The sequence below is a fragment of the Carcharhinus amblyrhynchos genome, unplaced genomic scaffold, assembly GCF_965287045.1.
Source record: "Carcharhinus amblyrhynchos unplaced genomic scaffold, sCarAmb.v2.hapA scaffold_471, whole genome shotgun sequence".
NCBI classification, from domain to species: domain Eukaryota; kingdom Metazoa; phylum Chordata; class Chondrichthyes; order Carcharhiniformes; family Carcharhinidae; genus Carcharhinus; species Carcharhinus amblyrhynchos.
In genome coordinates, this window is record NW_027650211.1 from 35,180 (window position 1) to 106,637 (window position 71,458).

Here is a 71,458-nt window from a genome sequence, read left to right on the forward strand (position 1 = left end):
GTCACTGTGCCGCTGGGATTGAACCCGGGTCCCTGGCGCTGTGAGACAGCAGCGCTAACCCACTGTGTCACCGTGCCACTGGGATTGAACCCGGGTCCCTGTGAGGCAGCAGCGCTAACCCACTGTGTCACCGTGCCGCTGGGATTGAACCCGGGTCCCTGTGAGGCAGCAGCGCTAACCCACTGTGTCACCGTGCCGCTGGGATTGAACCCGGGTCCCTGTGAGGCAGCAGCGCTAACCCACTGTGTCACCGTGCCGCTGGGATTGAACCCGTGTCCCTGGCGCTGTGAGACAGCAGCGCTAACCCACTGTGTCACCGTGCCGCTGGGATTGAACCCGGGTCCCTGTGAGGCAGCAGCACTAACCCACTGTGTCACCGTGCCGCTGGGATTGAACCTGGGTCCCTGTGAGACAGCAGCGCTAACCCACTGTGTCACCGTGCCGCTGGGATTGAACCCGGGTCCCTGTGAGACAGCAGCGCTAACCCACTGTGTCACCGTGCCGCTGGGATTGAACCCGGGTCCCTGTGAGACAGCAGCGCTAACCCAGTGTGCCATATCAGTCCTGATGGAAGGAGTGGATTCGATGGGCTGAATGACCTGATTGTGCTGCTGTATCTAACGGCCGGTGATATAAGGACAGTTGTCCGGGGGGCTCAGATGGGTTGTTGTAGGGGTGTGGCTGAGGAGTTGTCCTGGTTAGCGGATCTCGCAGTCGATAACTTCCTCAGCCTGAATAACTTGTCCATCTTGGCATTCTTGCGGAAGTTCGTCCCGGCAAAGTAGTAGAGGACGGGGTTGAGGCAGCTGTTGGCAGCGGCCAGGCAGATACTGGCCACGTTCAGGACGTGGATGAGCGCGGTCAGGGGCTGGCATTGCCGATTGGTGGCCATCAGGTGGATGTGGACGGTGCGGATCAGGTGGTAGGGTAGGAAGCAGAGCAGGAAGGAGGAAGTTACAAAGGCCACCAGGTAAATGGATTTGCGGCGGCCGCCGGCACCGTTCTTGGCCAGGCCAGCGGCCGTTGTCTGCAGCCGACAGACCACCCGCGCGTAGCAGGCCACGATGATCAGGAAGGGCAGGAGGAAGCCCAGCAGCAGCCCCATGTAGTTAATCCTCAGGATCTGCCTCCAGGTCATGAAGGACGGCTGCTGGAAACAGTGGTAGGTCTCCCCCCGCCGGCTAGGGGTGACCTGCAGGAAAGGGGCGCAACTGAGCCCCACCACCGTCCAGATGGCCAACGAGGCACACAGAGCCTTCCGGACCGTCACTGCCCGCCGGGACCACATGGGGTGCAGGATGACCAGGTAGCGGGAAACGCTCAGGGCCGTCAGAAAGAAAATGCTGGAGTAGAGATTGACGTAGAAAGCATAGGTGGTGACGGGGCAGAGGAAAGCAGGAAGTTTCCATTCCCGCTGTGAATAGTAGGAGATGCGGTAAGGCAGCGTCAGGTTGAAGAAGAGGTCGGAGAGAGCCAGGTTCACCATGAAGACCGTACTCGCTGTCTTCCTGTGGGTCAGTCTCAAAAAGACGTAAAGGGCCAGAGTGTTTCCGCTCAGACCAGTGACCAGGATCAGGCTGTACACTCCCGTAAAGACAGGAAACTTAAAATCATCACTGCTGCAATTGGATGAATTGGGATTCAGGTTCAGGGATAACATTCTGTCCACGGAGCGATCAGCAGAAAATCAAACCCTGAGCAAAACACAAAGAACAAACGGTAAAAATCAGAGCTACAGCGAGGCCACACAGTGCAGTCATCTCTGATTATCACACCCGCACTGATACACATCCTCTCACACACACACACACACACACACACAGCCTCCCTCTCTCTCTCTCACACACACACACACACACACACAGCCTCCCTCTCTCTCTCTCACACACACACACACACACAGCCTCCCTCTCTCTCTCTCACACACACACACAGCCTCCCTCTCTCTCACACACACACACACACACAGCCTCCCTCTCTCTCTCTCACACACACACACACACACACACAGCCTCCCTCTCTCTCACACACACACACACACACACACACCCTCCCTCTCTCACACACACACACACACCCTCCCTCTCTCACACACACACACACACCCTCCCTCTCTCACACACACACACCCTCCCTCTCTCACACACACACACACACCCTCCCTCTCTCACACACACACACACACCCTCCCTCTCTCACACACACACACACACCCTCCCTCTCTCACACACACACGCACACACAGCCTCCCTCTCTCACACACACACACACCCTCTCTCTCACACACACACACACACACAGCCTCCCTCTCTCACACACACACACACCCTCTCTCTCACACACACACACACACACACTCTCTCTCACACACACACACACACACAGCCTCCCTCTCTCACACACACCCTCCCTCTCTCACACACACCCTCCCTCTCTCACACACACACACACACCCTCCCTCCCACACACACACACACCCTCTCTCACACACACACACACAGCCTCCCTCTCTCACACACACACACACACCCCCTCCCTCCCTCTCACACACACACACACACCCTCCCTCTCACTCACACACACACACACTCTCCCTCTCTCGCACACACTCTCTCTCTCCCTCTCGCGCACACACTCTCTCTCTCCCTCTCGCGCACACACTCTCTCTCTCCCTCTCGCGCACACACTCTCTCTCTCCCTCTCGCGCACACACTCTCTCTCTCCCTCTCACACACACACTCTCTCTCTCCCTCTCACACACACACTCTCTCTCCCTCTCACACACACACTCTCTCTCCCTCTCACATGCTCTCTCTCCCCCTCTCACACAGGACTGTTACAGGATCATTACAGAACACAGTGTGTTAATCTCTGGTTCAGACACACACATCTTTGGGACACTAAGGGGCAATTTAGCACGGCCAATCCACCTAACCTGTACATCTTTCAGATGCTGGGATTGAGCCCAGGTCCCTGGCGCTGTGAGGCAGCACTGCTAACCCACTGTGTCACCGTGCCACTGGGTCACCGTGCCACTGGGTGGCACAGTGGGTTAGCACTGCTGCCTCACAGCGCCAGGGACCTGGGTTCAATTCCCGGCCTTGGGTCACTGTCTGTGTGGAGTCTGCACATTCTCCCCGTGTCTGTGTGGGTTTCCTCCGGGTGCTCCGGTTTCCTCCCACAGTCTGAAAGACGTGCTGGTTAGGGTGCATTGGGTCGTGCTAAATTCTCCCTCAGTGTAACCCGAACAGGAGCCGGAGTGTGGGCGACTGGGGGATTTTCACAGTAACTTCATTGCAGTGTTAACGTAAGCCTTACTTGTAACACTATTACATAAACTTTGACAAAAAGAACTCCACGATTGATAAAAGTGTCCCATGTGCCTTCCTAACGACCCTGTTCACCCGCGCTACTGCCTTCCAGCTCTGAGTAATTCTCTCTGAGATCTCTCGGAGTTTCCCAGTGTCCTGCGTTCATTAAATACTCCCTCACATTGTTTCTTCTTCCATACATTCCCCCGGTATTTATCTGACTTCTGTTAAATGCTGAATAATTTTTTAATTTCAGTTTTTGCTGTCCTGAAGAATCCCCCCTCCCACCGGCTGATGGATGAAAGCATTGCCCCCCACTTTCCAACGGCGGGAGCGCCACCCAGCAGCGAACAACTTCCCGTCACGGGTTTTTAAACAGACAGCGATGCTGGTTTGAATGGGGAGAATGAGCAAGTCACAGAGGTTTACAGCATGGAAACAGGCCCTTCGGCCCAACTTGTCCATGCTGCCCTCTTTTTTTAAACCCCTAAGCTAATCCCAATTGCCCACATTTGCCCCTATCCCTCTATACCCATCGCACCCATCTGTCTAAATACTTCTTAAAAGATAAAATTGTACCCGCCTCTACAACTACCCGTGGCAGCTTGTTCCAGACACTCACCACCCTCTGTGTGAAAAAATTTCCCCTCTGGACACTTTTGTATCTCTTCCCTCTCACCTTAAACCTCTGCCCTCTAGTTTTAGACACCCCTACCTTTGGGAAAAGATATTGACTATCTAGCTGATCTGTGCCCCCCATTATTTTATAGACCTCTATAAGATCACCCCTCAGCCTCCTACACTCCAGAGAAAAAAGTCCCAGTCTATCCAGCCTCTCCTTATAACTCAATCCATCAAGTCCCAGTAAAACTTTTCTGCACTCTTTCTAGTTTAATAATATCCTTTCTATAATAGGGTGACCAGAATTGTACACAGTATTCCAAGTGTGGCCTTACCAATGTCTCGTACAACTTCACCAAGACGTCCCAACTCCTGTATTCAATGTTCTGACTGATGAAAGCAAGCTGGTATCTTATCCAAGGAGGACTGGAGATGTTTGCTCCACTGGTTGGATCCAGTTTGAATGGTGGGCCCACACCGAGTCCACTCAGTATCCACGGCACAAAGTTGACTGCACCGTCTGCACCGTTGGCCAGAGTGAGAGCAACAGAACGTTTGACTAGCAGGGAACAGGAAGTGTTGTGTGTGCGTGTGTTAGTGAGATAGAGAAAGATCACAGTTACAACAGCATCTGATAATATCGATGATTGGGTGTGAAGTAGGTGAGTTTAAACAATTGCATCTCCACATTGCAGAAGGAGGCCATTCGGCCCATCGCGTCTGCACCGAAACTTTGAAAGAGCATTTTACCTGCCTATCCTCGTAACCCCACACATACAGCATGGTCAATCCCATTGACCTGCACATCTTTGGACACTAAGGGACAATTTAGCATGGCCAATCCCCCTAACCTGCACATCTTTGGACACTAAGGGACAATTTAGCATGGCCAATCCACCCTAACCTGCACATCTTTGGACACTAAGGGACAATTTAGCATGGCCAATCCACCCTAACCTACACATCTTTGGAGTGTCGGAGGAAACTGGAGGAAACTCACATGGACGTGGTGGGGGCGGGGAGAACATGCAGACTGCACACAGACAGTGACTTGAGGCCAGAATTGAACCTGGGTCCCTGGCGCTGTGAGACAGCAGCGCTAACCCACTGTGTCACCGTGCCGCTGGGATTGAACCCGGGTCCCTGTGAGGCAGCAGCGCTAACCCACTGTGTCACTGTGCCGCTGGGATTGAACCCGGGTCCCTGGCGCTGTGAGGCAGCAGCGCTAACCCACTGTGTCACCCTGATCTCCTGGTGCATTACTCTGAGGACCCTAACACTTGTCCTCAAAGTATTGTGGAAGAGATGAAACATCCCCGCTGATTGCAGTCTCTGTACCTGTTACAACCCAACCCTTCACCTGTCTCACTGTGAGAGGGTCAGCAGGTCACTTATCTATCTCAGAATCCTCTGACCCCCACCCCCCCCACAATCAGCAAGTTCCTGGTTGTCACATCAACAATTCCAACCAACTCCACAGTGCAGGAGAGGCCCTTCAGCCCATCGACTCTGCACCGAAGCATGAAATATCTTGACCTGCCCACCTAACCCCACTTGGCCCAGAGCCCGGAATGATGCAGCAAGTACTCATTCAGATACTTGTTAAAGGATGTGAGGCATCCTGCCTCCGTCACCCTCCCAGGCAGCGCGTTCCAGACCCTCACCACCCTCAGGTTTTTCCTCAAGTCCCCCTAAACCTCCCACCCCTCACTTTTAACTCCTGCCCCCTGGTAACTGACCCTTTGACTCAGGGGAACAGCTGTCCCCTATCCACTCTGTCCGTGCCCCTCAATCAGGTCACCCCTCAGTCTTCTCTGCTCCAGAGAAAACAACCTAAGCCTATCCAACCTCTCTCCATCACTTCAATGTTCCATCCCAGGGGAGGTGATTCCCTTATCGATAGACTATTAAACCAGAAACTCAGCTCATGTTTCTGGGGGACCTGGGTTCGAATCCCACCCACGGCAGACGGTGGAATTTCAATTCAATAAAAAATATCTGGAATGAAGAATCTCCTGATGACCCATTGTGGGAAAAACCCATCTGGTTCCCTTTAGGGAAGGAAATCTGCCGTCCTTACCCCGGTCTGGCCTACAGAGCCACAGCAATGTGGGTGACTCCCAACTGCCCTCCAAGGGGTAACTGGGGATGGGTAATTAATGCCCAGTGATGCCTGTGTCCCCCAAATGAATAAAAAACCCCATCCTGATGAACCCCCTGTGCAGTATATTCACATCCTTCCCATATCCAGGTCGCAGGTCCGAGAGATCACACGGTGAGGATCCAGAAACTCCGGAACATTCCTAGGCGGGTTGCCAGTCTCTCACCAACGTGTTGAATCTCTCCACATTCGGCCCGACGTATAATAGTCAAGGATTAAAGCAGAACATTGCCTTTTATCCCTCACGCATTGGAGGAGGTTTACAAGGATGTTACCTGGATTGGGTGGCATGCCTTCTGAGGATAGGTTGAGGGAGCTCAGTCTTTTCTCCTTGGAGAGATGAAGGATGAGTGGTGACCTGATAGAGGTGTATAAGATGTTGAGAGGTATTGATCAAGTGGATTCTCAGAGGCATTTTCCCAGGGCTGAAATGGCTGCCACAAGAGGACACAGGTTTAAGGCGCTGGGGAGCAGGTACAGAGGAGATGTCAGGGGTAAGTTTTTCACTCAAAGGGGAATCAGCTGCTGGTGGTGGTGGTGGAGGCGGATTCGATAGGGTCTTTTAACAGACTTTTGGATGAGTACATGGAATTTAATAGGATTGAGGGTTATTGATAAGCCTAGTAGGTAGAGATATGATCGGCACAACTTGTGGGCCGAAGGGACAGTTTGCGCTACAGTTTTTTCTATGTTCTGTCAGGCTGCAGATGTTCTGCTGCACAAAACCTTAGTTAGACCCCACTTACGGCACTGTGGGCCGGTGCGGGGGGGAGGGGAGGGCACTACTCAGGAATTTGTCTAATCTCTCCTCATAGCCTCACGCCTGAAGCCCGGGTATCATTCCTGTAAACCTGCATTGAACTCCCACCAGGATCAAAACACTCTTCTTAGAATCCCAACAGAGTCCTTACAGGCGGCACGGTGACACAGTGGGTTAGTGCTGCTGTCTCACAGGGACCCGGGTTCAATCCCAGCGGCACGGTGACACAGTGGGTTAGGGCTGCTGTCTCACAGGGACCCGGGTTCAATCCCAGCGGCACGGTGACACAGTGGGTTAGCGCTGCTGTCTCACAGGGACCCGGGTTCAATCCCAGCAGCACGGTGACACAGTGGGTTAGGGCTGCTGTCTCACAGGGACCCGGGTTCAATCCCAGTGGCACGGTGACACAGTGGGTTAGCGCTGCTGCCTCACAGGGACCCGGGTTCAATCCCAGCAGCATGGTGACACAGTGGGTTAGCACTGCTGCCTCACAGGGACCCGGGTTCAATCCCAGCGGATTTTTGAACAGTAAAGGAATTAAGGGTTATGGTGAGCGGGCGGGTAAGTGGAGCTGAGTCCACACAAAGATCAGCCATGATCTTATTGAATGGCAGGAGCAGGCTCGAGGGGCTGAATGGCCCACTCCTGTTCCTAGTTCTGATGATAAAAGGTTCTGGATGAAGTGGAGCGGATTCTTCCTCTTGTGGGACATTCTAGGACGAGAGGTCACAGTCTGAGGATAAGGGGCAGCAAATTTAAAGCAGAGTTGGAGGAGAAACTCCTTCTCCCAAAGGGTTGTGAATCTGTGGGATTGCCCACCCGGTGGGTGCTGGGACAGTGAGTGAATTTAAGGAGGAGTTAGACAGGTTTTTAATTGGGAATGGGGGGGGGGGTGAAGGGTTACGGGAAGAAGGCAGGAAAATGGGGATGAGGAGCATATCAGCCAGGATCGAATGGCGGAGCAGGCTCAATGGGCTGAATGGCCTCATTCTGCTCCCATCTCTCATGGAATAACCTCCTCCCAATCCTGTCACATCCCAGGAATAGCTCCAAAAGGGGAATGGAAGGGGGAAGAGGAAGTGGGAAGTGTTACAATCACCGGGGAGGTGATACTGAGCAGATTGGTGGGGGTCTCGGTACAGACAGACGGCACCTGAAGGTTGTGAAAGCAGCAGCTGGGGAGATAGCTTTAAATTTCCAACATTTACCAGATTCCGGAAGATTCTATTCAATTGGGAGATCGTGAATATAATTCCTTTCCTCAAAGGGAGGGAGACAGAAAGCAGGAAACCAGAGACGTTAGTCTGGCCTCAGTCACAGGGGAAATAGTAGAAACCGTTACTAAAGCTGATCCCTGCCCAGACCGGGCCCTGTCTGTCTGCTCCCCCCACCCAGACTGGGCCCTGTCTGTCTGCACCCGCTCCTCACCCCCCTCCCCAGACCGGGCCCTGTCCGTCTGCTCCCCCCACCCAGACCGGGCCCTGTCCGTCTGCTCCCCCCACCCAGACCGGGCCCTGTCCGTCTGTCCTCCCCCCAAGACCGGGCCCTGCCCGTCTGCCCCCGACCCCAGACCAGGCCCTGTCCGTCTGCCCCCGACTCCGCCCCCCCCCACCCCCACCCCCACCCCCAAGACTGGGCCCTGTCCATCTGCACCCCTCCCCCACCCCCCCAGACCAGGCCCTGTCCGTCTGCCCTCCCCCCCAGACCAGGCCCTGTCTATACCTCCCCCCACCCTGCCCAGACCAGGTCCTGTCTGTCTCCCCCCTTGTGTTCCCGAGCTGTTGCTAGCCCAGCTGCGAGAGCAGGGAGTAGGGTAAGCACAGAGTGAGAGTGTGTAACTGGGTGTCAGAGACTGTATTTTATTATTTCCAACAGTGGGGAAAGTCAGGGTGAAGTCAGTGCTTTACAGTGAGCGGAACAGAATTCTACATTGATAACGTGTTATACCTTCCTGGACAAAACCAACCGCGCTGAGATTCCTTAACTTAACAAAACACGCGACAGGAACATCCTCGCTGAGGGGGAAGGGGGATTAAAAAAAGTCTACGTCCTCTGGAGCATCGAGGTCTCTGTACTCCACAATGTTCCTGGGATCACCACGGAGCATTCTGCAAGAGAGCAGAGACACAGTATGAAGCATTTCTGTAGCAGCAGCGGCAGCCTGGCGCTCACCCCACTCCCTCCTCCAGCCACCCTTTGGCCCGGGAATCACAACACAGCCTCAACAGTTACCCCTGGGGGTGCCGACTACACCCAGGCAGGCGGGGAAGAGGAGGAGGAACACCAGGACCCCCCCTCCTTTTGCTATCTCCCCCAACAGCACCAGGGACCCGGGTTCGATTCCCAGCTCAGGTCACTGTCTGTGCGGAGTCTGCACGTTCTCCCCGTGTCTGCGTGGGTTTCCTCCCGCAGTCCGAGAGATAAAAGAAAATTCCAGCACTGGAACAGGCCCTTCGGCCTGACCATGCTGCCCCCGACTGAACTAAAAACCCCTACCGTTCCGGGACCATATCCCTCTATTCCCATCCTATTCATGGATTTGTCCAGACACCCTTTAAAACTCACTATCGTATCCGCTTCCACTCCCTCCCCCCGGCAGTGAGTTCCAGGCACCCACCCCCCTCTGTGTAAAAAATCTGCCTCGTACATCTCCTTTAAACCTTGCCCCTCGCACCTTAAACCTGTGCCCCCCCAGTAACTGACTCTCCCACCCTGGGGAAAAGCTTCTGACTATCCACTCTGTCCGTGTGGGTTTCCTCCGGTTCCCTCCCACAGTCTGAAAGACGTGCTGGTTAGGGTGCATTGGGCCGTGCTAAATTCTCCCTCAGTGTAACCTGAACAGGCGCCGGAGTGTGGGCGACTAGGGGTAACTTCATTGCGGTGTTAATGTAAGCCTTATTTGTGACACTGATAAATAAAACTTCAGCCAAACTTTACACCGAAACAGGGCAGAGAGCGATGACGGCTCCTTCACTCGGAGGTGCCAGCACCCACCCTCACTCCCAGCTCCTCCCTGGGCTCTCGGTCTGAGTGGGAGATGGCTGAGGGTCAGACACACAGCACCGAGACAGCAGTGAACCCGGGCACAAACACAGGCCGCAAAACAAGCTCTGAATTTATCTCTCTCTCTTCTCCAGATCACAATCGCAGCTTGGTGTATTTCAGTTCACTGCACAGCACAAACATCCTGGAGGCTTCTGCAAACCCCGGGCTTTGCTCTCCTGCGGTTGAGAACAGGCCGATGAAAGTTAGAAAGTTAAAAGGAGTGTCGATGTGGGGTCGAGGAGCTCGATTACACTCTGAGTGGAGGAAGTGCTCTGTGAACAGAGGCTCAGAGGAACTGTGCCGATGGGGGTTTAACCATTTGTCATCATCTCAGCAATCACAGAGTCTTTACAGCACCAAAACAACCATTCAGCCCACTGTGTCTGTGCTGGCCCTCTTGGCTTTTGACTGTAGCCCCCCCCCCCCCCCCACCCCAGCAAATGTTCCCCATTCAGACTAAGATCAAATCCCAGCCTGAAAGGCTCCACTGTTCTTCATATAGAGGCAGGCACAGGTGGGGGGGGCAGGCACAGGCGGGGGGGGGCAGGCACAGGCGGGGGGGGGGGGGGGCAGGCACAGGCGGCGGGGGGGGGGGGGGGGGGGCGCAGGTGCAGGGGTGAAGAGGTTGGACATGGACAGTGTGTATCTACACGATGCACTGAAATGGCCCCTTTGCCAAGTGCAACTCCAACGGGATTTGAGGAGATTAGGAGCAGGCAGCCAGAAGCCAGGTCAGAGAGGGAGGTCCTGTGGAGGGGTTAGGGAGGGAACTCCAGAGATTACCACCTCCCTCCCCCCCAAGACAGTCAAAGGCACGGCTGCCAATGGCAGAGCGATGGGAATCGGGGGAATGTGTGAGAGACTGGACTCAGAGGAGTGCAGAGATCTCTGGGGAGAGGGTGGTTACACAGATAACGAGGGGCACACCAGTGGAAAGAGCGGACAATAGTCTGGTGGTGACAGACTGAAAACTGGCATCGCCCACCGGAGAGAGAGACACCAATACAAACCTGTTCCTCGGCTTGCCTGGGTAGCCTCCCTGTCCTCGATATGCATCATACGCACCACGTCCACCATACTGAGGGGGAGGGTAGGCTGGACCTGCTGTAGATAGATCACAGGCACAGTCAACAAGGCCCACTTCACAGCACACAGCCAGCTATCCCATTCATTCAATTACACTGTCCCCCATCAAACACTCCCAGGACAGGTACAGCACGGGATTAGATACAGAGTAAAGCTCCCTCTACACTGTCCCCCCATCAAACACTCCCAGGACAGGTACAGCACGGGGTTAGATACAGAGTAAAGCTCCCTCTACACTGTCCCCATCAAACACTCCCAGGACAGGTACAGCACGGGGTTAGATACAGAGTAAAGCTCCCTCTACACTGTCCCCATCAAACACTCCCAGGACAGGTACAGCACGGGGTTAGATACAGAGTAAAGCTCCCTCTACACTGTCCCCCATCAAACACTCCCAGGACAGGTACAGCATGGGGTTAGATACAGAGTAAAGCTCCCTCTACACTGTCCCCCATCAAACACTCCCAGGACAGGTACAGCACGGGGTTAGATACAGAGTAAAGCTCCCTCTACACTGTCCCCCATCAAACACTCCCAGGACAGGTACAGCACGGGGTTAGATACAGAGTAAAGCTCCCTCTACACTGTCCCCCCCATCAAACACTCCCAGGACAGGTACAGCACGGGGTTAGATACAGAGTAAACCTCCCTCTACACTGTCCCCCCCATCAAACACTCCCAGGACAGGTACAGCACGGGGTTAGATACAGAGTAAAGCTCCCTCTACACTGTCCCCCCATCAAACACTCCCAGGACAGGTACAGCACGGGATTAGATACAGAGTAAAGCTCCCTCTACACTGTCCCCCCATCAAACACTCCCAGGACAGGGACAGTGCGGGGTTAGATACAGAGTAAAGCTCCCTCTACACTGTCCCCCATCAAACACTCCCAGGACAGGTACAGCATGGGATTAGATACAGAGTAAAGCTCCCTCTACACTGTCCCCCCATCAAACACTCCCAGGACAGGGACAGCGCGGGGTTAGATAAATAAAGTTTTCCTGATCGTGTGTTTAAATGCTGACTGGAGGTTTGCTGCTTTCTTTCAGGAGATTTGTGATGGTTCAGGATAGTAACAGGAACTAACATCAGGTAAACAGGGTTAAGATCGGGGTCAGCTGTCTGTCACTGAGTGGGAAAGCGTGTCCTCTGGACAGTGCGATGTTAGTACTGAATGGAGCTGTGGTCCCTGTATTTGAGGAAAGATGCAGTGACATTGGAGACAGTTCAGAGGAGGTTCACTAGATTGATTCCAGAGATGAGGGGTTTGTCGGATGAAGAGAGATTGAACAGTTTAGGCCGATACTCTCTGGAATTGAGAAGAATGAGGGGAGATCAAATCGAGGTCTACAAGATGATAAAAGGTTCTGGATAAAGTAGAGGTGGAGCGGATTCTTCCTCTTGTGGGACATTCTAGGACGAGAGGTCACAGTCTGAGGATAAGGGGCAGCAAATTTAAAGCAGGGTTGGAGGGGAAACTCCTTCTCCCAAAGGGTTGTGAATCTGTGGGATTGCCCACCCAGTGGGTGCTGGGACAGTGAGTGAATTTAAGGAGGAGTTAGACAGGTTTTTAATTGGGAATGGGGGGGGGTGAAGGGTTACGGGAAGAAGGCAGGAAAATGGGGATGAGGAGGATGGGGATCAGGACTAGAGGGCACAGCCTCAAGATGGGGGGGGCAGTTTAGATTGGAGTTGAGTAGGAACTTCTTCACTCAAAGGGTGGTGAATCTCTGGAATTCTCTGCCTGTTGAAGTGGTGGAGGCTACCTCGCTAAATATATTTAAGACGCAGTTAGATAGGTTTCTGATAGGGGAATTAAGGGTTATGGGGAGCAGGCGGGAATGTGGAACTGATCCACTTCGGATCAGCCATGATCTTATTGAATGGCGGGGCAGGCTTGAAGGGCTAGATGGCCTACTCCTGCTCCTATTTCTTATGTTCTCATGTTCTTGTATCAGCCAAGATTGAATGGCGGAGTGGACTCGATGGGCCGAATGGAATAATTCTTCTCTGGTATCCTATGAACGCACACCCTTCTCACTGGAGCTGTGTGAGATTGCCAAGTTCTGTAAATATACAGCAATGTTAATTCAGTTTCCCACTGATTAACACTTGTTCCAATCCCAGAACCTGATTTCCTCTTTCAATTTCAGAACCAGCTCTGTCAACATGAGCAGGTTTGAATATAAAAAAGCACAGCCAGGTTTGAGTGAAATCTGTGGTTCACAGTGTGCCACACAGCACCAAGATAAGGTCAGCCAGCCTCACACTTCTGACTTCCGCCCGCTAACATCCAGAGTAATCTTCAAATCTATGGTACAGACTGTCAAATAAACAACTTAGTGCTGCAGGCAAAAGACTGCTAGCCCCAACCGTCACAGTGTAAAGCTCCATGGTATCAGGGTAGGGGCTACGCTGTGAGATTTCTCTGCACCCAGTGCCTGCAGTTTGTGACCTGGGCTCATAGCTCACACACAGGCACCGCGACGCAAACCCACAGCACGACTATCGCAGCTTCCCTACACCAGTGTGAACGAGAGACAGGCCACAAAACTAACCCATCACCACTCCTGCGGGGGGAGAAAGTGGGACTCGCTCCCACGGGGGAGTGGGGGAGACTGTGGGACTCGCTCCCACGGGGGAGTGGGGGAGACTGTGGGACTCGCTCCCACGGGGGGAGAGTGGGGGAGACTGTGGGACTCGCTCCCACGGCGGGGGGACAGTGGGGGACAATGTGGGGATTGCTCCCACAGGGGGGGTCAATGTGGGACTGGCTCCCACGGGCAGGGGTCAAGGTGAATAGTATCGAGATGTTTAACATGGAGCGTTGGGCTGAATGTCCTGTTGCAGTGCTGTGACTGCAATTTAAACTGGCAGAGTACAGAGCAAGAGCAGTTCCATATTCTACATCTCCACATTACCCCATCCAGCTACACAACAATGAGCAATGGAAATCTTACCTCCGAAGCCTATGACAGGTGGGCGAGGCTGTCCGAAGCTCAGCAATCCCTGTGGAGAGTGGTGAGGGTATCCCATGGCTGGGGTCAAACCTGAAAAATAAAGAAAACTGCCTGTTTAATCCATGTCAGTGCAGCTACAGACCAACAGCACCACACAGCATGTCCCAAAGAGATAGAATCGCAGTAATAACTAGTGATGGTGGCAACAGACAGTGGAGCTTTACTCTGTATCTAACCCTGTGCTGTACCTGTCCTGGGAGTGTTTGATGGGGGGACAGTATAGAGGGAGCTTTACTCTGTATCTAACCCCGTGCTGTACCTGTCCTGGGAGTGTTTGATGGGGGACAGTGTAGAGGGAGCTTTACTCTGTATCTAACCCCGTGCTGTACCTGTCCTGGGAGTGTTTGATGGGGGGACAGTATAGAGGGAGCTTTACTCTGTATCTAACCCCGTGCTGTACCTGTCCTGGGAGTGTTTGATGGGGGACAGTGTAGAGGGAGCTTTACTCTGTATCTAACCCCGTGCTGTACCTGTCCTGGGAGTGTTTGATGGGGGGACAGTGTAGAGGGAGCTTTACTCTGTATCTAACCCCGTGCTGTACCTGTCCTGGGAGTGTTTGATGGGGGACAGTGTAGAGGGAGCTTTACTCTGTATCTAACCCCGTGCTGTACCTGTCCTGGGAGTGTTTGATGGGGGACAGTGTAGAGGGAGCTTTACTCTGTACCTAACCCCGTGCTGTACCTGTCCTGGGAGTGTTTGATGGGGGGACAGTGTAGAACATAAGAACATAAGAAGTAGGAGCAGGAGTAGGCCAACTAGCCCTTCGAGCCTGCCCCGCCATTCAATAAGATCATGGCTGATCTGTCGTGGCTCAGTTCCACATTCCCGCCCTCTCCCCATAACCCTTAATCCCCTCTCTTATCAAAAACCCATCAACCCGCGTCTTAAAAATATTTAGCGAGGTAGCCTCCACCACCTCAACGGGCAGAGAATTCCAGAGATTCACCACCCTTTGAGTGAAGAAGTTCCTCCTCAACTCCGTTCTAAACCGCCCCCCCTTTATCTTGAGGCTGTGCCCCCTCTGTATCTAACCCCATGCTGTACCTGTCCTGGGAGTGTTTGATGGGGGGACAGTGTAGAGGGAGCTTTACTCTGTATCTAACCCCGTGCTGTACCTGTCCTGGGAGCGTTTGATGGGGGACAGTGTAGAGGGAGCTTTACTCTGTATCTAACCCCGTGCTGTCCCTGTCCTGGGAGTGTTTGATGGGGGACAGTGTAGAGGGAGCTTTACTCTGTATCTAACCCCGTGCTGTATCTGTCCTGGGAGCGTTTGACGGTATTATTTGACTGTTATACATTCTGATGATGGCCGATCCTCGCTCTCCCTCAATACGGTGGGAACTCACCCATGGGCTGGGTTCCGGGCGCTGGCGGCTGGTTGGGTTTAATCTCAGGCAGAGCCGGACGCTTTGCGTCCATGAGGAAATGGTTGAAAAACGAGACCTCCTTTTTCACCTCCTCAATCTTCTCGCTGTGTTTGTTGAAGATGTGTTTGCGAACAAACTCTGGTCCCTGCAGCGGAACAGAACGAGTGAAACACCATACACAGCTGGGAAAACCAGCGCACAGCCCCCACATACACACACACCCGCCCGACACACACCCGTCTGACACAGCCCCGAGAGACACACACCCGCTCCGACACACACACAGACCCGCCCGACACAGCCCCGACACACACACACCCGCCCGACACGGCCCCGAGAGACACACACCCGTCTGACACGGCCCCGAGAGACACACACCCGCCCGACACGGCCCCGAGAGACACACACCCGTCTGACACGGCCCCGAGAGACACACACCCGTCTGACACGGCCCCGAGAGACACACACCCGCCCGACACGGCCCCGAGAGACACACACCCGTCTGACACGGCCCCGAGAGACACACACCCGCTCCGACACACACACACACCCGTCCGACACAGCCCCGAGACACACACACACCCGCCCGACACAGCCCCGACACACACACACACCCGTCCGACACAGCCCCGAGACACACACACACCCGTCCGACACAGCCCCGAGACACACACACACCCGTCCGACACAGCCCCGAGACACACACACACACAGCCCCGACACACACACACACCCGCTCCGACACACACACACACAGCCCCGACACACACACACACACACAGCCCCGACACACACACACACACACAGCCCCGACACACACACACACACAGCCCCGACACACACACACACACAGCCCCGACACACACACACACACAGCCCCGACACACACACACACACAGCCCCGACACACACACACACACAGCCCCGACACACACACATACACACACACACACACACACACACAGCCCCGACACACACACACACACACAACCCCGACACACACACACACACACAGCCCCGACACACACACACACACACAGCCCCGACACACACACACACACACAGCCCCGACACACACACACACACAGCCCCGACACACACACACACACAGCCCCGACACACACACACACACAGCCCCGACACACACACACAGCCCCGACACACACACACACACAGCCCCGACACACACACACACACAGCCCCGACACACACACACACACAGCCCCGACACACACACACACAGCCCCGACACACACACACACACACAGCCCCGACACACACACACACACAGCCCCGACACACACACACACAGCCCCGACACACACACACACACACAGCCCCGACACACACACACACACACAGCCCCGACACACACACACACACACAGCCCCGACACACACACACACACAGCCCCGACACACACACACACACAGCCCCGACACACACACACACACAGCCCCGACACACACACACACACAGCCCCGACACACACACATACACACACACACACACACACAGCCCCGACACACACACACACACACAACCCCGACACACACACACACACACAGCCCCGACACACACACACACACAGCCCCGACACACACACACACACACAGCCCCGACACACACACACACACAGCCCCGACACACACACACACACAGCCCCGACACACACACACACACAGCCCCGACACACACACACACACACAGCCCCGACACACACACACACACACAGCCCCGACACACACACACACACACAGCCCCGACACACACACACAGCCCCGACACACACACACAGCCCCGACACACACACACAGCCCCGACACACACACATACACACACACACACACACACAGCCCCGACACACACACACACACACAACCCCGACACACACACACACACACAGCCCCGACACACACACACACACAGCCCCGACACACACACACACACACACAGCCCCGACACACACACACACACAGCCCCGACACACACACACACACAGCCCCGACACACACACACACACAGCCCCGACACACACACACACACAGCCCCGACACACACACACACACACAGCCCCGACACACACACACACACACAGCCCCGACACACACACACAGCCCCGACACACACACACAGCCCCGACACACACACACAGCCCCGACACACACACACACACACAGCCCCGACACACACACACACACACAGCCCCGACACACACACACACACACAGCCCCGACACACACACACACACACACAGCCCCGACACACACACACACACACAGCCCCGACACACACACACACACACAGCCCCGACACACACACACACAGCCCCGACACACACACACACACAGCCCCGACACACACACACACACACACAGCCCCGACACACACACACACACACACAGCCCCGACACACACACACACACACACACACAGCCCCGACACACACACACACACACACAGCCCCGACACACACACACACACAGCCCCGACACACACACACACACACAGCCCCGACACACACACACACACAGCCCCGACACACACACACACACACCCCACACAGCCCCGACACACACACACACACACCCCACACAGCCCCGACACACACACACACACACCCCACACAGCCCTGACACACACACACACACACCCCACACAGCCCTGACACACACACACACACACCCCACACAGCCCTGACAAACACACCACACACACAGCCCGGGCGCCACACCCAGTCCTGACACACTTGGACGCACACACCTCACACAGCCACAACTCACCAAACAAATACAGGGCTGCACGAGGGGCGAGGGTGCTGGGGATGGGGGACACGACACAGGCGGACCATTGGGGTGGGGTGGGGTGGGGTGGAGTGGGGTGGGGTGGGGTGGGGGGAATGATGAGGAGCGATCGGCTTTTTGGAGCCAGTGAACTGGAGTGGATGGTGTAGACTGAACGAGTCAGACTGAGATTATAAACTACATTTAAACGGCGCCTGTTTTCCAATCCAATTCCGATAATCGGGATGGGATGTTCGCTCACCTTGAACTTCTTCCCACTCAGGGGGCACAGCCACTTGTCCTTGGCAAGTTCCTGTGTGTTGGCCAGAATAAACTTCTCCACTTCCTGCTCAGGATCTTTCTTGCCCATCTTTGCTGCATCCTCTTCAGAGAGACATTCCCGCATGCTGAACAGAGGAGTCAGCTTCTCCTCAAACAGCTTCTGCCACTCTGCAACTAAACACAAACGTACACCCAGATATTACTAACCAATCCCTCTCACAAGGTCCAGTACCATCAACACCCGGGGGGGGGGGTTACCATCATTGAATCCCCCCCATTATCAACACCCGGGGGGGAGGGGGGGGTTACCATCATTGAATCCCCCCCCCCTTATCAACACCCGGGTTTGGGGGGGGGGGGGGGGGGGGTGGTTACCATCACTGAATCCCCCCCCCCATTATCAACACCCGGGTGGGGGGGGGGGGGGGGGTTACCATCACTGAATCCCCCCCACTATCAAAATCCTGGGGGTTATCATTGACCAGAAACTGAACTGGACTCAGCCAGATAAATACTGTGGCTACAACAGCAGGTCAGAGGCTGGGAATCCTGCAGTGAGTAACTCACCTCCTGACTCCCCAAAGCCTGTCCACCATAAGACACAGGAGCAGAGTGAGGCCACTCAGCCCATCGAGTTTGCTCCCCCATTCAATCATGGCTGATATTTTTCTCATCCCCATCCTCCTGCCTTTTCCCCATTAACCTCTGATCCTCTTATTAATCAGGAACCTATCTATCTTTGTCTTAAAGACACTCAATGACCTGGCCCTCCACAGCCTTCTGAGGCAAAGACTTCCACACATTCCCCACTCCCTGGCTGAAGAAATCCCTCCCCATCTCTGTTTTAAACGATCGTCCCTTTAGCCTAAGGCCTGTCCACCATCTACAAGACACAAGTCAGGAGTGTGATGGAATACTCCCCACTTGCCTGGATGGGTGTGGCTCCAACAACACTCGAGAAGCTCGACACCATCCAGGACAAAGCAGCCCCGGCCCCCCATCCACAAACACTCACTCCCTCCACCACCGACACTCAGTAACAGCCGTGTGTACCATCTACAAGATGCACTGCAGCGACTCACCAAGGCTCCTTAGACAGAACCTTCCAAACCCCCCACCTCTCCCATCCAGAGGGACAAGGGCGGCAGATACCTGGGAACACCCCCCACCCAGAGGTTCCCCTCTGAGTCACTACCGTGCTGACTGGGAAATATATCAGCTGTTCCTTCACTGTCACTGGGTCAAAATCCTGGAACTCCCTCCCTAACGGCACTGTGGGTGTAACCCGCCCCCTCCCTAACAGCACTGTGGGTGTAACCCGCCCCCTCCCTAACGGCACTGTGGGTGTAACCCGCCCCCCTCCCTAACGGCACTGTGGGTGTAACCCCTCCCCTCCCTAACGGCACTGTGGGTGTAACCCGCCCCCTCCCTAACGGCACTGTGGGTGTAACCCCCCCCCTCCCTAACGGCACTGTGGGTGTAACCCCCCCCCCTCCCTAACGGCACTGTGGGTGTAACCCCCCCCCCTCCCTAACGGCACTGTGGGTGTAACCCGCCCCCCTCCCTAACGGCACTGTGGGTGTAACCCGCCCCCCTCCCTAACGGCACTGTGGGTGTAACCCGCCCCCCTCCCTAACGGCACTGTGGGTGTAACCCGCCCCCCTCCCTAACGGCACTGTGGGTGTAACCCGCCCCCCTCCCTAACAGCACTGTGGGTGTAACCCCCCCCCCCTCCCTAACAGCACTGTGGGTGTAACCCCTCCCCTCCCTAACGGCACTGTGGGTGTAACCCCCCCCCCCTCCCTAACGGCACTGTGGGTGTAACCCCTCCCCTCCCTAACGGCACTGTGGGTGTAACCCCCCCCCTCCCTAACGGCACTGTGGGTGTAACCCGCCCCCCCTCCCTAACAGCACTGTGGGTGTAACCCCCCCCCTCCCTAACAGCACTGTGGGTGTAACCCCTCCCCTCCCTAACGGCACTGTGGGTGTAACCCCTCCCCTCCCTAACGGCACTGTGGGTGTAACCCCTCCCCTCCCTAACAGCACGGTGAGTGTACCTACACCTCAGGGGCTGCAGTGGTTTGAGAAGACAGCTCACACCACCCCCCCCTCTCCAGGGGTAATTAAGGGTGGGTGATAAATGCTGGTTTAGCCAGCGACCCCCACAACCTGTAAATTAATTTAGAAAATCAGTCCCACTGATGTTTACTTACACCACCTTCAGGGTAGGTGCAGCGGGGGGCGGGGGGGGTGGTGTTCCCGATGGTGGGGGGAGTCCAGAACCAGGATTGGGGGTAGACCATTTAGGACAGAGGTGAGGAGACATTTCTTCACCCAGTGAGCCTGTGGAATTCATTCCCACAGGAAGGAGTTGATGTCAAAACATTGAATGTATTCAAGAGGCGGCTGGATAGAGCACTTGGGGGTGAATGGGGTCAGAGGTTATGGGGACAAAGCAGGATGGGGATATCAGCCATGATGGTGATGGATGATGGAGCAGGCTCGATGGGCTGAGTGGCCTCCTCCTGCTCCTATCCTCTACGTTTCATTCTTGTAATCGGTAAACATTACAGCTCGATGGGCTGAATGGCCTTGTCCTACCCTCTATATTCCGATACTTACCCTCGTGCTGAGAGACTCGGTTCGGAGGAAGGGGTCCTCGAACGTGTACAATCCCACACCGGTTCGGCATCTCATCCTCATTCGGGTATTCACAGGTATTGTAGTAGTCGATGGAATGTACGATGCGTAAGTAAAGCAGGAGCTTGTCCAGAACCTGTACATCACACAGTCATTACAGAGATGCGTCCAGCACACATCATTTATCCACCTCTCCCAGGGGGCTGGACAGCCCGGGGACATCCCTTAAACAAATGTACTAAAGGTGTCCTCACTGCGACAGAACCAATATCACAGCGACAGACCCGTCCCCACCAGTACCGTACCCCAGTGTTATACAGCGACAGACCCGTCCCCACCAGTACTGTACCCCAGTGTGATACAGCGACAGACCCGTCCCCACCAGTACTGTACCCCAGTGTGATACAGCGACAGACCCGTCCCCACCAGTACTGTACCCCAGTGTTATACAGAGACAGACCCGTCCCCACCAGTACTGTACCCCAGTGTTATACAGCGACAGACCCGTCCCCACCAGTACTGTACCCCAGTGTTATACAGAGACAGACCCGTCCCCACCAGTACTGTACCCCAATGTTATACAGAGACAGACCCATCCCCACCAGTACCGTACCCCAGTGTTATACAGAGACAGACCCATCCCCACCAGTACCGTACCCCAGTGTTATACAGAGACAGACCCGTTCCCACCAGTATGTTTCTCCATGGTGACAGCTCGTACCTTTATCAGCTTCTCGTCCCTCTCAATGTTGACCTCCGGATTTCCCTCCTTTGGCGTGTCATCATTCATATCCGTGGCATTCCCCATTAACTCCTCTTCCTCCGCACTCACCTCTTCAATCAGATAATCTGTGATGTTCTTTAAGATGGGGTTCTGAGATGACAGGTTCTGTGAACCAACAAGACAAGCGTTTGGGAATGAGGGGCAATCGCAAACGGTTTGTTTCGGACACACGTATAGAGTATCGCGTACAATTCAGGTCCCGACATTACAGTGGGGCTTTCGAGAGAGAGCTTTACCGGGATAGGGTTTAAAGGGTATGAACTCTAAAGGACAGACTGGACAAACAAGGGTTGTTTTCTCTGGATCGGCAGAGGCTGAGGGTAGACCGGACAGGAGAATGTAAAATTTTGAGAGGCACAGCCAGGGTTGAGAGCCAGAATCCTTTTCCCAGAGTTGAAATGTCGAATACTGGGCGGAGTTCAAAGGGGATGTGAGGGGAATGTTTTTTTAAACACAGAGTGGTGGGTGTCTGGAACACGCTGCCAGGGATGGTGGTGGAGGCAGATACAATCGGGGTGTTTACGGGGCTTTTAGATAAATACATGGATACGCGAGGAACAGAGGGATACGGAGCATGGGCAGGCAGAAGGGATGGGTTTAATTTGGCCTCACGTTTTGCACAGCACTGTGGGCCGACGGGCCCGTCCCCGTGCTGTAACGGGCCGAAGGGCCCGTCCCCGTGCTGTAACGGGCCGAAGGGCCCGTCCCCGTGCTGTAACGGGCCGAAGGGCCCGTCCCCGTGCTGTAATGGGCCGAAGGGCCAGAGTGACATTTGGTGTTGCAAGATTCAATAACTTTAATGTATGATTTTGCCACACTTGGAATATGGTGTTCAATTCTGGTCTCCACACTACCAGAAGGATGTGGATGCTTTGGAGAGGGTACAGAAAAGATTTACCAGGATGTTGCCCCTGGTATGGAGGGCATTAGCTATGAGGAGAGGTTGGAGAAACTTGGTTTGTTCTCACTGGAGCGACGGAGGTTGAGGGGAGACCTGATAGAAATCTACAAGATTATGAGAGGCATGGACAGAGTGGATAGTCAGAAGCTTTTCCCCAGGGTGGAAGAGTCAGTTACTGGGGGGGCACAGGTTTAAGGTGTGAGGGGCAAGGTTTAAAGGAGATGTACGAGGCAGATTTTTTACACAGAGGGGGGTGGGTGCCTGGAACTCACTGCCGGGGGGAGGAGTGGAAGCGGATACGGTAGTGAGTTTTAAGGGGCTGCTGGACAAATCCATGAATAGGATGGGAATAGAGGGATATGGTCCCCGGAACGGTAGGGGTTTTAGTTCAGTCGGGGGCAGCATGGTCGGTGCAGGCATGGAGGGGCCGAAGGGCCTGTTCCTGTGCTGGAATTTTCTTTGTCCTTTGCTTTGGCACTTTCAGTGACCTGTGTACCTGCAGTCCGCGTTCTGTAGGTTAGGGAGGGATTTCCAGGATTTTGACCCAGCCACTGCGAAGGAATGGCCGATATCTTTCCCAGTTGGGAGGGCAAGTGGCTCGGAGGGGGGTTGAGTTAGTGTTAAAAGTTCAGTAAAGAGTTAATGAGTTGTAACTGTGTTGGAGTTGGTACTGGGAGTGTGAAATAGAGTAATAATTGAAATATTCTCCTTTTCTGTCTCATTAAACTGGGATGTTTGGAAAGTGTTTAAAGTTTGAATACAGCCGGTTACAGTTCAGAGAGACGGTGGAAAACCTGCGTGCTTAACGTGACAATACGTGCAACTCTGCCAAGCGGAGGTAACCGCTGTGACACTCACCTCAACTCTGCCATCCTCGTTGACGGTTTCCGATGACCACAGCTGCGATCGGTCATCCAGAGAGTGGATCAGTTTAGCTGCCAGTTTGATATCGTTACGGACGATCTGCTTGTGCTGCGTAATCCCGTTAATGCTGCGTACTCGGCGAGCTAGATCCCTGTTCACCACTGGACTCAGCTCACAGTCTCTCAGCTGTACAGGCACAGTCAGTCACATTAGACCACGCGTCGCATAATAAACACTGCCATTCGGCCCCTCTGATCTGTACTGCTGCCCCTCCTCCATCTCTCATCCCATCACCCTATCCTTCCATTCCTTTCTCCCTCACCAGTTTATCCAGCTTCCCCCCTTAAACATCTCAATACTATTCACCTCGTCCACTCCCCATGGGAGTGAGTCCCACATTCTCCCCCACTCCCTGTGGGAGCGAGTCCCACATTCTCCCCCGCTCCCCGTGGGAGCGAGTCCCACATTCTCCCCCACTCCCTGTGGGAGTGAGTCCCACATTCTCCCCACTCCCTGTGGGAGTGAGTCCCACATTCTCCCCACTCCCCCGTGGGAGCGAGTCCCACATTCTCCCCACTCCCCGTGGGAGCGAGTCCCACATTCTCCCCCACTCCCCGTGGGAGTGAGTCCCACATTCTCCCCCACTCCCCGTGGGAGCGAGTCCCACATTCTCCCCACTCCCCGTGGGAGCGAGTCCCACATTCTCCCCACTCCCCCCGTGGGAGCGAGTCCCACATTCTCCCCACTCCCCCCGTGGGAGCGAGTCCCACATTCTCCCCCACTCCCCCGTGGGAGCGAGTCCCACATTCTCCCCACTCCCCCCGTGGGAGCGAGTCCCACATTCTCCCCACTCCCCCCGTGGGAGCGAGTCCCACATTCTCCCCCACTCCCCCCGTGGGAGCGAGTCCCACATTCTCCCACAGTACCTGAGGGGGCAAGTTCCCCAGCTCCGATACAGGGAGTCGTTAAGCATTGGCAATTCAGAGTACGATGATGGATTAATAAGGACTCTGGGAATTAATTAATGGACAGACTGCCCAGAACAGAAGGAAGAAAATGTGAGCTACCCACAGATAACACAGGGACATTTTTAGCCCTCACTGGGGAAGGGGGTTGGGGGTCGAGAACAAGGGGACACAGTCTCGATAAGGGACAGACCATTTAGGACTGAGAGGAGATGATACTTCTTCACTCAGAGGGTGGTGAACCTATAGAATTCACCATGCAGGAAGAAGGAAGCAGATAGATTGCTAGATTGCAAATAGATCAAGTGATATGGGGACAGCACGGGAGTGTGGCATTTCGTAGAGGATCAGTCATTATCATACTGAGTGGTGCAGCAGACGTGAGGGGCCGAATGGTCTACCCTGCTCCTATTGTCCATGTACCCCCTCCCCGCGAATTCCTCCTCAAACTCAGCCAGACCTGGGATAAATAGAGCAAAATTCTCTCGAGAAAGGGGCAAATAAACCTCAAATCATTGAAACCATAGACAAATTACAGCAGGAGGCCATTTGGCTCATCTTGCCTGTGCCAGCCCAAGGACACCAGGTGCCCTTTCTAATCCCACCTTCCTGTACCTGGCCCATAGCCCTGCACTGAAGGTGCAGATCCAGGTACTTTTTAAGGGAATTTAGTGTCTCTGCCTGCACCACAAACTCAGGCAGTGAGTTCCAGACACCCACCACCCTCTGTGTAAATAAAGTGCTTCCTCCTGTCCCCTCTACACCTACTGCCGCTTATCCTGAATCTGTGTCCCCTGGTTCTGGAATGTGCGCAGCACAGCGGCACAGAGGGTTAGCACTGCTGTCTCACAGCACTGGTGACCCAGGTTCGATTCCCCGCAGCATGGTGGCACAGAGGGTTAGCACTGCTGTCTCACAGTGCCGGTGACCCAGGTTCGATTCCCCGCAGCACAGTGACACAGAGGGTTAGCACTGCTGTCTCACAGTGCCGGTGACCCAGGTTCGATTCCCTGCAGCATGGTGACACAGAGGGTTAGCACTGCTGTCTCACAGCACTGGTGACCCAGGTTCGATTCCCTGCAGCACGGTGACACAGAGAGTTAGCACTGCTGTCTCACAGTGCCGGTGACCCAGGTTCGATTCCCTGCAGTACGGTGGCACAGAGAGTTAGCACTGCTGTCTCACAGCACTGGTGACCCAGGTTCGATTCCCTGCAGCACGGCGGCACAGAGAGTTAGCACTGCTGTCTCACAGCACTGGTGACCCAGGTTCGATTCCCTGCAGCATGGTGACACAGAGGGTTAGCACTGCTGTCTCACAGCACTGGTGACCCAGGTTCGATTCCCTGCAGCATGGTGACACAGAGGGTTAGCACTGCTGTCTCACAGCACTGGTGACCCAGGTTCGATTCCCTGCAGCACGGTGACACAGAGGGTTAGCACTGCGGCACAGAGGGTTAGCACTGCTGTCTCACAGTGCTGGTGACCCAGGTTCAATTCCCTGCAGCACGGTGACACAGAGGGTTAGCACTGCTGTCTCACAGCACTGGTGACCCAGGTTCGATTCCCTGCAGCACGGTGACACAGAGGGTTAGCACTGCTGTCTCACAGCACTGGTGACCCAGGTTCGATTCCCTGCAGCACGGTGACACAGAGGGTTAGCACTGCTGTCTCACAGCACTGGTGACCCAGGTTCGATTCCCTGCAGCACGGTGACACAGAGGGTTAGCACTGCTGTCTCACAGCACTGGTGACCCAGGTTCGATTCCCTGCAGCATGGTGACACAGAGGGTTAGCACTGCTGTCTCACAGTGCCGGTGACCCAGGTTCAATTCCCGACTCAAATCGCTGTCTGCGCGGAGTTTGCACATTCTCCCCGTGTCTGTGTGGGTTTCCTCCAGATGCTCCGGTTTCCTCCCACACTCCAGAGATGTGTAGGTTAGGGTGGATTGGCCATGCTAAATTGCCCCTTAGTGTCCAAAGATGTGCAGGTTAGATGGATTGGCCATGCTAAATTGTCCCTTAGTATCAGGGGGATTAGCAGGGTAAAACATAGGTAAGAGGGATAGGGCCTGGGTGGGACTGAGGTCGGTGCAGACTCGATGGGCCGAATTGCCTCCTTCCACACTGTGAGGATTCTATGAAGTAAACTCTCAGTCTCTGGACTCAGTGAGCAACCCAGAACTGATCAGAGCGCGGGGGTATATATGTGTGTGTTTGCTGCTGCTTACACTGATGTTCTGATTAGAGAGCAGGGGAGTGTGAGAGTGTGTGTGTGTGTGTGTGTGTGTGTGTGTTTGCGCCCGAGAGGGACTTACTCTGATGTTCTGATGAGAGAGCAGGGGGGTGTGTGTGAGAGTGTGTGAGCGTGCCAGAGAGGGACTTACTCTGATGTTCTGCAGGTTCCAACAGATTTCTTTGATGTTGACACTGCGATCGAAGGTGACCCAGGCTCTGCGATAAAATCTAGCAAACGGAACAAAAGGGAAATCTTTTAGCACCCTCAGTAAACACAGTGGGAACCAAATCAGCAGGACATGTCACTCAGCTAATTTCACACACATCTACCCACTGAATGGAGAATATCCTCCTGGTGTACGGGTTATTCTCACACTCTCTCATACCTCCTGCTTTTATAGGCTGGTCCAAGCACCATGTGAGCAGCTCAGGACCGAACCATGGTATTACAGTGTGCCAGGTGGTGTCCGGTCAGTGCAGTGTGCTGGGAGGACTGTTTCCACCTGATACAAGATTTAAATCGTTCCCTGTAATTCTAACCCTCCACAACTGACCACTGTCCGCAAGACATCGCATACCACAACGCCGCACTGTCAGAGGGTCAGCGCCGAGGGAGCGCCGCACTGTCAGAGGGTCAGCGCTGAGGGAGTGCCGCACTGTCAGAGGGTCAGTGCTGAGGGAGCGCCGCACTGTCAGAGGGTCAGTGCTGAGGGAGCGCCGCACTGTCAGAGGGTCAGTGCTGAGGGAGTGCTGCACTGTCAGAGGGTCAGTGCTGAGGGAGTGCTGCACTGTCAGAGGGTCAGTACTGAGGGAGTGCCGCACTGTCAGAGGGTCAGCGCCGAGGGAGCGCCGCACTGTCAGAGGGTCAGTGCTGAGGGAGCGCCGCACTGTCAGAGGGTCAGCGCCGCACTGTCAGAGGGTCAGTGCTGAGGGAGCGCCGCGCTGTCAGAGGGTCAGTGCTGAGGGAGCGCCGCGCTGTCAGAGGGTCAGTGCTGAGGGAGCGCCGCGCTGTCAGAGGGGCAGTGCTGAGGGAGCGCCGCGCTGTCAGAGGGGCAGTGCTGAGGGAGCGCCGCGCTGTCAGAGGGGCAGTGCTGAGGGAGCGCCGCGCTGTCAGAGGGGCAGTGCTGAGGGAGCGCCGCGCTGTCAGAGGGGCAGTGCTGAGGGAGCGCCGCGCTGTCAGAGGGGCAGTGCTGAGGGAGCGCCGCGCTGTCAGAGGGTCAGTGCTGAGGGAGCGCCGCGCTGTCAGAGGGTCAGTGCTGAGGGAGCGCCGCACTGTCAGAGGGTCAGTGCTGAGGGAGCGCCGCACTGTCAGAGGGTCAGTGCTGAGGGAGTGCCGCACTGTCAGAGGGTCAGTGCTGAGGGAGCGCCACGCTGTCAGAGGGTCAGTGCTGAGGGAGCGCCACGCTGTCAGAGGGTCAGTGCTGAGGGAGCGCCGCACTGTCAGAGGGTCAGTGCTGAGGGAGCGCCACGCTGTCAGAGGGTCAGTGCCGAGGGAGCACCGCGCTGTCAGAGGGTCAGCGCCACACTGTCAGAGGGTCAGTGCTGAGGGAGCGCCACGCTGTCAGAGGGTCAGTGCTGAGGGAGCGCCACGCTGTCAGAGGGTCAGTGCTGAGGGAGCGCCACGCTGTCAGAGGGTCAGTGCTGAGGGAGCGCCGCGCTGTCAGAGGGTCAGTGCTGAGGGAGCGCCGCGCTGTCAGAGGGTCAGTGCTGAGGGAGTGCCGCACTGTCAGAGGGTCAGTGCTGAGGGAGCGCCACGCTGTCAGAGGGTCAGTGCTGAGGGAGCGCCGCACTGTCAGAGGGTCAGTGCTGAGGGAGCGCCGCACTGTCAGAGGGTCAGTGCCGAGGGAGCGCCGCACTGTCAGAGGGTCAGCGCCGAGGGAGCGCCGCACTGTCAGAGGGTCAGTGCTGGTGCTGAGTCAGATACAGCTCAGACTGTGCGTGAATTACCTGCGTTCCGGCTGTGGATCCGATAAGGCCACTCTCATGAAGCCAGGAAACCTTTTGCAAAGCTGCGGAGAAGGAAAAGAAATGCAGTGACTGATACGAACGAAACCACAGCCTTGGCAGGCAGACATCGCCAAGATCCTGTTATCGTAGTGACAGGAAAGAGACTGGAGATTATCTCTCACAGTGTTTCCCAATCGGAAACCCCATGGTCAATCTTATCAACATTGAGAAATAAACTAAACTCGCAGGAAGCTGCACTGGGAACTGCTCTGTAACTTGGCAAAGGAACGAACAGCGATGCAGCCATGATCATTTATCAGTGTCACACGTAGGCTTACATTAACACTGCAATGAAGTTACTGTGAAAATCCCCTAGTCGCCCACACTCCAGCTCCTGTTCGGGTTACACTGAGGGAGAATTTAGCACAGCCCAATGCACCCTAACCAGCACGTCTTTCAGACTGTGGGAGGGAACTGGAGCACCCGGAGGAAACCCACGCAGACACGGGGAGAATGTGCAGACTCCACACGGACAATGACACAAGCCGGGATTCGAACCTGGGATCCTGGTGCTGTGAGGCAGCAGTGCTAACCCACTGTGCTGCCCACAGAATGATACAACGACAGAGTCCCTACAGTGCAGAAAGAGGCCATTCAGCCCATCAAGTCTGCAGAGAGAAAAGTGAAAGGACAGAAACATGGCAGATGGAAGTCAACAAGGGGAAGTGTGAAGAGAGGTACGTGAGGGGGTAAGACACTGCAAACTGCAGCACTGTAAGCAGGAGGATCAGCAGACAGCTACTCCTGTCAATAAACACCAATCCTCGGCAACATCTATAGATAATTTCAGCTTATTGGGTTTATCAACAGAACATAACAAAATTGTTGATACCACAAAAATACAGCAAAAGGAGCGATGTAGAGGGAGCTTTACTCTGTATCTAACCCCGTGCTGTACCTGTCCTGGGAGTGTTTGATGGGGGGGACAGTGTAGAGGGAGCTTTACTCTGTATCTAACCCCGTGCTGTACCTGTCCTGGGAGTGTTTGATGGGGGGACAGTGTAGAGGGAGCTTTACTCTGTATCTAACCCCGTGCTGTACCTGTCCTGGGAGTGTTTGATGGGGGGGACAGTGTAGAGGGAGCTTTACTCTGTATCTAACCCCGTGCTGTCCCTGTCCTGGGAGTGTTTGATGGGGGGGACAGTGTAGAGGGAGCTTTACTCTGTATCTAACCCCGTGCTGTACCTGTCCTGGGAGTGTTTGATGGGGGACAGTGTAGAGGGAGCTTTACTCTGTATCTAACCCCGTGCTGTTCCTGTCCTGGGAGTGTTTGATGGGGGACAGTGTAGAGGGAGCTTTACTCTGTATCTAACCCCGTGCTGTACCTGTCCTGGGAGTGTTTGATGGGGACAGTGTAGAGGGAGCTTTACTCTGTATCTAACCCCGTGCTGTACCTGTCCTGGGAGTGTTTGATGGGGACAGTGTAGAGGGAGTTTTACTCTGTATCTAACCCCGTGCTGTACCTGTCCTGGGAGTGTTTGATGGGGGGACAGTGTAGAGGGAGCTTTACTCTGTATCTAACCCCGTGCTGTACCTGTCCTGGGAGTGTTTGATGGGGGGACAGTGTAGAGGGAGCTTTACTCTGTATCTAACCCCGTGCTGTACCTGTCCTGGGAGTGTTTGATGGGGGGACAGTGTAGAGGGAGCTTTACTCTGTATCTAACCCCGTGCTGTACCTGTCCTGGGAGTGTTTGATGGGGACAGTGTAGAGGGAGCTTTACTCTGTATCTAACCCCGTGCTGTACCTGTCCTGGGAGTGTTTGATGGGGGGACAGTGTAGAGGGAGCTTTACTCTGTATCTAACCCCGTGCTGTACCTGTCCTGGGAGTGTTTGATGGGGACAGTGTAGAGGGAGCTTTACTCTGTATCTAACCCCGTGCTGTACCTGTCCTGGGAGTGTTTGATGGGGGGACAGTGTAGAGGGAGCTTTACTCTGTATCTAACCCCGTGCTGTACCTGTCCTGGGAGTGTTTGATGGGGACAGTGTAGAGGGAGCTTTACTCTGTATCTAACCCCGTGCTGTACCTGTCCTGGGAGTGTTTGATGGGGACAGTGTAGAGGGAGTTTTACTCTGTATCTAACCCCGTGCTGTACCTGTCCTGGGAGTGTTTGATGGGGACAGTGTAGAGGGAGCTTTACTCTGTATCTAACCCCGTGCTGTACCTGTCCTGGGAGTGTTTGATGGGGGACAGTGTAGAGGGAGCTTTACTCTGTATCTAACCCCGTGCTGTACCTGTCCTGGGAGTGTTTGATGGGGGGGACAGTGTACAGGGAGCTTTACTCTGTATCTAACCCTGTGCTGTACCTGTCCTGGGAGTGTTTGATGGGGGGACAGTGTAGAGGGAGCTTTACTCTGTATCTAACCCTGTGCTGTACCTGTCCTGGGAGTGTTTGATGGGGGGACAGTGTAGAGGGAGCTTTACTCTGTACCTAACCCTGTGCTGTACCTGTCCTCGGAGTGTTTGATGGGGGGGACAGTGTAGAGGGAGCTTTACTCTGTATCTAACCCTGTGCTGTACCTGTCCTGGGAGTGTTTGATGGGGGGACAGTGTAGAGGGAGCTTTACTCTGTATCTAACCCCGTGCTGTACCTGTCCTGGGAGTGTTTGATGGGGGGGACAGTGTAGAGGGAGCTTTACTCTGTATCTAACCCCGTGCTGTACCTGTCCTGGGAGTGTTTGATGGGGGACAGTGTAGAGGGAGCTTTACTCTGTATCTAACCCTGTCAGAGGGTCAGTATTAATCCTGGTCAGCTCGATCCAGTGATGTTAAGCTCACCGCAATGATCTCTGCCTTTGAGATATTGGGAGCGATGCTTCTCATGAACAGGGAGCAGGTTTTGTGGAGCGGCCGAGGTTTGGGTGTGATCTCCATCTCTTTCTCCTTGTCTTTCTTCTCTTCCTTGGGTTTTTCCTTCTGCTTCTCCTCTTCCTTCTTCTCTGGCTTCAGTTCATCTGTGCAGCATCAGAAAGGTATTAGCTCTTTAACAGAAACAGTTTCTGGTCGCCTTTCCCCATCCCACTTCCTAACCCAGAGTCTGCAGGTTCATTTCCGTCACCGTGGCTGTGATTTGAACAGTTTAATCTCTGAGCTGCATCCAGAGTGAAGGCTGTCTGTTGCTGGAACTATGACGCTACTGTGCCTTGAAAGAATTTATTTTTAATCATGCTCTCTGCCGTTCTAAGCAGCTTTTTTTTTCCCATGTTGTGGCACCGGCTGTTGTATTAGATGTTCCTGCTATTGCTGCTTCAATGGTTTAAATGGGGTTTGGTTTATGTTTAATCTGGGCCTAATGCACTTTCTGGGAGTTTTATGACCTTTTGGAATTGTTCGGTGGGGGGGATGGTGGGGAGAGATTGATTGATTGTCAGGTCGAGTGGAACCTTTTTCTTTCTCTCACAGGAGTTTTTAAGTTCAGTTTTGGCTGCTGGCTTGTTAGAAGGTGTGTGGAATCAGACTAACAGCAGTGTCTGTGTCTCTCTCTCTCTCTCTCTGGTGTGAGAAGTTCTGCTGGCTAATTTGCAAGCAGACTTTCTTACTTTCTGCTACTAAACATTTTGCTGTTGGTGGCTTTTGCTAGCTAGAGGCTAAACGTTCTTGCTGATTTTCTTACTATACGTGTTAACTATATTCTTAAATAAATGTTGTTTGGTAAAAGCTCCCGAGTGGGTCATTTGAATCACATCCGAAGTGAAACATCTCACGCTTACCCTGGCTAAATTCAAAGTACAAAACTTATGGTCAGGGCTGACTTCAGAAACTACCTTGGAGTTTCTGAGCTGGATTCTAATACTAGCCAGGCAGCACCTTCCACACGAGCTATCAGGGAACCTCACGTGGCATTCAACACAAGCTCATTTATCAATCACAGGTAGGCTTACATTAACACTGCAATGAAGTTACTGTGAAAATCCTCCAGTCGCCACACTCCAGCGCCTGTTCACGGACACTAAGGGGCAATTTAGCATGGTCAATCCACCCTAACCCGTACATCTTTGGACTGTGGGAGGAAACCAGAGCATCCGGAGAAAACCCACACAGACATGGGGAGAATGTGCAGACTCCACACAGACAGTGACCCAAGCCGAGAATCACATCCGGGTCCCTGGCGCTGTGAGACAGCAGCGCTAACCCACTGTGTCACCGTGCCACTGGGATTGAACCCGGGTCGCTGGCGCTGTGAGGCAGCAGCGCTAACCCATTGTGTCACCGTGCTGCTGGGATTGAACCCAGGTCCCTGGCGCTGTGAGACAGCAGCGCTAACCCACTGTGTCACCGTGCCACTGGGATTGAACCTGGGTCCCTGGCGCTGTGAGGCAGCAGCGCTAACCCACTGTGTCACCTGTCCTTAAAGAGGGATTTACCTTCTTTCTGCATCTTGTCATCCTCTCCCTTTGCTTTCCCTGTATCAGTACGGAGAGAGAACAGAAACATTAACAGTTATATTTATAAAACAGTATTGTTTAATTGGTGACAGACTGAGAAATGTTGATGTACAGAGGGACCTGGGTGTCTGAGAGCACCAGTTAATGAAAGCAAGTGTACAGATATAGCAGTTAGGAAGACAAACGATATGTTCACTGAGAGAGGATTTGAGTAGAGGAGTAAGGATATCTTCCTACAGCTGTACAGAGCCCTGGTCAGACCACTCCTGCAGGACTGTGTGGGCTTTAGCTTGCCTTATCTGAGGAAGGAGGGCAGAGGGAGTGCAGCAAAGGCTTACCAGACTGATTCCTGGGGTGGTGAGATTGTCATACGAGGAGACGTTGGTTCAACCGGGCCTCTGTTCACTGGGATTAAAAATAGTGGGTACACTTCATCCAAATGTATAAAATTCTGATGGGGTTGGACAGACTGGATGCAGGAGTGTTGTTGGGGTGGTAGGGTAGCACAGTGGGTTAAATCAGATCGAATGGTTCGAGGGGCTGAGTGGCCTACCAAATCTGTATGTTTTGTACACACGTTTGTAAATGGAATGAAGATGGACGAGCGACTGCTCAGTCCTGCGATTCTCCCCTCACTGCCCAAAGACAGATCCGGGGGGGTGGAATCAACCCCAAAGGGGGGTCAATAATGCAGACACAACTCCCCTGTACCCCACACTCTCTCCTGCCTTTTGGAAGTGGGGGAAAACAGCCCGTTAACCAGGGAAGGTGATGGCCCAGTGGGATTATCCCCAACTATTAATCCAGAAACTCAGCTAATGTTTTGGGGGACCCGGGTTCAAATCCCACCCACGGCAGACGGTGGAATTTGAATTCAATAAAAAATATTTGGAATTAAGAATCTCCTGATGACCCATTGTCGGAAAAACCCATCTGGGTTCCCTTTAGGGAAGGAAATCTGCCGTCCTTACCCCGGTCTGGCCTACACGTGACTCCAGAGCCACAGCAATGTGGGTGACCGTTAACTGCCCCTCCAAGGGATAACTAGGGATGGGTAATAAATGCTGGACCCAGCCAGAGACACCCATGTCCCATGGATGGATAAAGAATTTTTTTAAAAAAGGGTCTCTCCTGAGGCTGGGGCAGGCAGGACGCTCTGTCCCCGACACCCTATCCAATTGTGTGATCCCACAGGAACGAGACAGCTCCTTGTGCCAGTCTGCTGAGTTCATTCCTCTTCCTGCGGCCACTCCGGTTTCACAGGGTGCCGAACCTGAAACGCAGGAACAGGCCTTTCCAGGTTCCAGAGAAAGCCGGGCTAGAGAGCTCAGAGTAAAGAGTGAATACCAGCACCGGGAGCAGGAAGAAGACAGCTGGTTCTTCAGGTACTGCTGGACCCTGTGTTCTAACCTGTATCACACGGTCATTAATCACTCCTCCCGTCTGGCCCCAAGGCACAGCGAGACAGATTTAAACACAGGACAAACAGCTACTGGGTGGCAGGGATAGTGACTACAGTGCAGCACTCCCTCTGTACTGGAGCTGTTCACGGAGACAGTGAAAGGATTTCAATGCCACGTGTAGATGGATCAGAGTCAGACAGGACGACTACAGTCAGGGCTGGTTTACAGATTCCCTCCCTCATTCTCAGAGCAGGAACACGGCAGTGTGAAACTGAAACACTGCTTTACCTGAATCCTCTTCCTCCATCTTCTCCACCGCAGGGGCGACCGTATCAGGCTCAGATTCCGAGTCGGACGCTGTGGCATCATCCTCATCGTAACTATCATCACCGCTGCGCTTCCGCTTCCGTTTCTTTACAGCCTAGAACACGGAAAAGACCGTCACTCAGACACGCTCCCCGCGCGCAGGCACGCCCCCGTACCGACACGCTCCCCGCGCGCAGGCACGCCCCCGTACCGAAACTCTCCCCGCGCGCAGGCACGCCCCCGTACCGAAACTCTCCCCGCACGCAGGCACGCCCCCGTACCGAAACGCTCCCCGCGCGCAGGCACGCCCCCGTACCGACACGCTCCCCGCGCAGGCACGCCCCCGTACCGAAACTCTCCCCGCGCGCAGGCACGCCCCCGTACCGAAACGCTCCCCGCGCGCAGGCACGCCCCCGTACCGACACGCTCCCCGCGCAGGCACGCCCCCGTACCGAAACTCTCCCCGCGCGCAGGCACGCCCCCGTACCGACACGCTCCCCGCGCAGGCACGCCCCCGTACTGAAACTCTCCCCGCGCGCAGGCACGCCCCCGTACCGACACGCTCCCCGCGCAGGCACGCCCCCGTACCGAAACTCTCCCCGCGCGCAGGCACGCCCCCGTACCGAAACGCTCCCCGCGCGCAGGCACGCCCCCGTACCGACACGCTCCCCGCGCAGGCACGCCCCCGTACCGAAACTCTCCCCGCGCGCAGGCACGCCCCCGTACCGACACGCTCCCCGCGCGCAGGCACGCCCCCGTACCGACACGCTCCCCGCGCGCAGGCACGCCCCCGTACCGACACGCTCCCCGCGCGCAGGCACGCCCCCGTACCGACACGCTCCCCGCGCGCAGGCACGCCCCCGTACCAAAACGCTCCCCGCGCACAGGCACGCCCCCGTACCGACACGCTCCCCGCACGCAGGCACGCCCCCGTACCAAAACACTCCCCGCGCGCAGGCACGCCCCCGTACCGACACGCTCCCCGCACGCAGGCACGCCCCCGTACCAAAACACTCCCCGCGCGCAGGCACGCCCCCGTACCAAAACACTCCCCGCGCGCAGGCACGCCCCCGTACCAAAACACTCCCTGCGCGCAGGCACGCCCCCGTACCGACACGCTCCCTGCGCGCAGGCACGCCCCCGTACCGACACGCTCCCCGCGCGCAGGCACGCCCCCGAACCAAAACGCTCCCCGCGCGCAGGCACGCCCCCGAACCAAAACGCTCCCCACGCAGACACGCCCCCGTACCGAAACTCTCCCCGCGCGCAGGCACGCCCCGAACCAAAACTCTCCCCGCGCGCAGGCACGCCCCCGTACCGACACGCTCCCAGCGCGCAGGCACGCCCCCGTACCGACACGCTCCCCGCGCGCAGGCACGCCCCCGTACCGACACGCTCCCCGCGCGCAGGCACGCCCCCGTACCGACACGCTCCCCGCGCGCAGGCACGCCCCCGTACCGACACGCTCCCCGCGCGCAGGCACGCCCCCGTACCAAAACTCTCCCCGCGCGCAGGCACGCCCCTGAACCAAAACACTCCCAGCGCGCAGGCACGCCCCCGAACCAAAACGCTCCCCGCGCGCAGGCACGCCCCCGAACCAAAACGCTCCCCGCGCACAGACACGCCCCCGTACCGAAAATTCTAACACTTCTAGACAGGGTAGATGCAGGGAGGATGTTTCCGATTGTGGGGGAAGTCCAGAACCAGGGGGTCACAGTCTGAGGATTGGGGGTAGACCATTTAGGACGGAGGTGAGGAGATATTTCTTCACCTGGTGAGCCTGTGGAATTCATTCCCACAGGAAGGAGTTGATGCCAAAACATTGAATGTATTCAACAGGCGGCTGGATAGAGCACTTGGGGGGGAATGGGATCAAAGGTTATGGGGAGAAAGCAGGATGGGGATATCAGCCATGATGGTGATGGATGGTGGAGCAGGCTCGATGGGCTGAGTGGCCTCCTCCTGCTCCTATCCTCCATGTCTCATTCTTGTAATTGGTAAACATTACAGCAATTCTTTTCCATTATATCTTAAACCACATTCTTGAATTAAGTTTGTTTGTGTGAAGCTCCCTGATGGGTCACTGGAATCGAACCTGGGGGTGCAATACTCACCCCCAATGTCAAATTCAAATGTTCATAAAACTCCCTGGAGTTTCTGGCCTGGATTTTAACATCATCCACTCCAGCATTGAACCCAGTAACAGGGAGGGAGAGGGGTGGGAGGGGGGAAAAAACAGATCAACAGAAAGCGACAGGGTCCGGACCACCCACCTTCAGAGGCACAGGGCTCTGTTTGGCTGGCTCAGACGCTCCAACCTCATCCTTATCCTCGCCGTCCTCTCCTTTCTCCTCCTCCTCATCCTCCGGTGACTCCTTCACTTTCTTCTCCTCCTTCTTCTCTTCCTCCGTCGGACCACTGTTCTCTGCCTGGTGAAGGGAGGAGATTAGAGGAGTTTCATTGCAGTGTTAACGTAGGCCTTACTTGTGACACGAATAAACTTTGTTATTATTTCGCTGACACAGCGAGCGCCACAGTAAACTGGGGCACGGGTGTCTCCGGCTGGGCCAGCATTTATTACCCATCCCTAGTTACCCCTTGGAGGGCAGCTCAGATCACCCACATTGCTGTGACTCTGGAGTCACATGTAGGCCAGACCGGGGTAAGGACGGCAGATTTCCTTCCCTAAAGGGAACCAGATGGGTTTTTCCGGCAATGGGTCATCAGGAGATTCTTAATTCCAGATATTTTTTTATTAACTCAAATTCCACCGTCTGCCGTGGGTGGGATTCGAACCCCGGGGTCCCCAGAAACATTAGCTGACATTCTGGATTAACAGTCTGGGGATAATCCCACTAGGCCGTCTCCCCCCCCCCCCCCACCCCGCCAGCCCTAAAGCAAGGGGAATAGAGAAGCGGGGTGACCTTCTTGCCATCTTCCTCCTTCTCCGGCAGCTTCCTGTCGGGGTCCGGAACGCGCCCCTCTTCCTTCTTCACCAGCTCCAACTTTTCCGTCTTTTCCTCCTCGTCCTCCAACTCCAGGATCTTCACATCGTTTTCCGTTCCGCCTTCCATCTTTATGACAGCTGCCGGACAGAGGGAGAACATCTGCTGAGAATGTCCGTTATTTTCCTCACGGGATGTGGGCCCAATGAGCCTCAGATTCGTACAATCCCAACAGTGCAGGAGGAAGCCATTCAGCCCACCGGGTCAGCATCAAATCGTACCATGGTTTACCTCATTACTGTACATATCTAATCCACCTTCTAATCTATCCAACCTACACACTACTGGGACAATTTAGCGCGGCCAATCCACCTAACCTGCACATGTGGGAGAAAACCCACACAGACATGAGGACAATGTGCAAATTCTACACAGACTATGAGCCAAACCGGGAATTGAACCCGGGTCCCTGGCGCTGTGAGACAGCAGCGCTAACCCACTGTGTCACCGTGCCGCTGGGATTGAACCCGGGTCCCTGTGAGACAGCAGCGCTAACCCACTGTGTCACCGTGCCGCTGGGATTGAACCCGGGTCCCTGTGAGGCAGCAGCGCTAACCCACTGTGTCACTGTGCCGCTGGGATTGAACCCAGGTCCCTGTGAGACAGCAGCGCTAACCCACTGTGTCACCGTGCCGCTGGGATTGAACCCGGGTCCCTGTGAGGCAGCAGCGCTAACCCACTGTGTCACTGTGCCGCTGGGATTGAACCCGGGTCCCCGTGAGGCAGCAGCGCTAACCCACTGTGCTGCCCTAAAGACAGATGGACGATAAGAAAACAGCCAACACTTACCAGCGTCTAAAGCCTTCATAATGATATTTGCTTTATCGATGTCAAGAGAGAGTCCTTCGAACCAGCTGTGCTCCATCAGGTAACAGTACACACTGAGGCGGGTGCGCAGGCCATAGTCTGCCTCCTGTTTTCGCTTGCCAGCCTCGTCCGGGTGATACTTAGAGCGAAACCTTCAAATGGAGACGCAGAGGGCCGTCAGTGCGGATCGGACCCTGGAGCAGTGAGTAATCTTGCAGTCAGTTTGAAAGAAAACATGCAGCAAGCGGGGATTCGCCAGAGGGGGGAGGGCAAAATGATTAAACAAGGCAGGATTACCACTCGTATGGACTGGAAAAACTGGAGGATTTTCAGTTGAGTATTGAGACAGCATTAAATTATCCCCTCGCTATAACTCAGCATCCAGTGGGGGCCTGTCCTCACTCTCCAACAATTGAGCTGGGAGATGCCGGCGTTGGACTGGGGTGGGCCCAGGAAGGAGTCTCACAGGTCAAAATCCAACAGGTTCATCTGGAATCACGGGCTTTCGGAGCGCCGCAGGTTGACTCACCCGAGGAAGAAACAGCGCTCCAAAAGCTCGTGATTCCAAATAAACCCGTTGGCCTTTAACCCGGTGTGTTGTTGTGAGACTTCTTACTGTCTCCAGGGTCCAGCGAGGACCCTCGGACTTTATCATTCATGTCACTGAGGCTGGGGTGGATTCCTGGCCAGTTTGATGGGGTTGGCCACGTCTGTGTCAATGGACCAGAACACACCCGATTTATTATCATCACTTGTACTGGGATACAGTGAAAAGTATTGTTTCCTGCGCACTATACAAAGCATACTGTTCATAGAGAAGGAAAGGAGAGAGTGCAGAATGTTGTGTTAAAGTCACAGCTAGGGTGTAGAGAAAGATCAACTTAATGTGATGTAGGTCCATTCAAAAGTCTGACAGCAGCAGGGAAGAAGCTGTTCTTGAGTCGGTCGGTACGTGACCTCAGACTTTTATATCTTTTTCCCGATGGAAGAAGGTGGAAGAGAGAATGTCCGGGGTGTGTGGGATCTTTAATTATGCTGGCTGCTTTTCCCCGAGGCAGCGGGAAGTGTAGACAGAGGATGGGAGGCTGGTTTGTGTGACGGATTGGGCTACATTCACAACCCTTTGTAGTTCCTTGCAGTCTTGGGCAGAGCAGGAGCCCAGACCAAGCTGTGATACAACCAGAAAGAATGCTTTCAATGGGGCATCTGTAAAAGTTGGTGAGAGTTGTAGCTGACATGTCAAATTTCCTTCGTCTTCTGAGAAAGTAGAGGTGTTGGTGGGGCTTTAACTATAGTGTCAGCATGGGGCGGGTGGGAAGAGAGAGAGAGAGAGAGAGAGACGACCAGGATAAGTTATTGGTGATCTGAACTCCTAAAAACTTGAAGCTCTCAACCCTTCCTGAAATCACAATGTTTTGACCTCGACCAGTTTCTGTGGGAGTGAATTCCACACATTCACCACCCTCTGTGTGAAGGAATTTCTCCTCATCTCAGTCCTAAAAGGTTTACCCCTTATCCTCAAACCCTGACGCCTAGTTCTGGACTCACCCCACCATCAGGAACATTTGGGCCTGTTGATGTAGACAGGGCCATGTTCTCTTTTACACTTCCTGCAGTCGATGACAATCTCCTTTGTTTTGTTGACATTGAGGGAGAGATTATTGTTGCCGCACCAGTTCACCAGATTCTCTATCTCATTCCTGTACTCTTGTCTCGTCAGTGAGATCTGGCCCATTATGGTGATGGAGTCAGTAAACTTGAAAATCGAGTTGGAGGGGAACTTGGCCTCACAGTGATAGGTGTGTAAGGAGTAGGGTGCTGAGAACACAGCCTTGTGGGGCACCGGCATTGAGGATGATCGTGGAGGAGGTGTTGTTGCTGATCCTTACTGATTACGGTCTGTAGGTTAGGATCCAGTGGCAGAGGGAGGAGCCGAGGCCACGAAGGTTGGGCATAACTCTCGGAGGAATAATGGTGTTAAAGGCTGAGCGGTGGTCTAGTAGGCCACAGCTGGAGTATTGTGTACAGTTTTGGTCTCCTTATCTGAGGAAGGATGTCCTTGCTATAGAGGGAGTACAGTGAAGGTTTACCAGGCTGATTCCTGGGATGGCAGGTCTGTCATATGAGGAGAGACTGAGTGGGTTAGGATTATATTCACTGGAGTTTAGAAGAGTGAGAGGGGATCTGATAGAAACTTATAAAATTCACACAGGGTTAGACAGGGTAGATTCAGAAAGAATGTTCCTGATGGTGGGGGGGGGGGAGTCCAGAACTAGGGGGTCAGAGTTTGAGGATAAGGGGTAAACCTTTTAGAACTGAGATGAGGAGAAATTCCTTCACACAGAGGGTGGTGAATGTGTGGAATTCACTCTCACAGAAAGTAGTTGAAGCCAAAACATTGTGATTTCAGGAAGAATTAGATATCAATCTTGGGGCTAAAGGGATTGAGGGATATGGGGGAAAGGGAGGGGATCAGGATATTGAATTTGATGATCAGCCATGATCAAAATGAATGGCAGGACAGGCTTGAAGGGCCGAATGGCCTCCTCCTGCTTCTAATTTCTGTGTAACGGAAAAGTTAAACAATCCTAGAATCCCCACAAAGCAGGAGGAGGCCATTTGGCCCATCAAGTCGGCACCAATCACAATCCTTCCCCAGACTCTATCCCTACAACATCACACACAGTTACCCTGCTAATCCTTCTAACCTACGTGTCCCAGGACACTATGGGGCAAATTAGCATGGCCAATCAGCCTAACCCGTACATCTTTCAGACTGTGTGTGTGTGGCGGGGGGGGGACTGGAGCACCTGGAGGAAACCCACGCAGATATGGGGAGAATGTGCAGACTCTGCACAGACAGTGACCCGAGGAATCGAACCCGGGTCCCCGACACCGCGAGGCAGCAGCACTATGTGCGGGGTCCCCAGATTGGGAAGGAGCGGGGCGGTGGGGGGAGGATGGCAGCTGCTCTCCTCCCACCGCACAGCTGGGGAAATGAATCCTACGCCTGCCAGCACAAGTGTTTCCTGCCTTGTTTAGTTCACCCCCTCTGGGAAAAAAAATCCCAAACAGAATTAAACAGATCGTCAGTTAGAGAGAGAGAGAGAGAGAGAAAAACCCTAGCAAACAAAAAAAACGAACAAATCACCAAATTAATTTGTGTTTTTTTTATAAAAACCTTTTTACGTCAAGAATTATTGTTTTGGCAGCTTACGTATGGATAAAATAATAATACTTAGGTGTCGAAGTCATCTTGAAGAATCTCAAGTGTGCGAGCGAACGTTTTGTAGACTCTGTTCATTACCCGTGATTTTTTTTGTCTCACTAACTAAGCACTAAGACTTTGGGATTACTAAACACTGCATTGTGCGCAGTGTGTGGCTAACTAGCTGTCCTCAGTACAAAGGTTTCCACTGCTGCGTGTCAGGATTTGCTTGAGGTGTGCTCTCCTGCACCTTGTTTTCGAAGGGGGGGAAGAAAGGTGTCAGAGTTAACATGATCACAAAATAAAAACTACAAACTCCAGATAACAAAAGGATAAAAAAAACGTAAGAGGTTAGTTCACAGCGATACCTGGCCCCTGCATTCCGGTGAAGGAGGTACGCGGCGAGAATTCGATGGCGCGCTCTGGAGCGGAGTCACTACTCTGCCTCAGGAAGGTTAGCAAAACGGAACAAAAGAAATACCCAGGGAGAGACTGAGAGAACACACTGTGCAAGCGGCTTGTAATCTTCCCATATCATTGCATGACGCGGAGGTGCCAGTGTTGGACTAGGGGCGGGCACAGTAAGGAGTCTCACGGCACCAGGTTAACATCCAGCAGGTTTATTTGGGAGCACGAGCTTTCGGAGCGCTGTCCCTTCATCAGGTGAGCAAGAGTTGTGTTCACAAACAGGGTGTACAAGATAATGGTTGGAATGTGAGTCTCAACAGGTAATGTTCTCTATATTAAATATATGATTTATTATAGAATTAATACCTGTTAAGAGTCACATTCCAACCATTACCCTGTAATTGAATCCGTGTCTATATACACCCTCTTTCTGAATCCAATTCTCCACTCACCCGATGAAGGGGCAGCGCTCCGAAAGCTCGTGCTCCCAAATAAACCTGGTGGCTGTGCCAGGTCATTATCCAATCATACAGTGCAGGAGAGGCCCCTCGACCCACCCCGTCTGCACCGACACAGGAGACATTGCCAGAGTGCTGTGCATCACTGCTGCATCCTGGGGCAGCTTTTCATTTATTTTTCTCCCGACACTGCTCACCACGCAGAGAACATCAGAACTAGCAGCAGGAGTGGGCCATTCGGCCCCTCGAGCCTGCTCCCCCATTCAATAAGATCATGGCTGGTCTTTTCATGGACTCAGCTCCACTTACCCGCCCGCTCACCATAACCCTTAATTCCTTTACTGTTCAAAAATCTATCTATCCTCGTCTTAAAAACATTCAATGAGGGAGCCTCAACTGGGCAGGAAATTCCACAGATTCACAACCCTTTGTGTGAAGGAGTTCCTCCTCAACTCAGTCCTAAATCTGCTCCCCCTTATTTTGAGGCCATGCCCCCTAGTCCTAGTTTCACCCGCCAGTGGAAACAACCTCCCTGCTTCTATCTGATCGATTCCCTTCATCATCTTTTATGTTTCTATAAGATCTCCCCTCATTCTTCTGAATTCCAATGAGTATAGCCCCAGCCTGCTCAGTCTCTCCTCATAAGCCAACCCTCTCAACTCTGGAATCAACCTAGTGAATCTCCTCTGCACCCCCTCCAGTGCCAGTATATCCTTTCTCAAGTAAGGAGACCAAAACTGTACACAGTACTCCAGGTGTAGCCTCACCAGCACCTTATACAGCTGCAACATTACCTCACTGTTTTTAAACTCCATCCCTCTAACTGTGCAGGTTCATTCGGCAGTTAGGAAGGTAAATGTAACGTTAGCATTCACAGCAAAAGGGCTAGAATACAAGAGCAGGGATGGACTCCTGAGGCTGTATAAGGCTCTGGTCAAACCCCATTTGGAGTATGGTGAGCAGTTTTGGGCCCCGTATCGAAGGAAGGATGTGCTGGCCTTGGAAAGGGTCCAGAGGAGGTTCACAAGAATGATCCCTGGAATGAAGAGCTTGTCGTATGAGGAACGGGTTGAGGACTCTGGGTCTGTACTCGATGGAGTTTAGAAGGATGAGGGGGGGGATCTTATTGAAACTTACAGGATACTGCGAGGCCCTGGATAGAGTGGACGTGGAGAGGATGTTTCCACTCGTCGGAAAAACTAGAACCAGAGAGGGCACAACCTCAGGGTAAAGGGACCATCCTTTAAAACAGAGATGAAGAGGGATTTCTTCAGCCAGAGAGTGGGGAATGTGTGGGAGTCTTTGCCGCAGAAGGCTGTGGAGGGCCAGGTCATTGAGTGTCTTTAAGACAGAGATAGATAGGTTCCTGATTAATAAGGGGATCAGGAGTTATGGGGAAAAGGCAGGAGAACGGGGAGGGGAAAAATATCAGCCATGGCTGAATGGGGGAGCAGAGTCAATGGGCTGAGTGGCCTCATTCTGCTCCTGTATCTTATGATCTAAGATTCTATTTGCCTTCTTAGTTACCTGCTGTACCTGCAAACTCACTTTTTGGGATTCCTGCACAAGGACACCCCCAGGTCCCTCTGCACAGCAGCAATTTTTTACCATTTAAATAATAGTCCATGCTGCAGTTATTCCAGCCAAAAGGAAGGTGTGGAATTTCTCCTATTCTCTGGTATTCCGGCACCCCTCTGAAGGTGCTGACTCCTGTGGGGAGGCCTACTCCGCACACACCAATCGCCCACTCACTGGGGGTGCACTCACACCACTGAGTACCCGCAGGCTATTGGGCTGTGAGGACCATCACCGCCAAGGGCCTGGTGACTGTGCCACACCCCCCCCCCCCAGCCCACACGACACTCTCCTCCTCCCTCCCATCCACCCCATCACACATCCCAAGCCAGTACCACACTCTCAGGGTCTGTACCCACAGGGTTATCTGGGTACAGCTTTGATCTTGTTGATATGACAAAGGGACTACAGTTTCCGGATCCAGCCCCCTAACTTCAACCCACCCTGTTCCGCCCAATCCCACAGCCATCGGAGGCGGGCTGGGATGCGAGGGAAACACACCAGTTAGGAAGCCAGGAGGGCAAGGGAGGGCTTTGGAAGAGAGGGGAGAGGGGGGAGGCGAGTCGAAATCTCTTCCCTCCAGTTTAAATTGGAGGTTACGAGGTGAAGCAGTGGCTGGGACAGAGGGGCGAATCCAGTAATCCGATCTCTGGCCCGCCTTTATCAGGGTTTAGGGAAACAGGTCCCAGAGGCACTGAGAGACCCAAATCACGCACCCGCCCCCACAACAATACAACAGAGAGAGACAGGGGGCACAGCGTGTGTTACAACACAGGATGGAGAGGGCCAAAACACAGGGCAGAGAGTTCCCTCAGACACCAATGGTATCATCGCTCACTGCCACAATCACACAGAGATATCCCAAAATATCAGCTCAGACCCACAGTCTCCCCCATCTCTCCCCCTCAATCCCCCAGTCAGACCAGACCACCTGTTACCCCCCAGTCAGACTGACAGACCCACTAACCCCCCCCCGCCTCAGACTGACAGACCCACTAACCCCCCCCCAGACTGACAGACCCACTAACCCCCCCCCCCCAGACTGACAGACCCACTAACCCCCCCCCAGACTGACAGACCCACTAACCCCCCCCCCAGACTGACAGACCCACTAACCATCCCCCCCAGACTGACAGACCCACTAACCCCCCCCCAGACTGACAGACCCACTAACCCCCCCCCCAGACTGACAGACCCACTAACCATCCCCCCCAGACTGACAGACCCACTAACCCCCCCCCAGACTGACAGACCCACTAACCCCCCCCAAAGACTGACAGACCCACTAACCCCCCCCCAGACTGACAGACCCACTAACCCCCCCCCAGACTGACAGACCCACTAACCCCCCCCAAAGACTGACAGACCCACTAACCCCCCCCCCAGACTGACAGACCCACTAACCCCCCCCCCAGACTGACAGACCCACTAACCCCCCCCCCCCCAGACTGACAGACCCACTAACCCCCCCCCAGACTGACAGACCCACTAACCCCCCCCCAGACTGACAGACCCACTAACCCCCCCCCAGACTGACAGACCCACTAACCCCCCCCCAGACTGACAGACCCACTAACCCCCCCCCCAGACTGACAGACCCACTAACCCCCCCCAAAGACTGACAGACCCACTAACCCCCCCCCAGACTGACAGACCCACTAACCCCCCCCAAAGACTGACAGACCCACTAACCCCCCCCCCAGACTGACAGACCCACTAACCCCCCCCCCCCCCAAGACTGACAGACCCACTAACCCCCCCCCAGACTGACAGACCCACTAACCCCCCCCCCCCAGACTGACAGACCCACTAACCCCCCCCCCCAGACTGACAGACCCACTAACCCCCCCCCAGACTGACAGACCCACTAACCCCACCCCCCCCAGACTGACAGACCCACTAGACCGTCCCCCCCCCAAAAACAGACCCACTAACCCCCCCAGACTGACAGACCCACTACACCATCCCCGCCCCCCCACCCCCCAGACTGACAGACCCACTACACCATCACCACCCCCCCACCCCCCAGACTGACAGACCCACTACACCATCACCACCCCCCCACCCCCCAGACTGACAGACCCAATACACCATCACCACCCTCCCCCACCCCCCAGACTGACAGACCCACTACACCATCCCCGCCCCCCCCTCCACCCCCCAGACTGACAGACCCACTACACCATCACCACCCTCCCCCACCCCCCAGACTGACAGACCCACTACACCATCCCCGCCCCCCCTCCACCCCCCAGACTGACAGACCCACTACACCATCCCGGCCCCCCCCAAAGACTGACAGACCCACTACACCATCCCCGCCCCCCCACCCCCCAGACTGACAGACCCACTACACCATCCCGGCCCCCCCCAAAGACTGACAGACCCAGTACCTCCCACCCTTCTCCCCCCCGAGACTGACAGACCCACTACCCCCCTCCCCCCTCCACAGACTGACAGACCCACCACCTCCACAGTGTCCCAGTCAGACCCACACACACACTCTCTCCAGGGTAGTTGTACACAGTCTCGAGCCTGACCGCTGGGAGTGGGAGAACGGGGCCTGTTTCAGACACAGGGCTAACTGAAGGCAGCCGAGCCTCGGGGCGGACTCGAACAGCACTGGGCATGGGTGGGTGGGTGGGGGGAGATAGAGAGGGAGAGAAAGGGAGACACAGAGAGGGACACACAGAGAGATGGGTAGGCGCCTCTGGAAGGCTGAAAGGATGCACTGTTTCAGACACAAAGCTGCCCGTGTCACGGGGCCGCACGGAGAGATTTTCACACCAGTAGTCACTAACAGCGAGGGCATTACCAGCACCCCGACCTCAGGTTCAAGCGCTCGATATCTGAACGCCTGCTTCACCAGCCCTGTGGGCAGGAAGCCCTTTGAAGCAAAGATTTCCCAAGTGTCAGAGCCCAGCAAGGCCGCAAGGTCCCTGAAAACCCACACAGCCGGCGGTGTGAGACATCCAGACATTCACACTGACTGTGCAACACATCCCCCCCACCCCAACTCCACGAGGAACGACAGAGTGAGCTGGAAAGGCACAGGAAGCACTGAGTAAATTCAAACCAAGAGCTGAGATTGCCTTCATTCAGACCTGGGACGTGGGCACCACTGGCTGGGTCAGCATTTATTACCCATCCCTCGTTACTCTTACAGGGTAGCTGAGAGTCACCCACGTTGCTGTGGATCTGGAGTCACATGTAGGCCAGCAGATTTCATCAGTGGTCCATTTTGGCAGGTCCAATGGGATGAAGGAGTATAATATCAAGGGTGAGCAGTGTAAAGGATCAGAAGGACCTTGGGGTCCGGGTCCATAGGACTCTTAAATCGGCCTCGCAGGTGGAGGATGTGGTCAAGGCGGCGTATGGTGTACTGGCCTTCATTAATCGAGGGATTGAGCTTAGGAGTCAGGACCCTTGTCAGACCCCTCGGAGTACTGTGCTCAGTTCTGGTCGCCTCACTACAGGAAGGATGTGGAAGCTATTGAAAGGGTGCAGAGTAGATTTACAAGGATGTTGCCTGGATTGGGAGGCATGCCTTATGAAGATAGGTTGAGGGAGTTAGGTCTTTTTCCCCTGGAGAGACGAAGGATGAGAGGCGACCTGATAGAGGTTTATAAAATGTTGAGAGGAATAGATAGGGTGGATTCTTGGAGGCTATTTCCCAGGGCTGAAATGGTCGCTACGAGAGGACACAGGTTTAAGGTGCTGGGGAGTAGGTACAAAGATGTTAGGGGTAAGTTTTTCACTCAGAGAGTGGTGAGTGAGTGGAATCGGCTGCCGTTGGTGGTGGTGGAGGCGGCGAACTCATTGGGGTCTTTTGAGAGACTTCTGGATGAATACATGGGATTTAATGGGATTGAGGGTTATAGATAGGCCTGGTAGGTAGGGATATAGTCGGCGCAACTTGTGGGCTGAAGGGCCTGTTTGTGCTGTAGTGTTCGATGTTCGATTTCCTTCCCTAAAGGGAACCAGATGGGTTTTTCCCAACAATGGGTCATCAGTAGATTCTTCATTACAGGTTTTTTTTAATGGCTTCTGCGACCGTTCAGTATTCCCTCAGGCATTTCCCCCTCCCTAACTGTGTGGGAGAAACTTCTTCAATCCAGCTGAGTGTCTTACACTGAGCCCAGTCAGAGGGTCTCTACCAGTCAACCACATTGCTCTGGATCTGGTCTGACAGAGCCCTCTTACTGAATGAGGACAACAGACGGGAGGTGATGGCCCAGTGGGATGATCCCCAGACTGTTAATCCAGAATCTTAGCGAACGTTTCTGGGGACCCGGGTTCGAATCCCACCCACGGCAGACGGTGGAATTTGAATTCAATAAAAAATATCTGGAATTAAGAATCTCCTGATGATCTCCTGATGACCCATTGTCGGAAAAACCCATCTGGTTCCCTGTCGGGAAGGAAATCTGCCGTCCTTACCCCGGTCTGGCCTACAGAGCCACAGCAATGTGGGTGACTCTCACCTGCCAGAGGATGGGGGGGGACTGACGTATGAGGACTATCACGCACCCTCTGAAATGGCCAAGTCAGATCCTCAATTGTATCAACTGCTCAAGAAGGCAGCTCATCACCACCTTCTCAGGGGGCAACTAGGGGTAGGCCCAGTCAGCAAGGTCCAAAAGGTGGGGGTGGGAGGAATGCCCGGGCACACTGTCGGTGTGACTAGGAGGGGGTGCAGCAGGTCCAAAGGTTGGTGCACCCACTGCAATTGCAGCCACCACAGTTACTGAGATGGCACACTGGGTTAGCACAGCTGCTTCACAGTGCCAGGGACCCGGGTTCGATTCCTGGTTCAGGTCACTGTCTGTGTGGAGTCTGCACCTTCTCCCCGTGTCTGCGTGGGTTTCCTCCGGGTGCTCCAGTTTCCTCCCACAGTCTGAAAGACGTGCGGGTTAGGGTACCGAATTCTCCCTCGGTGTTACCCGAACCGGCGCCGGAGTGGGGGATTTTCACAGTAACTTCATTGCAGTGTGAACATCAAGCCTACTTGTAACATTAATAAACCGGGACACAGAGAAGCGGGTCCCTGGGTGACACTCGCACCCAGCACCAAATCACCAAAAAGAAACACAACCCTGGCAAGGACCGAGAGAAAGGTTAACGGGGTGAAACAATTTCAAACACAGGGAGAGAGCGGGTCAGAACTCAACACCAGGGCAGAGTTTTGCTGGGCAAACACAGTATCAATGGTTAATACACAGACTGGGACTAGCTAATTGTTCTGGGTAACCTCACCATTCCTCGTCCTTGTGAGCTAGGAAGAAATCCTGCATCTGCTGGCGCCGGAACTCGATCTTGTACTCGTTGTAACGTTTCACCGACTCTGTCTCATCCACTGAGTCGTCCAGGGACAGCAGGAACTCTTTGAAGGTTTTCATCACTGGGGGAGGGGGTCCCACATCCATCTCGTGCAGGTTGCCCAGCCTGGGGTAAAGGGAAGACTAACAGCGTCGGTACAGCATGGCCCCAAACTCCCCAAAACAACCTGCCGGGCAATCGCTACCCAACTCTGAGCGGGCCACTTCACCCAGAGGGGAGTCCCAATGGTGGTTCTGGAGGAGGATTTGCTGTCAGCAAGCGGTTAGAGCAGAGACACATCATTCAGAACGAAGGCCTGTCTCTGCCTTGCAGCTGCAGCATAGAAAGCAAGGCTCCACAAATCACCCACTAATCCAACACCGCGCACACACGGGCAGGCAGGCAGGCACAGGGACGGGGGCGCGCACACACGGGCAGGCAGGCAGACACGGGGACGGGGGCGCGTGCACACGGACAGGCAGGCAGACACGGGGACGGGGGCGCGTGCACGCGGGCGGGCAGGCAGGCAGACACGAGGGCGCATGCACGCGGGCAGGCAGGCAGGCAGACACGGGGACGGGGGCGCGTGCACACGGGCAGGCAGGCAGACACGGGGACGGGGGCGCGTGCACACGGGCAGGCAGGCAGACACGGGGACGGGGGCGCGTGCACACGGACAGGCAGGCAGACACGGGGACGGGGGCGCGTGCACGCGGGCGGGCAGGCAGGCAGACACGAGGGCGCATGCACGCGGGCAGGCAGGCAGGCAGACACGGGGACGGGGGCGCGTGCACACGGGCAGGCAGGCAGACACGGGGACGGGGGCGCGTGCACACGGGCAGGCAGGCAGACACGGGGACGGGGGCGCGTGCACACGGACGGGCAGGCAGACACGGGGACGGGGGCGCGTGCACGCGGGCGGGCAGGCAGGCAGACACGAGGGCGCATGCACGCGGGCAGGCAGGCAGGCAGACACGGGGACGGGGGCGCGTGCACACGGGCAGGCAGGCAGACACGGGGACGGGGGCGCGTGCACACGGGCAGGCAGGCAGGCACGGGGACGGGGGCGCGTGCACACGGGCAGGCAGGCAGACACGGGGACGGGGGCGCGTGCACGCAGGCGGGCAGGCAGGCAGACACGAGGGCGCATGCACGCGGGCAGGCAGGCAGGCAGACATGGGGACGGGGGCGCGTGCACACGGGCAGGCAGGCAGACACGGGGACGGGGGCGCGCGCGCGCACGGGCAGGCAGGCAGACATGGGGACGGGGGCGCGTGCACACGGGCGGGCAGGCAGGCAGACACGGGGGCGCGTGCACGCAGGCAGGCAGGCAGACACGGGGACGGGGGCGCGTGCACACGTGCAGGCAGGCAGGGACAAGGGCGCGTGCACGCGGGCGGGCAGGCAGGCAGACACGGGGGCGCGTGCATGCAGGCAGGCAGGCAGACACGGGGACGGGGGCGCGCGCGCGCACGGGCAGGCAGGCAGACATGGGGACGGGGGCGCGTGCACACGGGCGGGCAGGCAGGCAGACACGGGGGCGCGTGCACGCAGGCAGGCAGGCAGACACGGGGACGGGGGCGCGTGCACACGTGCAGGCAGGCAGGGACAAGGGCGCGTGCACGCGGGCGGGCAGGCAGGCAGACACGGGGGCGCGTGCATGCAGGCAGGCAGGCAGACACGGGGACGGGGGCGCGTGCACACGGGCAGGCAGGCAGGGACAGGGGCGCGTGCACACGGGCAGGCAGGCAGACACGGGGACGGGGGCGCGCGCGCGCACGGGCAGGCAGGCAGACGTGGGGACGGGGGCGCGTGCACGCGGGCGGGCAGGCAGGCAGACACGGGGGTGCGTGCACGCAGGCAGGCAGGCAGACACGGGGACGGGGGCGCGTGCACACGGGCAGGCAGGCAGGGACAAGGGCGCGTGCACGCGGGCGGGCAGGCAGGCAGACATGGGGGCGCGTGCACGCAGGCAGGCAGGCAGACACGGGGACGCGTGCACACGGGCAGGCAGGCAGGGACAGGGGCGCGTGCACACGGGCAGGCAGGCAGGGACAGGGGCGCGTGCACACGGGCAGGCAGGCAGGCGGGCAGGCAGGCACGGGGACTCTCAGACACACACACACTCAATCAACACACCATCTGGTGGCGAGAGGCTGTAACGACTGCTCTGCTGCCACAGACCAGAAAATGATCGGGGGATCTCTGCGCTCAGACACTCGAGATATTTACAAAACTGTACAATGTGATACACTGTCCTGCGTGTAACCTCACCTGTCCTGGGCCGCGTGACCCTGTGTGCAACCTCACCTGTCCCAGGGCGTGTGACAGTGTGTGTAACCACCCCTGTCCCGGGGTGTGTGACCCTGTGTGTGTAATCTCACCTGTCCCGGGGTGTGTGACAGTGTGTGTGTAACCTCACCTGTCCCAGGGTGTGTGACAGTGTGTGTGTAACCTCACCTGTCCCGGGGTGTGTGACAGTGTGCGTGTAACCTCACCTGTCCCAGGGTGTGTGACAGTGTGCGTGTAACCTCACCTGTCCCGGGGTGTGTGACAGTGTGCGTGTAACCTCACCTGTCCCGGGGTGTGTGACAGTGTGCGTGTAACCTCACCTGTCCCGGGGTGTGTGACAGTGTGCGTGTAACCTCACCTGTCCCGGGGTGTGTGACAGTGTGCGTGTAACCTCACCTGTCCCGGGGTGTGTGACAGTGTGCGTGTAACCTCACCTGTCCCGGGGTGTGTGACAGTGTGCGTGTAACCTCACCTGTCCCGGGGTGTGTGACAGTGTGCGTGTAACCTCACCTGTCCCAGGCTGTGTGACAGTGTATGTGTAACCTCACCTGTCCCAGGCTGTGTGACAGTGTGTGTGTAACCTCACCTGTCCCGGGGTGTGAGACAGTGTGTGTAATCTCACCTGTCCCGGGGTGTGTGACAGCGTGTGTGTATAACCTCACCTGTCCCGGGGTGTGCGACCCTGTGTGTGTAATCTCACCTGTCCCGGGGTGTGCGACCCTGTGTGTATAACCTCACCTGTCCCGGGGTGTGCGACCCTGTGTGTGTAATCTCACCTGTCCCGGGGTGTGCGACCCTGTGTGTGTAACCTCACCTGTCCCGGGGTGTGTGACAGTGTGTGTAATCTCACCTGTCCCGGGGTGTGTGACAGCGTGTGTGTGTAATCTCACCTGTCCCGGGGTGTGCGACCCTGTGTGTGTAACCTCACCTGTCCCGGGGTGTGTGACAGTGTGTGTGTAACCTCACCTGTCCCGGGGTGTGTGACAGTGTGTGTAATCTCACCTGGCCTGGATTGGTATCCCGTGGTGCTGCTGTAACATGTGGATTTCGGGGGGTCCCCAGGGTTGGGGTGGGCCGTAACTCGGACCCCCTCCCCCTCCGTATGGCATTTCGTATGCAGTGTGGTACGGGTCGGCAACATGTTCATCCCTAAGTGAAAAATACATTTTAAAAATAAAAACAGTCCACCTTTCACAGCTAACACTGACACAGTGAGAAAATTCTCCAACAATCACAAACACACTTAGTAAAACCCTCCAGATCAGCAGAGGAAGGAGTGAGGTGGCTGAAAGAAGCTTATTGATTAACTAACTCAGACACAAATACAGAGATCAGAGTAAAATTCAACAAACTACTGGGTCTGCCTCATTGGGAGCGATGTGGAAAATCCAGCATTTAATAAGATCAACTCTCCCTTCCTGCATCAACGCTGGAATCCCAGTGGCACGGTGACACAGTGGGTTAGCGCTGCTGTCTCACAGCGCCAGGGACCCGGGTTCAATCCCAGTGGCACGGTGACACAGTGGGTTAGTGCTGCTGTCTCACAGGGACCCGGGTTCAATCCCAGCGGCACGGTGACACAGTGGGTTAGCGCTGCTGCCTCACAGCGCCAGGGACCCGGGTTCAATCCCAGAGGCACAGTGGGTTAGCACTGCTGTCTCACAGCGCCAGGGACCCGGGTTCGATCCCAGCGGCACGGTGACACAGTGGGTTATCGCTGCTGCCTCACAGCGCCAGGGACCCAGGTTCAATTCCCTAGCTTGGATTGCTGTCACTACAGACTCTGCATGTTCTCCCCGTGTCTGCGTGGGCTTCTCCCAGGTATCATATAATCTTAAAGTGCAGGAGATGGCCGTTCAGCCCACTGGGTCTGCACCGACCACAAACCCACCCAGGCCCTATCCCCATAACCCTATACATTTATCCTAGCTAGTCCCCCTGATACTAAGGGTGACTAACTAACCTGCACATCTTTCCGAGTGTGAGAGGAAACCCACTCAGACCCAGGGAAAAGGGTCAAGCTCCACACAGACAGTGACCCAAGTGGGGAATCGAACCCGGGTCCCTGGTACTATGAGGCAGCTAACCACCGTACCATTATCCTCTCACAGTCTGAAAGACCTGCTGGTTAGGGTGCATTGGGCCGTGCTAAATCAGTGTAACCCGAACAGGCTGTGGTGACTGCGGGATTTTCACCGTAGTTCTATTGCAGTGTTAATGTACGCCTCACTTGTGACACTAATAAATAAAGACTCGGATAAAAGCAAATTACTGCGGATGCTGGAATCTGAAAGTGCTGGAAAATCTCAGCGGGTCCGGCAGTCTCTGTTAGGAGAGAAAAGAGCTGACGTTTTTGAGTCCAAGTGACCCTCTGTCAAAGCTAAAAGGCAGGAGAGAAAGTGGGAGATATTCAGACTGCAAGGGGAAGGGAATGAAAGATTATTTATTACTGTTCTCTATCTTTTATTTCCTTGTCTTTATTTTTCTTCCCTTCTTTTTCCCCCTATTTTATCCCCTCTTTCCTTCACTTTACCTCTCACCCCCACCCACCCCCCCAACATCTCCATCTGTCACAGCTCACCCTCCAATTTCAGCTTCTCTGTCCTTTGCCCACTCGCACCCTCTATTCTCTCTCTGATGTTGGTGTTGTACTGGGGGTGGGCACAGTAAGGAGTCTCACGACACCAGGTTACAGTCCAACAGGGTTATTTAGGAACACAAGCTTTCGGAGCGCTGTCCCTTCATCAGGTGAGTGGAGATTTGGGTTCACAAACACGGCATATATAGACACAGACTTAGATAATAATTAGAATGTGAGTGTTAACAGGAATATTTTATAACACCTGTTAAGACTCACATTCCAACCATGATCTTGCTACTGTGTCTCTGTCTACATATGCCCCGTTTGTGAATTTACCTTTCTACTCACCCGCTGAAGGAGCAGTGCTCTGAAAGCTCGTGTTCCTAAATAACCCTGTTGGGACTGTAACCTGGTGTTGCGAGACTCCTTACCATTCTATCTCTGGGCTGCCATGAGCAGCCTTTCCCCTGGTTTTTGTGGCTGTGACCCATCTTTCATTCCCTCCCCCTACAGTATAAACATCTCTCTCTTTCTCTGCCTTTTTTGCTTTGACAAAGGGAGCATCTGGACTCGAAACACCAACTCTTTTCTCTCCTTACAGAGGCTGCCAGACCCGCTGAGATTTTCCAGCATTTTCTCTCTTGGTTTTACTGAGTGACCGGGACTCTCCGTGTGGAGGATTCCAACAGTTCACAACCCTCTGAGTGATGACAGTTTCCCCTCATCTCAGTGCCAGTTGGTGGATTGTGACCGTCCCCCCACTCACTCTCCAGCCAGAAGCAACAGCCTCTCAAGAACACCTCTCCTTTTGGAGTTGTCGAGGCAGAATCTATTCAGGATGCAGGGCGCAGTACGCACAGGGGTAGGTGCTAAACCCTCCGTCACACAGCCCCGGTACTCACCAGTCCCGCCGTACCCGCTTCTGGGGGGGGCTGAGGTCGTGCCGAGGTGGGGAAAACCGCTCTCGTCTTCCTCGGTCGTAGTCTCTGTACTCGCGACTCCGCCGTTCTCTCCCTCTGTCCCACTCCCTGCAAGGTAAGGACAAAGGGTTAGCAGATATGGCACTCCGGGACCCAGTGATAAAGTGTTAGCAACAGCGCAGAGCCAAGGGGAAAGTAACGGTGCCCTTCCTCTGCTTCCATCGGGAAAAAGATACAAAAGTCTGAGGTCCCGTACCGACCGACTCAAGAACAGCTTCTTCCCCGCTGCTGTCAGACTGTTGAATGGACCTACCTCGCATTAAGCTGATCTGTCTCTACACCCGAGCTACGACTCTAACACTACATTCTACACTCTCTTCTTTCTTTCTCTATGAATGGTATGCTTTGTCTGTTTAGCATGCAAACAATACTTTTCACTGTATCCCAGTACATGTGACAATAAGAAATCAAATCTATGTACTCTATGAACGGTATGCTTTGTCTGTATAGCCCACAAGAAACAATACTTTTCACTGTATCCCAGTACACGTGACAATAATAAATCAAATTGAATCAGTGGATCAGGGCTGGTGTTTGAACCTCAGAATCAATGGTGTCTGGGCTGGCAGGCGGTCGGGGGGTGGGGGGGGTGTGTGTGTGTGTGTGTGTGTGTGTGTGTGTGTGTGCGTGCGCGTGCGTGTCTTTCACCTCTTGGCTTGCACAAAGGGACTGAAGATTTTTTAAAGACATTCTTCACTAGAAGCTGATACAGCTGCCAGCAGATGTGAGCACAGAGACCTCTGGCTAGGACAGCAGAGCCGGCCCGGATGATGTGACACTTAAAGAGGAATTTGGCAGCCGGGGGGTGGGGGGGGGTGGGGGGGGGTGGGGGATAGGGGGGCACACGGCCCTTCCAGCCTGCTCCACCATTCATTACGATCACGGCTGATCACAGAATTCAATATCCTGATTCCCCCCCTTCCCCCCCCTCCATATCCCTCAATCCCTTTAGCCCCAAGATTGATATCTAATTTCTTCCTGAAATCACAATGTTTTGTCCTCAGCTACTTTCTGTGGGAGTGAATTCCACACATTCCCCACCCTCTGGGTGAAGAAATTTCTCCTCCCCTCAGTCCTAAATCCTCCAACTCTGACCCCCCCTAGTTCTGGACTCCCCCCGACCATGGGGAACATTCTTTCTGAATCTACCCTGTCTAACCCTGTGTGAATTTTATAAGTTTCTATCAGATCCCCTCTCACTCTTCTAAACTCCAGTGAATATAATCCTAACCCACTCAGTCTCTCCTCATATGACAGACCTGCCATCCCAGGAATCAGCCTGGGAAACCTTCACTGTACTCCCTCTATAGCAAGGACATCCTTCCTCAGATAAGGAGACCAAAACTGTACACAATACTCCAGGTGAGGCCTCACCAACGCCCTGTACAGTTGGGGCAGCACGGTGACACAGTGGGTAGCACTGCTGCCACATGGCGCCAGGAACTCGGGTTCAATTTCCAGCTTGGGTCACTGTCAATGTGGAGTCTGCATGTTCTCCCTGTGTCTGCGTGGGTTTCCTCCAGGTGCTCTGGTTTCCCCCCCACAGTCCAAAGACATGCAGGTTAGGGGGATTGGCCGTGCTAAATTCTCCCTCGGTGTTACCCGAACAGGGTGTGGCAACTAGGGGATTTTCACAGTAACTTCATTGCAGTGTTAATGTAAAACTAATTCTGACTAATAAATAAACTTTACTGCAGTAAAACATCCGAGAGTTGGGGGTAGACTATTTAGGACGGAGATGAGGAGACATTTCTTCACCCGGTGAGCCTGTGGAATTCATTCCCACAGGAAGGAGTTGATGCCAAAACATTGAATGTATTCAAGAGGCGGCTGGATAGAGCACTTGGGGGGTGAATGGGGTCAGAGGTTATGGGGAGAAAGCAGGATGGGGATATCAGCCATGATGGTGATGGATGGTGGAGCAGGCTCGAAGGGCTGAGTGGCCTCCTCCTGCTCCGATCCTCTACGTTTCTATCTCTGGACTGTGTGTTGACCAGAACAGATGTGTTGCAGGCGAGGCCAGGCTGATAACGTCACCCTGTGGAGGGACGTTCTGGGGCAGAGGCATTCCCGGCTTTGTGCCCCAGTCTCGGGTGAATCATTCTGTCCCGTGACTCCGGAGGACCCTGCCCCTCATCCCCCACTCACCTGTCATTCCAGTCGTCACGCCTCCGATCGTCTCGCTCTCGGGAGCGGTCGTAGTCGCTCCGTTCACGGCGGAACTTATCACGGCGCCTGCGATCATACTCATCGTCACTGTCACCCATGGCGTCGCTGCTTCAATCCCTGTCGGTACAAACAAAACCACGTTTAAAACCCCCGGGACTGAGGAGCTGGAGACGGGCAACCGCCTACTGGAGGGAATCTGTGAGCTCAGCGACAGATTGTTCAATGGGATAGTATGGGTGCAATGGAGGGAATGGGATCATTCTGCACTGTAAAGATTCTGTGAGCCAGGGGATAGATCCCTCAATGGGATAGTATGGGTACAATGGAGGGAATGGGATCTTTCTGTACTGTAGAGACTCTCTTGAGCTATGGAATGGGTCCCTCAATGGAATAGTATGGGTACAATGGAGGGAATGGGATCTTGCTGCACTGTAGAGATTCTGTGACGGAGGGGATGAATTACTCAATGGACTAGTATAAGTACGATGGAGAAATGGTCTGCTTTAACTGTACAAGCTCTATGAAGGATGGGATAGTTCTCTCAAAGGAAGCAAGAGTGTGCAGGATGGAGGGAATGGCCTCTTTCTGCACCATAGGGAATTTATGAGCTATGGGATGGGTCTCTCATTGGGCTAGTATGGGTAGGAAGGAGGGAATGGCCTCTTTCTGCACTGTAGGTATTCTATGAAAAATGGGATGGATCTCCCAATGGACTAGTATGGATAAGGTGGAGGGAATGGCATCTTTCTGCACTCTAGGGATGCTATGAAGGAAGGGACATATCTCTCAAAGGGGTGAGCAAGGAAACAATGGAACAAAAGGCCTCCTTCTGCAGTGGGTATTCTATGAGCTAATGGGATGGGTTCCCCAGTGGGCTAGTATGGGTATAATGGAAGGAATAACATCTTTCTGCACAGGAGGAATTCTATGAGCTATGGGATGGGTCCCTGAATGGGCCAGTATGGGTAGGGTGGAGAAAATGACATCTTTCTGCACTCTAGGGATGCTACGAAGGATGGGATAGATCTCTCAAAGCAGCTAGCAAGGAACGATGGATCAAATGGCCTCCTTCTGCACAGTGGGAATTCTGTGAGCTAATGGGGTGGGTTCCCCAGTGGGCTAGTATAGATATAATGGAGGGAATGGCCTTCTTTCTGCACACTAGAGATTCTATGAAGAATGGGATGGGCCCCTCGGTGGACTAGTATGGACAGGATAGGCAGAATGGCCCTTTACTGGTGATTTGTTGGCTGGGAAGGGGTGTGTGTGTGTGTGTGCGTAGCCCTCGCGAGGGTCTGGGCCCCTACCCTCCCCCAACAACCCGCGGGAGGGGATAGCACGGCCGTGATGGGCAGATCGGCCAGAGACAGCGCCCCCTCGCCGGCGGGAGGTGGAATTGCAGCGTGACTGTTGACACGGGGATTTGAGACGGGGGGAGGGGAAGGACGCAGAGCTTGGGGCCGAGGTGGCGGAGGCCATTCAGCCCGTCCCTGCGGACCGGGGGCCGGGGGAGGCTCAGTGAAAACACCTCTCTCCCGCTGCAGGCCTCAGGCCTCGGCCTTTCCCGCGCTCCCTCCCCGGGCCTGCGCTGAAGGGAATCTGATCTCGGCCCGGGGCCGCACCCAGTCAGTGTGAGCGGGAGGACACGGCGCCCGGCCTGGGCTCAGCCTCCCCGGATCCCGGTCCCGCCGATCCCCCGCTCCCCGCCACCCGCCGCCGCCCTTACTTTAATCCGCGCCCAGCCCGAGGCCTAACTGACAACAAGAGCGGCGCGACCGCAAGAGGACACCTCTCTGAGCCAACACTCGGAGGACTCACCTGGTCCTCCCAGCTCTCTCACTCTCGGAGGACTCCTCTGGTCCTCCCAGCTACCGGAGGACTCACCCCTGTCCTCCCAGCTCTCTCGGAGCCTTTCTCTAACCCTCCCAGTTCTCGGAGGACTCCTCTCGCCTTCCCAGTTCTCGGAGGACTCCTCTGGTCCTCCCAGCTCCCTCTCGGAGGACTCCTCCGGTCCTCCCAGCTCTCGGAGGACTCCTCCGGTCCTCCCAGCTCTCTCTCTCGGAGGACTCCTCCCAGCTCTCTCTCTTGGAGGACTCCCCTGGTCCTCCCAGTTGTCCTCGGAGGACTCCTCCGGTCCTCCCAGCTCTCTCTCTCTCTTGGAGGACTCCTCCAGTCTTCCCAGCTCTCTCTCTCTCTGGGAGGACTCCTCCAGTCCAGTCACGACCCTTTGTAGCTCCTTGTGACCCTGGGCAGAGCAGGAGCCCATACCAAGCTGTGATACAACCAGAAAAGATGCTTTCTATGGTGCACAGATGAAGTAGAAATAGCTGAGAACTTCTAGGTCTCCAGGTCAACAATCTGTCCTGGTCCCCCCCTATGCTGACACTACAGTGAAGAAAGCGCCACCAACGCCTCTACTTTCTCAGAAGACAAAGGAAATTTGACATGTCCGCTACGACTCTCACCAACTTTTACAGATGCATCATAGAAAGTGTTCTTTCTGGTTGTATAACAGCTTGGTATGGGGTTCTGCTCTGCCCAAGACCACAAGGAACGACAAAAGGTTGTGAATGTAGCCCAATCCATCACACAAACCAGCCTCCCATCCATTGACTCTGTCTACACTTCCCGCTGCCTCGGGGAAAAGCAGCCAGTATAATTAAGGACCCCACACACCCCGGACATTCTCTCTTCCACCTTCTTAGGTGTAGGGTTGTTGGGCCGAAGGGCCTGTTTCCCGTGCTGGGTTGTTCTTTGTTCTTCCATCGGGAAAAAGATACAAAAGTCTGAGGACTCGAGGACAGCTTCTTTCCTGTTGCCAATAGACTGCCCTCAGTTTAAAGTTTATTTATTCGCGTCACAAGTAAGGCTGACATTAACATTGCAATGAAGTTACTGTGAAAATCCCATACTTGCCACACTCCAGTGCCTGTTTGGGTTACACTGAGGGAGAATTTAGCACGGCCCAATGCACCCTAACCAGCATGTCTTTCAGACTCTGGGAGGAAACCAGAGCACCCGTAGTGTGACATAAACTTCAGATCCCAGTTGAGGCCATCCTCATGGTAGCCAAGTTCTGTACACGTGAGGACAGCCTCATCCGGGATTTTGGGTTCATGTCATACTATCTGTAACCCCACCATTTGGCCGGGACTTGTGAAATCCTACTGTCCTGTTTGGAGACAATTCACAGCTCTTTAACCTGTGATTATCCCGTCTCTACCTGTAAAGATTCACATTCCAACCATTATCGTGCGATTATATCTTGGCCTCTATATGCCGTGTCTGTGAAACAAACCTCTCCACTCACCTGATGAAGGAGCAGTGCTCCAAAAGCTTGTGATACCAAATAAACGCGTTGGACTTTAACCCAGTGTCGTGAGACTTCTCACTGTGTCCACCCCACTCCAACGCCGGCATCTCCACCTCTCATTCTCAATGCTTCTATTAAAGCCCAGAATACTGTGTGCTTTATTACCCACTCTCCTGCCACCTTCAATGGTTGGTTTACCTCAGTTGGTTGGAGGGCTGGTTAGCGATGCAAAGCGACGCCAACCACATTATTTATCAAAGTGCCTCCTCTTCAGCCTTGCCCCTCACCTGAGGTGTTGTGATCCTCAGGTTAAATCATCACCAGTCAGCTCTCTGCCTCAATGGGGAGAGCAGTCCAGTGATCATCTGGAATGGTGGTGACTAATTCCCCATGTACGTATACACCCAGGTCCCTCTACCCGTTTAAGAACTCTTCCCCAAGTTTTATATCGTCTCCCCGTGTTCCTCTTCCCGAAATGCATCACCTCACACTTACCCACATTGAACTTCATCCACCACGCAACTGCCCACTTGACTAACTTAGGATCTTAGAATTCCTACAGTGCAAAAGGCCATTTGGCCCATCAAGTCTGTACTGACTCTCCGACAGAGCATCTCACCCAGGCCCCGTCCCTGCATCTCCTGCTAATCCCCCTAAAGGGCAATTTAGCATGGCCAATCCACCCTAACCTGCACATCTTTGGACACTAAGGGGCTATTTAGCACGGCCAATCCACCCAACCTACACTCCTTTGGACATTAAGGAGCAATTTAGCACGGCCAATCCACCTAACCAGCATGTCTTTCGGACTGTGGGAGGAAACTAGAGCACTCGGAGGAAACCCACGCAAACATGGGAGAACATGAGGCTGGAATTGAACCTGGGTCCCTGGCGCTGTACGGCAGCAGTGCTCACCCACTGTCTCCCAACCTGCCTACACTGTCCTCCCCACACTTTTCCAGGATTCTGTGCTGTAGATTGCTGATTTGCCAAGATAATGGAGATTTTTCATGTAAACATATCACGCCGTAATGGCAACCTCCCTGCCACTGGCGGTGCTGCAGCACCACAGTGTTGCTTCTCCCAGGCCCCAGTCACACCTTGGCGGAAACCACTGGGCCTCAAAGTGGACATGAGTAAGGACTCAGAGGCAGAAAAGGGAGAGTGGGCAGGTCGAACCATTCCAGATGATCACTGGACTGCTCTCCCCATTGAGGCAGAGAGCTGACTGGTGAACGAGGAGAGCCTGTGAATGAGAACACGACTCCGGTTTACAACAAGATAAGACTTTTATTGCTGTCGATTTTGAAAAGAGTTTGCACAAGTTTCACTCCTCGGGGTACAAAATTCAATTAGTCACCACGGGCAGTGACCAGGAGAAAGATCTTGTTTCTGTAAAAAGTTAGGCATTTCTTCATTGCAAATCAACCGGTAAACTCTGCACGAGTGACGCAATTGGCCCCTGTGTGAAGGGCACTTTCATGCCTCCTTGACGAATGTTCTATGACTCTGGAACTCTTGCTGCGTGTCTACTACACCCCCGACGTGACATTCTTTCACACACCCCTTCCACAGGTTTGCCCACAACAGGCCCGGAGTCGGTCCCAGGCTCTCACACGTGTTTGTCAGCTCCAGACAAGGGGGCTCCACTAAACTTGAATCATGAGCGACATTGTGGAGAGTTATCCTCACATCTGCCCAGCCCAGGTAAACAGGGGTTGTGTGCAGCACAGGAGAGTGGAGGGGCACAAGGGGATTTCCCACCCTAACTGTGGTTGGCTGTGAGGTTGTAAGAACCATAGAGGGGTGGGAGAAGACGCAGCAGGCATTCACATCCGTTCCTCTGCTTTAGTCTGGAGATTGAAGTCGGGGGGGGGGGGGGGGGGGGGGGGGAGAGAGAATTCCCCAGAAAGGCAACAGGCTCCTTGGAGACGTGACATAAACTCGGCCACATCAGAAACCAGCCTGCCTTTGAATCAAGCTCGATTCCATGGGGAACCGAATGCTCTCCCACTACAGTGCCCAGGTCCCCAGCAGGCCCGGCCCCCTTCATCTTTAATGGGAGCATTCAATCTGAGAGGGCTAGAATAGAATCCCCACAGTGCAGAAGGAGACCATTCGGCCCATCAAGTCCACACCGACCACAATCCCATAAGGCCTTATCCCACACATTTACCCTGCTAATCCCCCTGACGAGCATGGCCAATACACCTAACCCACACATCTTTACAGCGTGGGAGGAAACTGGAGCACTCAGAGGAAACCTACGCAGATACGGGGAGAACATGCAGACTCCGCACAGTGACCCGAGCTGGGAATCGAACCTGGGCCCCTGGCACTGTGAGGCAGCAGTGTTAACCACTAACCCAGCAGCAGGGATGGACTTCTGAGGCTGTATAAGGCTCTGGTCAGACCCCATTTGGAGTATTGTGAGCAGTTTTGGGCCCCGTATCTAAACAAAGATGTGCTGGCCTTGGAGGGGATCCAGAGGAAGTTGACAAGAATGATCCCTGGAATAAACTGTTGTATGTGGAATCGTCGAGGAGTTTGGGTCTGTACTCGATAGGGTTTAAAAGGATTGGGATTGCGGGTGCGGGTCTTATTGAAACTTACAGAATACTGAGAGACCAAGATAGAGTGGACATGGAGAAGATGTTTCCACTAGTGTGAGAGAGTACAACCAGAGGGCACAACCTCAGAGTGAAGGGATACTCCTTTAAAACATTCAAACACTCCCAGGACAGGTACAGCACGGGATTAGATACAGAGTAAAGCTCCCTCTACACTGTCCCCCCATCAAACACTCCCAGGACAGGTACAGCACGGGATTAGATACAGAGTAAAGCTCCCTCTACACTGTGACCCATCAAACACTCCCAGGACAGGTACAGCACAGGGTTAGATACAGAGTAAAGCTCCCTCTGTACCATTCTCAATATCAAGTTAACTGAGTTCCTTATGGCCCTGCGTGGTCAGGCCTTGTTTTCCAACACTAATTCTTCCATTACTGCAGTGAATTGGGTGGTGAGTGGTGGGGACAGTGCACCCAAAGCGAGTGACTGGAATGGGTTGCCCTGGGACAGTAGGTAGGATCTGAACCTCCCCTATCAGTACAGCCTGGAAGTTTTCCCCTTGCAATTGGTCCCAATTAGATAGCTCACTTTCTATTCGAGGTTAACACAATGTGGGTGGGATTGGGGTTAGAGTCGACACACAAAGAACACCATTTACAGGTTTATATCACGTCTGACACAGAATCGTGACACGTGCAAAGCATCTCAGCCTCCAGAGATTAATTCCTTCCTAAACCTGCCAACTGATTCTGAACCCTGGCCTGCCCGCTGTCCTTTGGGTGGTCTCCAGATTTCCCCCTGTTCCCCCCTAACCGGAATGCAATAGGGAAATCACTTGATTATATAGAATCAAAACAGAATCCTGACAGTGCAGGAAGTGGCCATTTGGCCCATCGAGCCTGCACAGACCACCCAGGCTCTATCTCCATAACCCCACATATTTACCTTCCTAGTTCCCCTGACACTAAGGGACAATTTAGCATGGCCAATCCCCCTAACCTACACATCTTTGGACACTAAGGGGCAATTTAGCATGGCCAATCCCCCTAACCTGCACATCTTTGGACACTAAGGGACAATTTAGCATGGCCAATCCACCCTAACCTGCACATCTTTGGACACTAAGGGACAATTTAGCATGGCCAATCCCCCCTAACCTACACATCTTTGGACACTAAGGGACAATTTAGCATGGCCAATCCCCCTAACCTGTATATCTTTGGACACTAAGGGACAATTTAGCATGGCCAATCCCCCTAACCTACACATCTTTGGACACTAAGGGGCAATTTAGTATGGCCAATCCACCCTAACCTGCACATCTTTGGACACTAAGGAACAATTTAGCATGGCCAATCCACCCTAACCTACACATCTTTGGACACGAAGGAACAATTTAGCATGGCCAATCCACCCTAACCTACACATCTTTGGACACTAAGGAACAATTTAGCATGGCCAATCCCCCCTAACCTACACATCTTTGGACACTAAGGGGCAATTTAGCATGGCCAATCCACCCTAACCTGCACATTTTTGGAGTGTGGGAGGAAACTGGAGCACCTGGAGGAAACCCACGCAGACACGGGGAGAACATGCAGACTCAACACAGACATGGACCTGAGGTGAACCCAGGTCCCTGGCACCGTGAGGCAGCAATACTAACCACCGTACCGGCACTATCTGGAAAGTTTTTTTTTTAAACATAATAAGATAAAATATTCTTTCCTGTGACGCGAGTGCCATCTAATCTCTGGAAATGGATCCACTATTCTTCAAACACAAGAAACATTAACAAAATAAGGTTCGACAGACTGACTAGGGGTTGGATTAATGAACAGCTAGTGGTGGGGACAAGGTTCAGAGGTGGAGAGGGGGGTGGGGCGGGTTCAGAGTCCAAAATCCAACCCTAGAGAGCTGACAACATGAGAAAGAGAAAAGACAAAAGGACAAAGTTCAACAAGAATGGGGATTTTGCAGGGTTGTGTGGTTCCGGTGAGGAATTGGGTCAGGAAGGGCTGTGACAGTAACTAAAGTTCTGAGAGGGGGGAGGCTGGAGTGTGTGTGTGTGTGTGTGTGTGTGTGGTGGTGGTGGTGGGGGAGTGGTTTGGAAATAAAAGCAAATTACTGCAGATACTGGAATCTCAAACCCAAAGAGAAAACACTGGAAAATCTCAGCAGGTCTGGCAGCCTCTGTAAGGAGAGATAGGGAGTGACGTTTTCAAGGCCAGATGACCCCCTTGTCAAAGCTAAAAAGGCAGGGGTGGGGGGGGTGATATTTATACTGCAGGGGAAGGGAACGAAAGGCGAGTCATAGCCACAGAAAACAGGGGGAAAGGCTGCTAATGGCAGCCCAGAGAGAGAGGGAGAGAGAGAGAGAAAACAAAGGGTGCAAATGGCCAAAGGGCACAGAGGGGGTAGGTAAGCTGATGGAGATGTGGGAGGGGGAAAGATGGGGTGGGAGAGTGGTAAAACTGAGAAAAGGCGGGGGAAATTATTGCGGAGGCTGGAACCGAAACCCAAAGGAAAAAACACTGGAAAATCTCAGCAGGTCTGGCAGCCTCTGTAAGGAGAGAAAGGAGGTGATGCTTGAGACCCTTTGTCAAAGCTAAAAAGGGTTACCCAGGGCAAGAGGGGCCCAGCTCAGGCCAGCTGACGCCACCATCAAGGAGTGGTTTTTATTTCTGTAATTCTTTATAACTTATAGAATATTTTTTAAATGTCTAAGCCGTCTGCAGGACGCACAGGTCCTGTTATTGCTGGGAAATACTGAATGCAATCGCAGGGAGTTTTCCGCGGCAGCGACTTTGGCAAGGCGAGAGAGGTGATTTCTTATCCTCCCCCGGCACGGTACGGTCCGAGAGAGACACAGAGAAAGAGAGAGAGAGAGCCAGGGATTGATCGAGAGTCCGAGAAACAAAAGTTAACCGTTGGCTGTGAGGAAGACTGTTCCGTCCCACCGACCGCGCCGTCCTCCTCAAGCTCCCATTCGGATGCTCTGGATAATTTGGAAAATCGCTGGGAAGAAGGGGGGAGGAAAAGAACAAACACGCGTCAGGAAGAAAGCAAACTAAAGTTTATTTATTTATTAGTCACAAGTACACTAACACTGCAATGAAGTTACCGTGAAAATCACCCGTAGTTGCCACGCTCCGGCAGACTCGGGTTACACTGAGGGCGGGTTTAGCACGGCCCAATCCACCCTAACCAGCACGGCTTTCAGAGTGTGGGAGGAAACCCACGCAGACATGGGGAGAATGTGCAGACTCCACACAGACAGTGACCCAAGCTGGGAATTGAACCCGGGTCCCCGGCACTGTGAGGCAGCAGCGCTAACCCACTGTGTCACCGTGCCGCTGGGATTGAACCCGGGTCCCTGTGAGACAGCAGCGCTAACCCACTGTGTCACCGTGCTGCTGGGATTGAACCCGGGTCCCTGTGAGGCAGCAGCGCTAACCCACTGTGTCACCGTGCCGCTGGGATTGAACCCGGGTCCCTGTGAGGCAGCAGCGCTAACCCACTGTGTCACCGTGCCGCTGGGATTGAACCCGGGTCCCTGGCGCTGTGAGGCAGCAGCGCTAACCCACTGTGTCACCGTGCCACTGGGATTGAACCCGGGTCCCTGGCGCTGTGAGGGTGCAGCACTAACCCACCATGTCACCGTGCCGCTGGGATTGAACCCGGGTCCCTGTGAGGCAGCAGCGCTAACCCACTGTGTCACCGTGCCGCTGGGATTGAACCCGGGTCCCTGTGAGACAGCAGCGCTAACCCACTGTGTCACCGTGCCGCTGGGATTGAACCCGGGTCCCTGTGAGACAGCAGCGCTAACCCACTGTGTCACCGTGCCGCTGGGATTGAACCCGGGTCCCTGTGAGACAGCAGCGCTAACCCACTGTGTCACCGTGCCGCTGGGATTGAACCCGGGTCCCTGTGAGACAGCAGTGCTAACCCACTGTGTCACCGTGCCGCTGGGATTGAACCCGGGTCCCTGTGAGACAGCAGCGCTAACCCACTGTGTCACCGTGCCGCTGGGATTGAACCCGGGTCCCTGTGAGACAGCAGCGCTAACCCACTGTGTCACCGTGCCGCTGGGATTGAACCCGGGTCCCTGTGAGACAGCAGCGCTAACCCACTGTGTCACCGTGCCGCTGGGATTGAACGCGGGTCCCTGGCGCTGTGAGACAGCAGCGCTAACCCACTGTGTCACCGTGCCACTGGGATTGAACCCGGGTCCCTGTGAGGCAGCAGCGCTAACCCACTGTGTCACCGTGCTGCTGGGATTGAACCCGGGTCCCTGTGAGACAGCAGCGCTAACCCACTGTGTCACCGTGCCGCTGGGATTGAACCCGGGTCCCTGTGAGACAGCAGCGCTAACCCACTGTGTCACCGTGCACAGAAAGGAGTCTCAGAACTCCAGGTTAAAGTCCAACAGGTTTATTTGGTAGAAACGTGACTAGCTTTCAGAGCTTTGCCCCTTTGTCAGGTGCCCCTGTCCAATGCCAGCATCTCCACATCATGACCACCGTGCACAGGAGAATGAGGGAAGAGTAGTGAAAGGGTGTGAATCAAGATAATGCTTTCTAAGAGCTGACACACACACGAAGGGCTGAACAGTCTCCTACTGCGTGTTCTCCTAACAGATTAGGCAGAGACAGGGAAGTAATGACAACTGTCCCCCGCACAAAACCCTGCCACAGACACAAAGTGAACACTTACCTGATCCACACACCACGAATACAAACAATGCCAACAGCCAGGGTGCGACTGGTGCTCTCTCCTCCTGGAGGGGTCTCTGAAAGACAAAGGAGCGAGTCAATAGTCTCTGCACCCCAAACCTCCTCCACTCTGCACTCTCCAAACCGCTATCTACACTGCAGCGACTCGCCAAGGCTCCTGTGGAAAACACCCACTGCCTCTCCCATCCAGAGGGACAAGGGGCAACAGATACCTGGGAACACCCCCCCACCCAGAGGTTCCCCTCTGAGTCACTACCGTGCTGACTGGGAAATATATCAGCTGTTCCTTCACTGTCACTGGGTCAAAATCCTGGAACTCCCTCCCTAACAGCACTGTGGGTGTAACCCGCCCCCTCCCTAACAGCACTGTGGGTGTAACCCGCCCCCCTCCCTAACAGCACTGTGGGTGTAACCCGCCCCCCTCCCTAACAGCACTGTGGGTGTAACCCCACCCCCCCCCCATCCCCGCTAACGGCACTGTGGGTGTAACCCCCCCCTCCCCGCTCCCTAACAGCACTGTGGGTGTAACCCGCCCCCTCCCTGACAGCACTGTGGGTGTAACCCGCCCCCTCCCTAACAGCACTGTGGGTGTAACCCGCCCCCTCCCTAACAGCACTGTGGATGTAACCCGCCCCCTCCCTGACAGCACTGTGGGTGTAACCCGCCCCCTCCCTGACAGCACTGTGGGTGTAACCCGCCCCCTCCCTAACAGCACTGTGGGTGTAACCCACCCCCTCCCTAACAGCACTGTGGGTGTAACCCACCCCCTCCCTAACAGCACTGTGGGTGTAACCCACCCCCTCCCTAACAGCACTGTGGGTGTAACCCCCCCCTCCCCTCCCTAACAGCACTGTGGGTGTAACCCACCCCCTCCCTAACAGCACTGTGGGTGTAACCCGCCCCCTCCCTGACAGCACTGTGGGTGTAACCCCACCCCCCCCCCACCCCCGCTAACGGCACTGTGGGTGTAACCCCCCCTCCCCACTCCCTAACAGCACTGTGGATGTAACCCGCCCCCTCCCTGACAGCACTGTGGGTGTAACCCCCCCCTCCCCAACAGCACGGTGGGTGTACCGAGACCACGTGGAGGATGCAGCAGGTTCAAGAAGGCGGCTCAGCCACCATCACCTCAAAGGATGGGCAATAAGTACTGGCCTAACCAGCGACACCCACAGTCTGTAAATAAATGTTAATAATAACACACTGTGTCAAGAGGCTGACATAGAAACCCTGCAGTGCAGGAGGAAGCTATTCAGCCCATCGAGCCTGCACTGACAACAATCCCACCCAGGCCCTATTCCCATGACCCCAAATGTTGACCCTGCATATCCCTCTAACCTGCACATCTTTGGACACTAAGGGGCAATTTAGCATGGCCAATCCACCCTAACCTGCACATCTTTGGACACTAAGGAGCAATTTAGCATGGCCAATCCCCCTAACCTGCACATCTTTGGACACTAAGGGACAATTTAGCATGGCCAATCCCCCTAACCTGCACATCTTTGGACACTAAGGGACAATTTAGCATGGCCAATCCCCCTAACCTGCACATCTTTGGACACTAAGGGACAATTTAGCATGGCCAATCCCCCTAACCTGCACATCTTTGGACACTAAGGGACAATTTAGCATGGCCAATCCCCCTAACCTGCACATCTTTGGATACTGAGGGACAATTTAGCATGGCCAATCCCCCTAACCTACACATCTTTGGACTGTGGGAGGAAACTGGAGCACCTGGAGGAAACCCACATGGACACAGGGAGAACATGCAGACTCCACACAGATAGTTACCGAAGCCGGGAATCGAACCTGGGTCCCTGGTAGAATGAGACAGCAGGGCTAACCACTGTGCTACCCCACACACAACTCAATCATGTCCTTCACTCCAGCCCACGCCACCCTCCCAATAAAGAATAAGAGTGTTGAATAGCTTTGTTCATCCCCACTGGATGTTCCAGAATACCCCAGAGACAATCACATTCTGTTTCAAATTTATCGTAGGAAACTCAACAGCTAATTTACACACAGAAAACTCCCACAGTGGTTAGCACTGCTGCCTCACAGCTCCACGGACCTGGGTTCAATTCCTAGCTTGGGTCACTGTCTGTGTGGAGTTTGCACGTTCTCCCCGTGTCTCCACGGGTTTCTCCCGGGTGCTCCGGTTTCCTCCCACAGTCCGAAAGAACTGTTGGTTGGATGCACTGACCATGCGATATTCTCCCTCAGTGTACCTGAACAGGCACTGGAGTGTGGAAACTAGGGCATTTTCACAGGAACTTCATTGCAGTGTTAGTGTGTGCCTACTTCTAACACTAATCAATAAACTTTAAACAGTCTTAACTTATAAAACAGACACAGCAATATCCTAATCACCGAGATCATGGGTGGCACATTGGTAAAGACTACTGCCTCACAGCGCCAGGCATCCGGGTTTGATTCCCGGCTTGGTGCCCTGTCTGTGCCAGTCTGCATGTTCTCCTCGTCTCTGCGTGGGTTTCCTCTCAAAGTCTAAAAGACGTGCTGGTTAGGTGTATTAGGCCATGCCAAATTGTCCCTTAGTGCCAGGGGGATTAGCTCGGGTAAATACATGGGATTATTGGGGATAGGGCCTGGGTGGAATTGTGGTCAGTGCAGACCCAATGGGCTGAATGGCCTCCTTCTGCACTGTAGGGATGCTATAATGATCTCTTTGTCTATGTAGAAATGTTATGAAAAGACAAATATTGGATCCAGGGCACCAAGGAGAACTCTCTCAGAGGCTGGGTTTCTATCCACCTAAAGGAATAGTGGGGACGGAGCATGAGGTCAACTATGGGGGCAGCATGTTGACAGTGGGTTAGCGCTGCTGCCTCACAACGCCAGAGACCCGGGTTCAATCCCAGCAGCACGGTGACACAGTGGGTTAGCGCTGCTGTCTCACAGCGCCAGGGACCCAGGTTCAATCCCAGCGGCACGGTGACACAGTGGGTTAGCGCTGCTGTCTCACAGGGACCCGGGTTCAATCCCAGCGCCACGGTGACACAGTGGGTTAGTGCTGCTGCCTCACAGGGACCCGGGTTCAATCCCAGCGGCACGGTGACACAGTGGGTTAGCGCTGCTG

The 71,458-nt window shown here is 54.6% G+C and overlaps 3 protein-coding genes across 4 annotated transcripts in view; all 3 read right to left on the reverse strand.

The window, feature by feature from the left end:
- Positions 1-462: 462 nt before the first annotated feature.
- Positions 463-4,491, reverse strand: LOC145339451 (cysteinyl leukotriene receptor 1-like). Its single transcript, XM_080183921.1, has 2 exons — positions 4,268-4,491; positions 463-1,694 (listed from the first exon to the last, which is right to left on the reverse strand). Exon 2 carries the CDS (start codon positions 1,658-1,660, stop codon positions 656-658), a length of 1,005 nt encoding a protein of 334 aa, XP_080040047.1. The 5' UTR covers positions 1,661-1,694; positions 4,268-4,491; the 3' UTR covers positions 463-655.
- A 4,186-nt stretch (positions 4,492-8,677) lies between these two features.
- On the reverse strand, positions 8,678-59,709 carry srrt (serrate RNA effector molecule homolog (Arabidopsis)). 2 transcript variants are annotated; one of them, XM_080183920.1, is made up of 21 exons: positions 59,549-59,709; positions 57,710-57,847; positions 55,484-55,609; positions 53,003-53,149; positions 49,646-49,834; positions 38,723-38,892; positions 37,853-38,013; positions 37,202-37,357; positions 34,911-35,043; positions 33,199-33,237; positions 31,613-31,788; positions 28,776-28,837; positions 26,978-27,056; positions 23,621-23,812; positions 21,799-21,966; positions 21,060-21,213; positions 18,418-18,611; positions 15,352-15,517; positions 13,946-14,035; positions 10,909-11,002; positions 8,678-8,961 (listed from the first exon to the last, which is right to left on the reverse strand). In XM_080183920.1, exons 2-21 carry the CDS (start codon positions 57,826-57,828, stop codon positions 8,886-8,888), a joined length of 2,691 nt encoding a protein of 896 aa, XP_080040046.1. In that variant the 5' UTR covers positions 57,829-57,847; positions 59,549-59,709; the 3' UTR covers positions 8,678-8,885. The 2 variants fall into 2 exon arrangements, with proteins under 2 accessions (XP_080040046.1, XP_080040045.1); XM_080183919.1 differs by lacking the exon at positions 59,549-59,709 and adding an exon at positions 59,457-59,533.
- A 5,995-nt stretch (positions 59,710-65,704) lies between these two features.
- The window catches only part of LOC145339453 (stress-associated endoplasmic reticulum protein 2), a 9,843-nt gene continuing 4,089 nt past the window's right edge, over positions 65,705-71,458 (reverse strand). The window contains exons 2-3 of the mRNA XM_080183922.1: positions 68,333-68,408; positions 65,705-66,634 (exon numbers count right to left, since the gene is read on the reverse strand). Coding sequence (XP_080040048.1) covers positions 66,594-66,634; positions 68,333-68,408 — 117 coding nt within the window. The 3' untranslated portion in view covers positions 65,705-66,593. The remainder of the gene's footprint in view (positions 66,635-68,332; positions 68,409-71,458) is intronic.

Excerpts from the sequence above, each read along its gene's own strand:
- LOC145339451 (XM_080183921.1), bottom strand. The coding sequence starts at position 1,660 with ATGTTATCCCTGAACCTGAATCCCAATTCATCCAATTGCAGCAGTGAT.
- srrt (XM_080183920.1), bottom strand. The coding sequence starts at position 57,828 with ATGGGTGACAGTGACGATGAGTATGATCGCAGGCGCCGTGATAAGTTC. Across the intron at positions 15,518-18,417 it reads TGAGTGGGAAGAAGTTCAAG|GGACCAGAGTTTGTTCGCAA; the intron begins GTGAGCGAACAT and ends GTTCCGCTGCAG. Across the intron at positions 11,003-13,945 it reads ACCTGTCATAGGCTTCGGAG|CAGGTCCAGCCTACCCTCCC; the intron begins GTAAGATTTCCA and ends ATCTATCTACAG.